Source organism: Hordeum vulgare, chromosome 3H, assembly GCF_904849725.1.
Source record: "Hordeum vulgare subsp. vulgare chromosome 3H, MorexV3_pseudomolecules_assembly, whole genome shotgun sequence".
NCBI lineage: Eukaryota > Viridiplantae > Streptophyta > Magnoliopsida > Poales > Poaceae > Hordeum > Hordeum vulgare.
The window spans coordinates 231,534,395-231,606,483 of NC_058520.1; the positions used below are offsets into that span (position 1 = coordinate 231,534,395).

Here is a 72,089-nt window from a genome sequence, read left to right on the forward strand (position 1 = left end):
ACACACGAATACACCACATGATGCACAACACATATGATGCATGAGCAGCTGAAAACATGCAAGACACGGCATGACAATTCACGACAAACAAACACTACACATTAAGTGAAGTTCAATATGCAACGAGTTGCATATTGACGAAACTCCACGTTTATTATTTAGTTCTGTCCCGATTAGATACACGGCAATAATAAATGTGGTTAAACATGGCAAGAGGTGAAGCGTAATTAAACTACCTATCTAGGCATTTTAAATGAGGTCGGAAATGACATATAGCACCTCCGTAACGACCTCACATGTTAATTTACAATTCTATCCAGATCTGAACTAACACATTTAATTGGTTGTTAAACAGCAAAACAAATAGGTTCACGTGATTCTACGCATCATTTCAAGCAATCTACACATAGAGAACATCTCCAACGGAGCTACGGTTCAAAAGATACGGACACCGTGAGATATGAAGGCATGAATGCAATATATGTGCAACGACGGCTACGAGCACTTCAAAACATACAACCAGCAAGAGAAAATGAAACTGCACAAGAGTCTAAGCAAGTTTCATATAGGACTCGAGCAAAACGGAGCTACGGATCAAAAGCTACGAGCAAAACAAGAAATCACTGCAATCTGCCAAAATCAGCCACATAGAATTTTCTATGCCCCACAACTACGGGCTACACAACTCCGATAAACTCAAGCAAGGCATGACACGAAAGAGGGCAAGAAGCACTACTACAAACAACTAACAACAACTAGCATGGCATCATGGATCACTAGGGAAAGAAGACACAAGATGGCATCTCACACACTATTTCAAACTTAGTGAAAATTACACCTCAAGAAAGTGCAGTTTTCGATCTGAAGCCATATTGACAGAAGCAAAATCATAAGCTATAGGTCTCCAAATGGCATGAAAATTCACAGCATGCTAGAGAATCACAAGGGTTACAACTAACTCCATTGCACCAACCTCAAAAGAGCTACAAAACAAAAGATAGAAGCAAGACAAGACAGCAACAAAATAATAACAGATTCCAGACTTAGAAATATTTCAGCTCCTCCAAATCAGCACTATTTCTAGCAACTTGAGAGCAAGCAAACCACACCTAAACATGAATTTCTATAGCAACTAAAAATACCAGGGGCTAGAGTAAACATCCAAGAACAACTCCCTAGTTGACAACTTAATCAAGCGAAGCACGGAATAAATCCTACGAAATTGACAAGATGGCAACATAGCAAAATATGGCGCGAACAAACTTATTACCCCGAAAGCATATAAAACATGCAGGGTTGCAACACAAAAATATCACCGCACGTAAATGCGAGATAACGTCCCAAACACGGAAAATAATCTAGCGACAAATCCCGACGTGCAAAAAAATACCAACGGCTACTCTAAAATACATGGCAAATAGGTCCCTAGAGCTTGAACATTTATCTAAGGCATTCGGGCAAACCGGACACGCGCGAAAAATAAATACGGGACGCAAACATAATAGGACAGCATGTTAATCTATGCATACGGCACGCTAAACGACGTCAAACAAATATGCAAGTTGCGAAAACGTATTCTACGCGAGAAACTACACGAAATCCATATACTACTCGCTCCGATCCGACATACGGTTATTAAACTACGGGAGTTTGAATATACGTCTAAATCCTGAAATTAACTAAACCGAATTCCTAAAAAAAACTAACGGGCCTAAACTACTAACATGCCGAATAGGGAAGAGGCGCAACATAGTATAATGCGCTACGGGTGCTTAATTAGAAGCGAGGGGGCTGCTCACCTTAGCAGGTCTCGGCCTGGTCGGTGAAGAGCTTGGGGAGGAGGCAGTGGAGAGGGGCGGTGGCCGACTGGGCGTGGGGCCGTCCTGGCCGAGGCGAGGAGGCCGCGGTGTTGGGCCGCTGCGCGGGGAAGGCCCAAGCGGGGCGAGGAGGCCGAGGCGGGGCACTGTGCTCGCTCGTCTCCCTCGTACTTTGCTCGCTCCCGAGAGCTACAGGGGCGGCGGTGGCAGGCTCGCCGGCAGCAGGCGAGGCGGGGCGAGGCGACCCTTCCCCGGACCAGATCCGGCTGGCGGAGGAAGGGATCCACCGGATCCATGGCCGGAGGATACCTGGGGAGGCCGGCGACGAGGCATGGCGCCGCACGGGGTCTCCGGTGGATCTCGGGAGTTGCGAGCTGGGCAGGGAGGTTGATGGATGGCGGCGGCGGCTGGGGCACCGGCAGCGGGGCGGCGACCGACGAGGGGCCCTCCTCCGATCTGGCCTGGACGAGGTGGAGCACGGGGAGGCGGTCGGGAGCCTCTCGGGCGCGTTGCTGGCATGGGAGGAGATGAGGGGCTCGACGGGAGCAGGGAGGCTGCAGCGGCGGCGGGGCGATATGGGCCCGGGCGGGCCGGATCTGCGCTCGCGGGCCCGACGGCTGCGTAGAGGAGGAGGGAGGAGAGAGAGTGGGTTAGGGTTAGGTGAGGCACGGTTTTCAAGGCACGGGAGAGAGGGTGGCTAAAAATGGTAGGGGGTTGTCTATTTATAGAGAAAAGGGGGGCTAGGTTAACCGGAAATTCGTTCCGGATCCATCCGCGGTGTCGGATTCGACTAATACCGAACACGGGATGGACGAGTGGCTATGAAGAGTGGTTTATCGGAGACAAGACGGAAAACAGGCGGCACGACAACGATTTTAAAACACCGACAGACGTCCGACGAATAACCAAAGACGGTGCCGCTACGATCGACTGTTCAGGTATCAGACGGACTCCGATCGCGACGAAATTCGACAAGAGGCCTAGCTAAAAAAAATCACGACCGCATGCCAAGTTTCACCCCGATCAGAGAAAGTTTTCAACACGCTTTTAAAACAGGGTTTTGACGATGCCGCAGGCGCGTGCGTGTGCAGTCGGACTCAGAACGGACAACGACGAGAACCGGCAACTACTAAAGAATGCAAGTTTTGAAAACTGGCGGCAACGGAGATGCCTATGCAATGCAGATGATGAGATGATGATGCGACAAAAGAAAATAGACACACGACGAAAACGAAAAGAAGGGGGAATCTTCTGGAACGCCGACATCGGGCTGTCACAACTCTCCTACACTACAAGAGGATCTCGCCCCGAGATCCAAGAATGAAAGGGGGAGAGGATGAGAAAGAACAAGAGGTAAAAACTTAGTCGCTTCTTTGACAAACGAGTGAAACCAACGATCCTTGAAGGTTGCAAAGAGATGAGGAATGATATGAGAAAGAAGCAAGAATTCACGGAAAATTTCGGCAGCACTTCGGTAGGAAAATGGGACAAAAAATTCGATAAGAAGAAAGAATTAGACAATATACATAACAAACAACTAAATAGAGCAAGGGAACACCATGATCTTGATAGAACAACATAATAGACCCAAAAGAGCACAACACAATGCCTCCGGAACAAGAGAATATGAACTAGCTCATACGGAAGAAGAGAATGAAGAAAAGAATGACAACTACTAACTCCAATGAACTTGGCAAGCATCCTTGCAAGAAGAATTGGACGGAGTTGTTGGAAAAACAACAACGAAAAGAACAAGATAGTAGTGGGCTTATGGAAACCTTTCAAACTAATGAAATGACAACCGGCCACTAACGTAAACAAGGATTGATTGGGAGAAACAAGATATAAACAATTTCTTACACCAAGAGGATACATTAAGAACTTGGATTAATGACAAGCACCATGATAGCAACAATCCATAGGAAAAGCTTTAGGTGAAAACTAAGCCAAGATAGCTCAATGAAGAAATCATGGGTTGAAAATATCTCATGATCATAGAATTGGTGGGTTTAATTATCTCATTCTTGAAAGGAATTCTCTTCGAGGCTCCTACACTAACAAGAATGCAATAATACCACCTCAATGGATAAAGGAAGAACAATTGCACATATGAATGCAAGAGAAACGATACTTGAGGTACTCCAACAGGAATCTTGAAGAACACTTGAGAATGGATTGAAACCTTGATGAACCACCAAGAAGGACCTCCGTATACGAATGAATGATGCAAATATATCAAGGTAGAAAGAATAAGATTATGACCTTGCCAAGATATAGATGAAGCTTCACAAAGAGATACTTGATAAAAGCTTAGAACTCCGGAAAAGAAAGATAAGAACACTTGAGAAAAAGGAATTGATATCATGAGGCACTCCGGAAGAAGAATTCAGATTACTATGAACAAGAACAAGAATTATGTTATGCTTATCCTTCATCAACTTTAATTGATGACAAGCACAGAATTAGCATACGACTTAATCTTCTAGAAATGAATCTTGAAGAGGTATAGAGATAAGCACCACTTGAGGCCAAATTGAAGGAAGCACTGGTAAGAATTCACAATTGAATGGGAATACCAAGAATTAATGGAGATACAAGAGAATGAAGAGATCATAAGCCACCTGAGAGAAAACTTGAATAAGGCACCAGATAAACGAGAGACGACGAAGAGACAACAATGCAGAAGAATTGAGGATGAAATCTGAAAGCTGAGAATGAAGAATCTTCTGAAATGATGGCCTTCGGAGGATCGAGAATGAAAACAACTCAAAAATGCACCAGATAGCAAGAAAGGGATACTCATGATTGACAACAATTAAGATGATGGCACAAAGCTGAAATGACGAATATCCAAGAGAATGAACCAAGATTCGAGAGAAACACTCCGTCGGATAGCAAGTTGAGAATGATCGAGAACAACACCAAGAATTACTGAGACCTCCGGAATAATGAAGAATGCAAGGTTGAGCCAAATATGAAAATTAATTCGAATAGATCTTGGAGAAGGGATATAACTGATGAAATTCATACTTACGACATAGTTGAAAATAATTAATGATCTCCGGGAAAAGATTAAAAGAGCAAGGAAAGATCCTGGGAAAGAACCTGTGGGTTATGGGCCCACTCAAAGAAATCACCATTGAAACAATTTCTAGGACGAGAGATATTGCACCGGTATAAGAAACTAGATGAGGTTAGCACCTCGAAATAACTGAAGGATTGAAAACCAGAATTTCTAAAATATCTTTAGCACTCCGGATAGAAAGAGAGAGGAATTAATAAACAAGATAGGCTGAAAGAATTTCCAACGTCGGAAAGAATTTAATGGTTGAAAAGGATATGATGACCATGGATAACTGAACTGAATTCACCGGTAAGGATGACAAGAATGAATAAAGATGAACATGAAGCTCCTGAGAATCTTCACAACAAATCACTGGGTAAGAGAGAAAAGAACAGACAGCGGAAGCACAATGAAAAGAAAACTCTTGGATGAAAATTGAATGACTGAAGAAAAGGGTGGGAGGGCGGAGAAAAACAAAGACGACTTGAGACAGATGAGATAACTCCGGAAAGAATTGAGAGAATGATCTGCAAAATTGGAGAGGATTGAATTCACTGAAGAGAAGCACACCGGTTGAATGGAATTGATACGATGACTCCGGTTGAAAGGGATTGATAAGACAATTGATAGAACAAAAGAATTAATACTCTCATAAAAATATGAGAACACCTCTTAGAAAAGATCTGAAATCACCACTTGACATCGAAGCAACACAAATTACCATATTCAACAAAACAAAGGATGAGGCTTAAGAAACAAGCCAGAACAAACTCATGAGAAATATTTCGTCCGATATTTTCGTGGATAGGAATCCACTAGATGTCGAACCCCAACCTAACATCATGCATTTGTTGGAAGATTGTCCTATAAGCAACTACTTGAATTCCCACCTAAGAATTCCCGAAATATCTGTTCATGCAATCTGGTACACGGATACAAGGAGTAATATCACACAACTCCTATACTAACCTGTCACTTGTATCACATCCGTCAACACACAACCAGAATCTCGGACCTTCATCTACAACAAACCCTCGTGATCACAACGATACAAAGTATGGCAGTACTCCCGAACAATCTGCACCAGTACTGGGGACATCGGGGTTATCTCACCACTACTAGTATTGAAGCAATCACGAACATCCTTCGTTCTGAGATACTAAGAAATCTGAATGATAACGATGTGCTCAAGAATCCCCTGAAGCTCAACTCCCCTGAAACCCAAAGCAGATAGGAGGCACCAAGACAGAACTCCGTCACATCGGCATCATATAGATTCCAAAAATATCCGCGTGATCCTAAAAAAAAGTTTGAGTGAGAAGAGGAGTAGAATTAAATTATTACGTCAAGATTCCTCACCAGAGCATAGAAGAGGAGAAAAAAGAATCCTACTCTCCGATATATAACTAGACTCAAAGCAGTTTTTCACTAGACTCGACTCAGCCAAGTTCGATCAATCAAGGGGGCTCCTAGGTCGGTACTGCTCTGATACCAACTTGTCACGCCCAAGATGCGACCCTATACTCCATTTGGCACAAAGGCCTCATCAGGGATAGAAGCGCATCTCGTCGTGTCGCAAGAATGGATATCGTTACAAGTACATGTACTGAAAAGAAGAGGTATATATATGGAATTGGCTTACACTCGCCACAAGCTACATCAGAGTCACATCAGTACATTACATAATCATCAAGAGAAGAGCAGGGTCCGACTATGGACGAAAACAAACAAGAAAAGAAGAACGACGTCCATCCTTGCTATCCCAAGCTGCCGGCCTGGAACCCATCCTAGATCTATGAAGAAGAAGAAGAAGAAGAAGCAACTCCAAATGAACAATCAACGCGCTCACGTCAAGTAACCTTTACCTATACCTGCAACTGGTGTTGTAGTAATCTGTGAGCCACAGGGGACTCAGCAATCTCATTTCCAAAGGTATCAAGACTAGCAAAGCTTAATGGGTGAGGCATGGTAAAGTGGTGAGGTTGCAGCAGCAGCTAAGCATATATTTGGTGGCTAAACTTACGAGTACAAGAAACAAGAGGGGGGAAGATCTACGCATAACAGACGTGAACTACTGATGATCAAATGAATGATCCTGAACACCTACCTACGGCAGACATAACCCCACCGTGTCCTCGATCGGAGAAGGAACTCACGAAAGAGACAGTCACGGTTACACACACATTTGGCATATTTTAATTAAGTTAACTTCAAGTTATCTAGAACCAGTGTTAAACAAAGCTTCCACGTTTCCACATAACCGCGGGCACGGCTTTTCGAAAGATTTAACCCTGCAGGGATGCTCCAACTAGTCCATCACAAATTACCACAAGCTGCATAGAAATCCTCAATCACGAAGCTCGTGATCTCGTCGGATTCCCTAGTGGAAAACCTCAACTCTGAGATTACCCAAAGCATCCACTACTGGAATCCAGAAATTTGTCGTCAGCCAGTTCTTTACCGTCTGCTGGCTGACGGCAAAGAACCTCTTTGCCATCAGTTGACACAATACAGACGGCAAAGAACTGACACATGGCAAAAATACTATTTGCCATGTGTGGGTCCTTTGTCGTCTGCCAGCAGACGGCAAAGAGCCCCAGGGCAGACGGCAAAGGGGACGCGTGGGCCCCATGCCTGCCGTGTCCGAAATCCGGGGGCCTTTGCCGTCCGCGGGCCTTTGCCGTCTGCCATACGGCCCTTTGCCGTGTGCCTTACGTCCCTTTGCCGTCGGGGGGCGGACGGCAAAGGGGCCTCCCTATAACGGCCGTTACCCCCCACCTCGCTCACTGTCTCTCTCTCTCTCACCCCGACCACTCTCTCTCTCCACGGCGGCGACGCCCTGCCGGCGAGATCCCCTCCCCGCGGCGAGCCTACCCCCCCGGCGAGCCCACCCCCCCTCCCCGGCGACCCCCTCCCCGCGGCGACCCACCCCCTGCCCCCTGCCGCCGCCGCCCCCTGCCGCCGCCCCCTGCCGCACGCCGCCCCCTGGCGCCGCCGCCCCCTGCCGCCGACACCCCCTGCGGCGAGCCCCCAGCCGCGCGCCCCCGTGCCGCCGCCGCCCCCTGCCGGTGAGTTTTTTTTTGTTTTTCTTTTTAAAAAAGTTAATTACTTTAGTTAGTTTATTAGGTTAGTTTTTTTATTATATATAGGGTAATTTAGTTAGTTTATTTGGTTAGATTATTAGGCTAATTAGGTTAGTTAGTTAGGTTAGAAGAAAAAAAGCAGGAGAAGAAGAAGAAGAAGAAGAAGAAGAAGAGGAGGAGGAGGAGGAGAAAAAAGAAGAAGAAGAAGAAGAAGAAGAAGAAGAAGAAGAAGAGGAGAGGAGGAGGAGGAGAAAGAGGAGGAGAAAGAAGAAGAAGAAGAAGAAGAAGAAGAAGAAGAAGAAGAAGAATAGAAGGAGAAAAAGAGGAGGGGGAGTAGGAGGAGAAAAAAGAAGAAGAAGAAGAAGAAGAAGAAGAAGAAGAAAAAGAGGAGAGAGGAGAAGAAGAAAGAAGAGGAAAAGGGAACCCCGGCACCCCGAAACTGACCCTCGACCCCCGACCCTTGACGCCCGATGCCACTGACCCCCGACCATCGACCTCCGACGCCACTGACCCCCGACCCCCGACCCCCGACGCCACTGACCCCCGACGCCACTAACCCTCGACCCCCGACGCCACTGCCCCCGACCCAGCCCCTCGGCCCACGACTCCCGACCCCCGACGCTCGACGCCACCAACCCCCGACCCCCGACGCCACTGACACCCGACGTCACTGACCCTGGACCCCCGACGCCACTGACCCTGGACCCCCGACGCCACTGACCCCCCACAACTGACGCCACTAACCCCCCGACCCCCGATGCCACCGACCCTCGACGGCACTGACTCCCGACGCCACTAAGCCCCGACCCCCGACACCTCTTCTGCCTTCTTTTGAACGAGAAGGTGCTTTTCGGCCTTCCAGAGGCCCACGGGGTCATAGTTTTGAAAATTATGAGTTAGGTCACATATTTTCCGATCATGTTAATTATAAAAACATCGTATTTGTGTTGATCGGGTGAATTTCAATGTGCAATTGTTCGACGACCTCCACGTGCGTTGGACGAGCTCCGCCCTTGCGTTTGTTGGTGAGCACAAATGACTTCTCCTCCTACCCCCTTAATTTGCTCTGTCCCGGTCTTCGTGCCGATGAAACTTGCTAGCTATAGGTTTCTTCAATCATGAGTATGCGTGACCAGTATGCGTCTCCCGTTTGAAAGGGCGACATCTATAAATATGCATTTCTTTGCATATTTATAACCGCCATCCTTTCGAATTGTCCAACATTATCCATGGACAGCCCGAGTATGTGTAGATTGGGTTTGTTTTCCCGTATGATGTGCTCCGGATCCGATGCGGAATTTCGTCAGTGCCTCCCCTGTTGTTCTCCGGGTACACATCCTCTCTGCTTATTGCCGAGACGTGTATCAGGAGAACAGCGGGGAGGTGCTGCCAAAATTGTGCGTCGCATCTGGAGCAGAGCATGGGAAAACGAACCCAGTCTACACATACTCGGGTGGGATTAGGACCTATCTTTACCTATTAGCGTGTAGGTTGCATGGACGTAATAAAACACACCCACTTAGATGTTCCCGATGTCTATATAACGGCTCAACAGGCGACACAAGTTTTCTATCTACCGTGGGCCTGCCAAACTGATCCAAATCTCAAAGGTTGGGATGTCGTTTATGAAGTGCCACCACATTTTAGACCACCTACCCTCAATGAAGAGGATTACGAACCTCACATTAACCCAGACACATATGAAGGAGAATTCTTCCAAGGAACACGTATGTCCAAGAAACGTTTCAAGAACCGCTCTACTTCACCCCAGAACATTGAAGTAGACAGCGACAGTGAATCCGTCTTAACCCCTGAGCCCGAACAGGAAGAGCTGGAAGAAGAAGAGGTTACTGCTGCGGATGACCTGTCACTTCTTGACCGATTACATAATGGTGGCCTTCCACATGTTCTTCTAGATAGTGATGATGATGATGCATTTATTGATGATAGTGATGATCATGATGCATTTATTGACCCCGAAGCATATATAGACGAGGACGATTGTTATTAGTTCATGTCAGGTATTCAACTATTATACTATATATAAATTTTGAGTTCATGTTAGGTATTCAATTTTTATTAGTCATGTTGGTATTTATGTTGTACTAATTTCATTTACTCTTTGTCATGACAGGTGTTGAAAGATGGTGGGAAAGGGTCGAAAGCATGCCGCGGCTGCTTCTTCGTCGGCGGGTGATGGGATGGGTACTTCCATTCCTGCCTCGCCTCTTCGGAGAGTGTTGCTCTCTACTATGCAAGGAGCGGCCCCCGTGAGAGGAGGTCGACCACCCGTGAAGCCGAGAGGCACTAAAGGTACACGTTGTATTCATGTTGGTATTTATGTTGTACTCATGTTGTATGCATATTGGTATTTTATTACTCATGTTGGTATTTATGTTGTACTAAAGGTACACGTGGCCGCGGGAGAGGTAGGGCTACACGGTCTCCGCCACCACCCCAAGCTGATTCACCTGAGCACAAGAGGACTTCTAGGGTGGATTCGTCTGAGGTGGAGGCTACACGGTCTCCGGTTCACGAGCCTCGGGTCGACGAGCCTCAGGTCGACGAGCCTTTGACCCACGAGACTCGTGTCCCAGAGGCTTCCTTCCACACGACTGCGGAGCACAGCAGGGATGAGGGTACGTCCCAAGAGACCCAGTGGGATACCTGGCCTGAGCCAACTGGCCATGCTGGTAGCGACGAGGAGCTGGGTGAGGGGGATACCCAGTGGGATACCGTCTACCAGCGTGGTAGTTCGGGGCTCCCGCTCGTGCCAGCGACCCCCGACCAGAGGTGGTCGATTAAGCCAAATGGGGACAAGTAAGTTAATTTACTCTTATTTAACCTTTTGCCTTCGCGTTTTCTCAAATATCTAATGTTTTGGCTTCAATTTGTCATACTGTAGGGGTTGGATTGTTGCCAAGGGTGTCCGCAAGCCCAACAGCGTCCTCGGTGTTCTTTGCCGTCAAAACTTCCCAGGGTTTGTTACGTTGCCCGGTCGGGAGCGAGAGGTAGGGATGACCTGGGAGCACTACTTGGGTGCCCCGGCCCCGCCGGAGGTGGAGATCGACGGTGTTTTGTGTGACACGAGGGCGGACATGGTGATCCGAAAGTTTTGGGTAATTTCTCTTTCACACAATTATAAATTAACCATAGCTATTTATTGTACTAATCGGTGTTGTCTCGTTTGCAGACCTTCTACAGGTGTGAGGAGGGATACGAGGACGACGCGGCAAAGGTTATCGAAACCGAATGTCGCCACCTACTTCAAAACTTTCGGCACGAGGCTCGGGTGCAGGCTGTTCGAGACTACTATGCCACGCGGTGTATTAGGATTGATAAGGCGAAGTGCCGTGATGCTAAGATGGAGAAGGAGCATTACATGAAGGTAATTACATATTATTAAGGCTTTGTAGTTAGTTTCCTTGATTTGGTTCTTACGCACTCAATTTTCTCTTTATTAACTTAGGTGCCCCCGAGATGGTGTGTGGATAAGATGGATTGTTGGGAGGCCTTGGTGGACCAGTGGTGCTCCGAAACGTGGGAGACCAGCCACAACAACGCCAAGGAGAGGCGTGGCAAAATGGTTGGCGTGCCACACCATCAAGGGAGCGTCAACTTAATCCAATTTGGCGAGAACTGGGTATGTGGTTTGCTTCATGCCTCATGCAATTCATTCTTAATGCTATCTTGAGCCCTTTACCAATACAATTTTCTGCTCTCTCTCTTTTAGGCGCGTCACAATAAGACGGAGGCGCCACAGATGTACGACCTGTATGCGATGGCCCATACTGCCTCGTACAAGAAGGTCAAGGCATTCTCTCAGTCTGACCTCGAGCATCCAGAAAACTTCACCAACATCTCCTCCCACGACAAGCTCGTGAAGTACAGAGATCACGGGAAGGCGAGGAAAGGGGAGGACTTTAACCCGAGCGAGGGGCCTATTGATCCAGAGCTGGTGATGATAGCTAGCAACGGGAGGCCCCATGGCTCGCTCGCCATTGGAGACGGCCTTATACGTTGTCCTAGCACTCTCCGGCAGATAAAGGCACGCCAAACGAGCTCTTGTCCGGAGATAACACGTCGTCCACGGCCAGTCGAGCTCGCCATCGAGGTTAGTTTAATGGACTCAACTATCTTTCCGCATTATGTTGTGCGTTGGAACCAATATGATTACATTGCTAACAATGAGTGGTGTTGCAGGCTGCTATTCAGAAAGAGAGAGCGGCAATGCAGGCGGCTATGGCGGAGAAGGATAAGGAAATTAGGGAGCTGGAGGAGAGGACGACTGCATTGGTGGAGGCGGAGAGGGCACGGAATGAAGCGTCTACCAGGGCCATATACGAGCTCTTCGTGGTAAGTTTCTTCTTCATGTTATTTCAAATCTTGCATTTGAATGTCCGTTTCATTAATAAATAAAAAGTTTGACTTGTTGAAACCAAATGTACAGTCTATGTGCGAGAAGAACGGCCAAGTCCCTCCGCCGATGCCAGTCATTAACGTGGCGGGGACGGTGAGTTTCATTTCACTGGAGTGATCTTAAGAGTGTCCTCATGCTAACTACACATTGCAAACGATGTTTGGTGCAGAATATGTCCCGAAACGCATCGCACGACCCTTCTACAGTCGAGCCTTCTCCAGGGCGGCCTTCTCCAGGTGAAACAAGCCAGAGCCACCGTGCTTCACCCTAACTTAGGTATGTTATTTCTAGTGTTTTAATAAAAAATACCTAGACTTCCATCTAATGACATAATTAGCTTAGTTAGCTCCAAAATAGCTAGACTTCCATCTAATGACATAATTAGCTTAGTTAGCTCCAAGAAGAAGGAGGAGAGGGAGGAGGAGAAGAAGAAGGGGACAAAAGGATAAAAAGAAGAAGGAGAAGAAGGGGACTTCCTCTTTTTCTCCTTCTTCTTCTCCTTCTTCTTCTTATCCTCTTCCTTCTCCTTCTCCTCCTCCTCCTCCTCCTCCTTTTTCTTCTTCTTCTCCTCTTCCTTCTCCTTCTCCTCCTCCTCCTCCTTCTTTTACTTCTTCTTCTCTTTCTCTTCTCCTATAGTTAGCTAGGGTTCCACCTAAATGACATAATTAGCTTAGTTAGCTCCAAAATGGCCTATTTAATAAAAAATGACCTAAACTTAGCTAATTATCCTCGAAATGACATAATTAGCTCCAAAAAGGCATTCTTAGCCAATTTAGCCCGAAGAAGGGGACAAGAATAGAAAAAGAGGAAAATGAAAGCAAGGAAGAGGAAAAAGGAGAAGAAGAAGGAGGAGAGGGAGGAGGAGAAGAAGAAGGGGACAAAAGGATAAGAAGAAGAAGGAGAAGAAGGAGAAGAAGCAGGAGAAGAAGAAGGAGAAGAAGAAGGAGAAGAAGAAGGAGAAGAAGAAGGAGAAGAAGAAGGAGAAGAAGAAGGAGAAGGAGCTCCCGCTCCTTCTCCTTCTTCTTCTCCTTCTTCTCCTTCTTCTCCTTCTCCTCTTCCTTCTCCTTCTCCTCCTCCTCCTCCTCCTCCTTTTTCTTCTTCTTCTCCTCTTCCTTCTCCTCCTCCTTCTTTTACTTCTTCTTCTCTTTCTCTTCTCCTATAGTTAGCTAGGGTTCCACCTAAATGACATAATTAGCTTAGTTAGCTCCAAAATGGCCTATTTAATAAAAAATGACCTATACTTAGCTAATTATCCTCGAAATGACATAATTAGCTCCAAAAAGGCATTCCTAGCCAATTTAGCCCGAAGAAGGGGACAAGAAGAGAAAAGGAGGAAAATGAAAGCAAGGAAGAGGAAAAAGGAGAAGAAGGAGGAGAAGAAGAAGGGGACAAAAGGATAAGAAGAAGAAGGAGAAGAAGGAGAAGAAGAAGGAGAAGAAGAAGGAGAAGGAGCTCCCGCTCCTTCTCCTTCTCCTCTTCCTTCTCCTTCTCCTCCTCCTCCTTTTTCTTCTTCTTCTCCTCTTCCTTCTCCTCCTCCTTCTTTTACTTCTTCTTCTCTTTCTCTTCTCCTATAGTTAGCTAGGGTTCCACCTAAATGACATAATTAGCTTAGTTAGCTCCAAAATGGCCTATTTAATAAAAAATGACCTATACTTAGCTAATTATCCTCGAAATGACATAATTAGCTCCAAAAAGGCATTCTTAGCCAATTTAGCCCGAAGAAGGGGACAAGAAGAGAAAAAGAGGAAAATGAAAGCAAGGAAGAGGAAAAAGGAGAAGAAGGAGGAGAAGAAGAAGGGGACAAAAGGATAAGAAGAAGAAGGAGAAGAAGGAGAAGAAGAAGGAGAAGGAGCTCCCGCTCCTTCTCCTTCTTCTCCTTCTCCTCTTCCTTCTCCTTCTCCTCCTCCTCCTTTTTCTTCTTCTTCTCCTCTTCCTTCTCCTCCTCCTTCTTTTACTTCTTCTTCTCTTTCTCTTCTCCTATAGTTAGCTAGGGTTCCACCTAAATGACATAATTAGCTTAGTTAGCTCCAAAATGGCCTATTTAATAAAAAATGACCTATACTTAGCTAATTATCCTCGAAATGACATAATTAGCTCCAAAAAGGCATTCTTAGCCAATTTAGCCCGAAGAAGGGGACAAGAAGAGAAAAAGAGGAAAATGAAAGCAAGGAAGAGGAAAAAGGAGAAGAAGGAGGAGAAGAAGAAGGGGACAAAAGGATAAGAAGAAGAAGGAGAAGAAGGAGAAGAAGAAGGAGAAGGAGCTCCCGCTCCTTCTCCTTCTTCTTCTCCTTCTTCTCCTTCTTCTCCTTCTCCTCTTCCTTCTCCTTCTCCTCCTCCTCCTCCTCCTCTTTTTTCTTCTTCTTCTCCTCTTCCTTCTCCTCCTCCTTCTTTTACTTCTTCTTCTCTTTCTCTTCTCCTATAGTTAGCTAGGGTTCCACCTAAATGACATAATTAGCTTAGTTAGCTCCAAAATGGCCTATTTAATAAAAAATGACCTATACTTAGCTAATTATCCTCGAAATGACATAATTAGCTCCAAAAAGGCATTCTTAGCCAATTTAGCCCGAAGAAGGGGACAAGAATAGAAAAAGAGGAAAATGAAAGCAAGGAAGAGGAAAAAGGAGAAGAAGAAGGAGGAGAGGGAGGAGGAGAAGAAGAAGGGGACAAAAGGATAAGAAGAAGAAGGAGAAGAAGGAGAAGAAGAAGGAGAAGGAGCGGGAGAAGGAGCTCCCGCTCCTTCTCCTTCTTCTTCTCCTTCTTCTCCTTCTTCTCCTTCTCCTCTTCCTTCTCCTTCTCCTCCTCCTCCTCCTCCTCCTTTTTCTTCTTCTTCTCCTCTTCCTTCTCCTTCTCCTCCTCCTCCTCCTTCTTTTACTTCTTCTTCTCTTTCTCTTCTCCTATAGTTAGCTAGGGTTCCACCTAAATGACATAATTAGCTTAGTTAGCTCCAAAATGGCCTATTTAATAAAAAATGACCTATACTTAGCTAATTATCCTCGAAATGACATAATTAGCTCCAAAAAGGCATTCTTAGCCAATTTAGCCCGAAGAAGGGGACAAGAAGAGAAGAAGAGGAAAATGAAAGCAAGGAAGAGGAAAAAGGAGAAGAAGGAGGAGAAGAAGGAGGAGAAGAAGAAGGGGACAAAAGGATAAGAAGAAGAAGGAGAAGAAGAAGGAGAAGAAGGAGAAGAAGTAGGAGAAGGAGCTCCCGCTCCTTCTCCTTCTTCTTCTCCTTCTTCTCCTTCTTCTCCTTCTCCTCTTCCTTCTCCTTCTCCTCCTCCTCCTCCTCCTCCTTTTTCTTCTTCTTCTCCTCTTCCTTCTCCTCCTCCTTCTTTTACTTCTTCTTCTCTTTCTCTTCTCCTATAGTTAGCTAGGGTTCCACCTAAATGACATAATTAGCTTAGTTAGCTCCAAAATGGCCTATTTAATAAAAAATGACCTATACTTAGCTAATTATCCTCGAAATGACATAATTAGCTCCAAAAAGGCATTCTTAGCCAATTTAGCCCGAAGAAGGGGACAAGAAGAGAAAAAGAGGAAAATGAAAGCAAGGAAGAGGAAAAAGGAGAAGAAGGAGGAGAGGGAGGAGGAGAAGAAGAAGGGGACAAAAGGATAAGAAGAAGGAAGAGGAGAAGGAGAAGAAGGAGAAGAAGAAGGAGAAGAAGAAGGAGAAGGAGCTCCCGCTCCTTCTCCTTCTTCTTCTCCTTCTTCTTCTCCTTCTTCTCCTTCTCCTCTTCCTTCTCCTTCTCCTTCTTCTCCTTCTCCTCTTCCTTCTCCTTCTCCTCCTCCTCCTCCTCCTCCTCCTTTTTCTTCTTCTTCTCCTCTTCCTTCTCCTTCTCCTCTTCCTTCTCCTTCTCCTCCTTCTCCTCCTCCTCCTCCTTCTTTTACTTCTTCTTCTCTTTCTCTTCTCCTATAGTTAGCTAGGGTTCCACCTAAATGACATAATTAGCTTAGTTAGCTCCTAAATGGTCTATACTTAGCTAATTTCTCTCCGAAATAACCTATATATACACTACTTCATCTAGTATTATTTTAATAACTTTCTTATTTGTCATTTTGCAGATTACCTTCACTTCACGGGAAGCTTGGTTGATGGAATGCTTGAAGATGATTTCTTGTACCATGTGTTGTATTGAAACTATTGTAGTATATGAATATATGAAACTTTGTATGCACGTGGATGAAACTAGTGTAATATATGGTTTGGTACGGATGTAACTTCCATAATATGTATGCACTATGGATGAGAGTTATTTTAATATGGTTATGAGTACGGAAAGATATTTATTTATGTCAAATATATATATATATCCTGATTATTGTTAAAAATGCTGGATATAACAAAAAACAAATAAAAAAGGGGCTGGTTCCCCTCTTTGCCGTCTGCCCCCACATGGCAAAGGGGGGAGGCAGACGGCAAAGGGGGGAATCTGCCCCCCTCTCTCCCCTCTTTGCCGTCTGCCCCCGCATGGCAAAGGGGGGGAGGCAGACGGCAAAGGGGGGAATCTGCCCCCCCTCTCCCCCCTCTTTGCCGTCTGCCCCCGCATAGCAAAGGGGGGGAGGCAGACGGCAAAGGGGGGAATCTGCCCCCCTCTCTCCCCTCTTTGCCGTCTGCCCCCGCATGGCAAAGGGGGGAGGCAGACGGCAAAGGGGGGAATCTGCCCCCCCTCTCTCCCCTCTTTGCCGTCTGCCACCACATGGCAAAGGGGGGAGGCAGACGGCAAAGGGGGGAGGCCTGCCGTTAACACTTAACAGGGACGTTGCAATATATGCCGTCCCACTTATTTTGCCGTCTGCCCCCTCATGGCAAAGATTCTTTGCCATCCGCTTTGTGAAAGCAGACGGCAAAGAGCCTCTTCACCGGATTTTTTTTTACCGTCTACTTTGCCGTCTGCTGACCGACGGCAAAGCCTTTGCCGTCCGTGGTAGCCCCCTTTGCCGTCCTCCTTGGCAGACGGCAAATTTCTGAATTTCAGTAGTGATCACCGGAATCCCGATGCACAAGATATTTCGTCAAAGGTAAAACTAATCCAGCAAGGCCGCCCGACGTGTCGACGATCCCTATAGGAGTCGCGTACCTCGTTCTCAGGACACGACGGATGGGTCACACTAGGAGATACCAAACCTCGGGTTGCCCCGCGGTGGCCCCGTAGTCTGCCAATTTGGACCAACACTCATGAGGAGCACTGGCCCGGGGGTTGATTAAATTTCCTCGGGTGCCGGCGGGTCCCTATGCATTATTATTAGGTTATTAGGAAAATGTAGTACCAAAGTTGGGCCTTGCCAGACCAGTCTTAATCTAAAACGAATTATCAAGGGGGTCCCCATAAACAACCCCGATCGTGTTAGGAGCGCTCATTTATGGAACATAACACCGGTAGCCGGAAACTAAGGGGGAAAAGGTGGAACAAAACACCAGGCTAGAAAGGCCGAGCCTTCCACCTTTTACCAAGTATATAGGTGCATTAAATTAAATAGCATTTAATATGGTGATATAACAAGGAACCCATGTTTTCACATGGAAGCAATGCACCTGCAACTAGCAACGCTAACACAGGGTAAGCAAGCGGTATCATAGCCAATCAGTGGTTTGCTAGGTTGAAGGTTTCATGGCATTGTTGAGAGGCTGATATTTAACATGTGGTAGGAAACGAGACATAAACGATAGCAACGGTAAAACTAGCATGGCAATGATAGTAATGGTATCTGGGGAAATGGTCATCTTGCCTGAGATCCCGCTTGGAAGAAGAATGCCTCCGTGAAGCAGACGAACCGACGTAGTCGAACGGGTCCTCACATACGACACGCTTGCGGAACTCTATCGAGACGAAACAAACCGGAAACAAGCATCAACACACGAATACACCACATGATGCACAACACATATGATGCATGAGCAGCTGAAAACATGCAAGAAACGACATGACAATTCACGACAAACAAACACTACACATTAAGTGAAGTTCAATATGCAACGAGTTGCATATTGACGAAACTCCACGTTTATTATTTAGTTCTATCCCGATTAGATACACGGCAATAATAAATGTGGTTAAACATGGCAAGAGGTGAAGCGTAATTAAACTACCTATCTAGGCATTTTAAATGAGGTCGGAAATGACATATAGCACCTCCGAAACGACCTCACATGTTAATTTACAATTCTATCCAGATCTGAACTAACACATTTAATTGGTTGTTAAACAGCAAAACAAATAGGTTCACGTGATTCTACGCGTCATTTCAAGCAATCTACACATAGAGAACATCTCCAACGGAGCTACGGTTCAAAAGATACGGACACCGTAAGATATGAAGGCATGAATGCAATATATGTGCAACGACGGCTACGAGCACTTCAAAACATACAACCAGCAAGAGAAAATGAAACTACACAAGAGTCTAAGCAAGTTTCATATAGGACTCGAACAAAACGGAGCTACGGATCAAAAGCTACGAGCAAAACAATAAATCACTGCAATCTGCCAAAATCAGCCACATAGAATTTTCTATGCCCCACAACTACGGGCTACACAACTCCGATAAACTCAAGCAAGGCATGACACGAAAGAGGGTAATAAGCACTACTACAAACAACTAACAACAACTAGCATGGCATCATGGATCACTAGGGAAAGAAGACACAAGATGGCATCTCACACACTATTTCAGACTTAGTGAAAATTACACCTCAAGAAAATGCAGTTTTCGATCTGAAGCCATATTGACAGCAGCAAAATCATAAGCTACAGGTCTCCAAATGCCATGAAAATTCACATCATGCTAGAGAATCACAAGGCCCGGTTACAACTAACTCCATTGCACCAACCTCAAAAGAGCTACAGAACAAAAGATAGAAGCAAGACAAGACAGCAACAAAATAATAACAGATTCCAGACTTAGAAATATTTCAGCTCCTCCAAATCAGCACTATTTCTAGCAACTTGAGAGCAACCAAACCACACCTAAACATGCATTTCTATTTCAACTAAAAATACCAGGGGCTAGAGTAAACATCCAAGAACAACTCCCTAGTTGACAACTTAATCAAACGAAGCACGGAATAAATCCTACAAAATTGAAAAGAGGGCAACATAGCAAAATATCGCGCGAAAAAACTTACTCAAAATCTAAAACTAATTGTACAAAAAAATTCAATGGATGTTTCTACCCCGAAAGCATATAAAACATGTGGGGTTGCAACACAAAAATATCGCCACACGTAAATGCGAGATAACGTCCTAAACACGGAAAATAATCTAGCGGCAAATACGTACGTGCAAAAAAATAACAACGGATACTCTAAAATACATGGCAAATAGGTCCCTAGAGCATGAACATTTATCTAAGGCATTCAGGCAAACCGGACACGCGCGAAAAATAAATACGGGACGCAAACATAATAGGACAGCCTGTTAATCTATGCATACGGCACGCTAAACAACGTCAAACAAATATGCAAGTTGCGAAAACGTATTCTACGCGAGAAACTACACGAAATCCTTATACTACTCGCTCCGATCCGACAGACGGTTATTAAACTACGGGCGTTTGAATATACGTCTAAATCCTGAAATTAACTAAACCGAATTCCTAAAAAAAAACTAACGGGCCTAAACTACTAACAGGCCGAATTGGGCAGAGGCGCAACATAGTATAATGCGCTACGGGTGCTTAATTAGAAGCGCGCGCGGGGGGGGGGGGGGGGCTCACCTTAGCAGGCCTCGGCCTGGTCGGTGAAGAGCTTGGGGAGGAGGCAGTGGAGAGGGGCGGTGGCCGACTGGGCCTGGGGCCGTCCTGGCCGAGGCAAGGAGGCCGCGGTGCTAGGCCGCTGCACGGGGAAGGCCTAGGCGGGGCGATGCGCTCGCTCGTCTCCCTCGTGCTCTGCTCGCTCCCGAGCGCTACAGGGGGCGGCGGCGGCAGGCTCGCCGGCAGCAGGCGAGGCGGGGCGAGGCGGCCCTTCCCCGGACCGGATCCGGCCGGCGGAGGAAGGGATCCACCGGATCCATGGCCGGAGGATACCTGGGAAGGCCGGCAACGAGGCATGGCGCCGCACGGGGTCTCCGGTGGATCTCGGGAGTTGCGAGCTGGGCAGGGAGGTTGATGGATGGCGGCGGCGGCTGGGGCACCGGCAGCGGGGCGGCGACCGACGAGGGGGCCTCCTCCGATCTGGGCTGGATGAGGTGCAGCACGGGGACGCGGTTGGGAGCCTCTCGGGCGCGGTGTTGGCATGGGAGGAGATGAGGGGCTCGACGGGAGCAGGGAGGCTGCGGCGGCGGCAGGGCGATCCGGGCCCGGGCGGGGCGGATCTGGGCTCGCGGGCCCGACAGCTGCACAGAGGAGGAGGGAGGAGAGAGAGAGTGGGTTAGGTTAGGTGAGGCACGGTTTTCGAGGCAGAGGAGAGAGGGTGGCTAAAAATGGCAGGGGTTGTCTATTTATAGAGAAAAGGGGGCTAGGTTAACAGGAAATTCGTTCCGGATCCATCCGCGGTGTCGGATTCGACTAATACCGAACGCGGGATGGATGAGTGGCTGTGAAGAGTGGTTTACCGGAGACGAGAGGGAAAACGGGCGGCACGACAACGATTTTAAAACACCGACAGACGTCCGACGAATAACCGAAGACGGTGCTGCTACGGTCGACCGTTCGGGTACCAGACGGACTCCGATCGCGACGAAATTCGACACGCGTCCTAGCTAAAACAAATCACGACCGCATGCCAAGTTTCACCCCGACCAGAGAAAGTTTTCAACACGCTTTTAAAACAGGGTTTCGACGATGCCGCGGGCGCGTGCGTGTGCGGTCGGACTCAGAACGGACAACGACGAGAACCGGCAACTACTAACGAATGCAAGTTTTGAAAACCGGCAGCAACGGAGATGCCGATGCAATGCAGATGATGCGCATGATGCGATGATGATGCGACAAAAGAAAACAGACACGACGAAAACGGAAAGATGGGGGAATCTTCTGGAACGCCGACATCGGGCTGTCACAAGGTCCTCCAGCCATTTGAAAAACTTGATGAGCTAGATTGTGAGCCAACCCATTCAAATTCCTAGAAATATAAAAAACATGGGGATTAGGATTAAAAGTAGAGTTTAAAAAAGAAGGCACTTCTTTTCTAATATTCCAAGGAGTATAAGAGTGAGCAATATTCCTCGCATCAGCAACAGTGGCAAGAGAAAGAGAATCAGTTAAAAAAAATAGGAATTTGAATGTTAAGGCAAGCCACCAAATGTGTTGCACAAGCAAGAGCAAATGCTTCAGCTTGAGGAGGAGTGTTTGTCAGAGGGCTTGAAGCTTGAACCTGTATATTAATATCCCTAGTAGAAGAAGGAAGACAAAAGTAAACTCCCACTCTTGTGTGCAATTGACCTTGCTCACATCCTGGAACTCTAGAAGTTCTGAAAGCAGCATCAGAAAACACTTTAGCACCATGAATGAGAAGGTCTGATTTGAGAGTATTGCATTGCTAGGAAGAGGAGAATTATCAGGTTGAGAAGCATGCAAAGACTGAATATTAGTAGAAGGCAGAACCTCCTCTTGGAGAATATTATTTAAACTAGTAGCAACAATTTGAATTTGGCAGGGAAGAATTTTTTTCCTCTCAAAGAGGAAATCATTTCTAGATTTCCAAATGCACCACATAAAATTGAAAATATTTTGCAAAGATGCATGAGCATGGCCCATAGAAGCGAAGTGAATCAGAAGGGAATGCATTAAAGAGTATCTTTGCACAAGGCTCTCAGATCTAAGAAACCAAGGAGCAGAGAACCAGGCTCCTCTAGCAAAATCACAAAGAAAGAAAAGGTGAAACTCATCCTCTTGCTGAGCACATCTACAACAATTTTGCAAAATGTGAATAGAAAAACGACCTGCTCTCTTTGGGCAAAGCTTTGCTAAGCATCCTCCAAGCAAAAGTTTTAACCTTGGGCAACAAATCTTTCCGCTTCCAAATAGTTTTAAGAAAAGCTTTCAAATCCAAAGGAACATCTAGAGGAGCAGTTCTAGGATTAGTATGAATGTATTGTAAGCAAAGTTTATAAGTAGCTTTGAAAGAGAAAATACCATTGGGAGCCAAAGGCCAACAAAGAATATAAGCATTATCATCATCAAGAATATCAATGTTGACAATCTGAGTAGCCAAAGGTTGCTGAAAAAGAGAGAAAATGAGTTGATGGTTCCATTGCCTTTGCCCAGGATGCCAAAGATCCCTAACCAAGGAGGGATAAATAAAGCCTGATGGTTTAAGAATGGGAAAATCATGAATAAAGTTCCAAAGATTGGACCAAGGCATGCTCCAAATAGAAATATTACCTTGGGTGAGTTGATAGAAGGCATGCTCTTTAAGTTTAGGAAGCATTTTTAAAATGGAAGCCCAGAAGGAAGATTTAGGTGGATTATTAGTAGCTTTCCAAATGGAAATGGTAGAAAAATATTTGGCTTGAATAACACAATATAAATGGGAGGAGTTTTTTTTAGCTAACCTCCAAGCCGTAACAAGAATAAGACTCTCATTGATGGCTTTTAGATTTCTGATTCCAAGACCACCTTCAGATTTGGAGTTGGTAATATCCTTCCATGCTCTGAGACAGAGACTCCTCTTAGAATTTGTTTCTCTAATCCCTGTCCACTAGAAGTTCCTAATGATAGAAGTGAGCTTGGCAATATTTTTTTTAAAACAGTATATTTGCCATATAGTAAACAGGGATAGCGGAGAAGTCAAAGCGAATAAGTTCAAGACGGGCAACATGAGATAGCATGTTAGCTTTATAAGAGGGGAGATTATCTAAAAATTTATCCAAAACAAAGTTATAAGAAGCACCCCTATTCTTAGCAGGCAAAATGAGAGGATGACCAAGATGAGTGAAATTAGCATCAAGATTAGCAACAGGAAAGGCTTGCTTAATATCATTAATAATATTGCTGAGAAACATGATTGCTAAAGAGAATTGCAAATTTATTCCAGTTAGGAGCTTGACCAGAAAGAGCACAAAAGTGTTGAATAAGACTAGCCACCGTCTGCGCGTCCTGACAAGTAGCCTGTCCACACACGAGAAGATCATGTGCAAATAGAAGAGAATGGATAGAGGGGCAATTTGGTCCAAGAGAAATTCCCTACAATTGTTTGGCCTGCAAATCTTCATTAAGCAAGATGGAAAGTTCATTAATTGCAAGAACAAACAAGTAAGGAGACATGGGACATCCTTGTCGTATACCTCTGAAGCTCTTAAATTTGGGAGAGGGCTGGCCATTAATGAGAACAGAGAATGAGGGAGATGAGATGCATACATGAACCAAATTAACAAAATGACCATGCAGCCCTTTACCTGCCAAAGCAGACACAATAAAATTCCATTCTAATCGATCAAAAGCTTTGGCAAGATCAATCTTAAGCATAAATGCAACATGTTTCCACGATTTAAGAGAAAACGAGCGAGCAATTTCGTGAGCAATGATAATGTTGTCACTAATACGTCTACCCTCAATGAATGCTTGTTGAGCTGGGTCAATGTAATCACGAAGATGATGCTTAAGTCTATTCGCAAGAGACTTAGCAATGATTTTATAAAGCACATTACAAAGACTAATAGGATGGTAGTCCATGGGCACAAGAGGAACCAACTTCTTAGGGATAAGTGCAATATTGGTATCATTGATATGAGGGGGAAGGGTAGCAGTATTATAGAAGTGAATGACAAGCTGAGTTACCTCATCCCCAATCCAATCCCAAGTAGCTAAATAAAACGCTACATCAAACCCATCAGGACCAGGAGAAGCATTAAGCTTCATGTCTTTAAGAATCTGCAAAAGTTCAGTCTTGGCCGGAATAGAATAAATGGGATCATTGTTACCATTAGTCCAAATAGGGGAAGAAAAAGGCATGCATGCAGAAGTGTTAGGAGAGGAAAATATGTGCCTGAAATAATTAACAAACATTTGCATCATGGCATCCGGTTTGAAATCAATACCGTCATGCTCATCTTTGATAGAACAAATAGTATTTCTTTTTCTATGTTTGAGTACAACCGGATGGAAGAATTTTGTGTTGCGATCACCTTTTACAACCCAAAACTTTTTTACTTCTTTGCTTGTAAAACTGATTGAGTTTGGAAAGAGTATGTTCATACCTATTAGTAAGAGTACTTTCCAAAACATGGTCCTGTTGGTAGAGAGGCAGTTGTTGCAAATCCTTGATTTTCGATTCTAACTCAGCAAGTTCTTGTTGGAGAGGTTTTTTTCTTCTTGCACCAGATTTTTAAAGATCCCGCCAAAGAAGATGACTTTGTAGCAAAAGAGGCCAGGGAACTAGAACTCTAGTTATTTTTAGCAAAAGAGTGAAAGTCTTTTTCCATAAGCGAGCAATTTTTAAATTTAAAAGATTGTCTAGGCCTAACAAATTTACCTTCCGTGGAAATTAAAATGGGAGCATGGTCACCAAGAATAATAGGAAGATTCAGCACTTTAGTATTAGGATAAAAACACACCAATTAGAATTGACCAAGTAGGGATCAAGACATCTATGAATGGGCTTAGAAGTATGTTGCCTACCACGCCAAGTATAAGCAGGACCACTATAACCAATATCAAACATGCCGCAATTTTTAACAAGAGACCTGAAAGCATTCATACGATAGAAGTTAATATTACCATTACACCCATCCACATCATACAAGATATCATTAAGGCCCCCCATACAAACCATGGGTTTTCCTAGGTTATCATACACAAAATTAGCAACTTGGTCCCAGATGGCATTAGTCTGCCTATGATACGGGTCACCATATATACAAATAAGACAAAAGTTGACCCCTGAAGCTACGTAGACTACATTAACTAATATATAGTGAAAGGCATCAGTATGCACAGAAACTTTGAGCTCATCGTTCCACAAAAGCAAAAGGCCACCCGAGGCACCTCTAGAAGGAACAACAAACGCATGTGATATGGCCTTGGCCCCGTTGACCGTATTCGCATGCCTTTTGGCCTAGAGAAGCCGTTGGTACCTTCCAAAGGTTGGCACGACTTGCACCGATGCCACGCGTGGCATCGGGGCCTCGCGAGCCCTTAGGACGCGCGTCGCGGCACTCCTCCATGTGGTGCCCGAGCACCTCTTTCGGTGTAGCGGTCAGGTCAGATGCTTTCTAGGTGAAAGCCCTCGAGCCCGACCCAAGGGAGACGTCGGACGCGCCTTCCTCTACCGGAAGGGGGAAAGCATCCGCACCACGCCAAGGTCTTTAATTTTTGCAATGATAAAAAATATTATATTAACACGTGTAAGTTTCTTTTGCATTAGTTAATAAGTGCATTTGCACGTACACGATTGCTGGTGTGAAACAAAGAAAGAAAAGAAAAACAACCAAACCGAACCAACCATTCATCATCCCGCAAGGCGGGGAAGAAAATATTTGCACGTTAGCCCCTAGCGAATAAAAATCCGGGGTGACGGAAAGCCCCCCTCGCCGCGTTGGGATCCGTCCAGGGGATCCTCGCCATGGGGACGGCGACGATGGCCACGGCGTTGGGCGCGGCCATGTTGCTCTACTTCGTGCTGAGCCGGAGGCTGGCGAATCATGAGGAGGCCGCCGGTAGCTCCGGCGGGGGCGGAGGAGCGAAGAGGCGGAGGGGACGCGCGGCGCGGCAGCCGTCGCAGCCGCCTGCGACATGGATGGAGGCGGTGGGTACTCTCGCCGATACGCTGCGATTCACCTACTCGGAGACGCTCGGGAAGTGGCCCATCGGGGACCTCGCCTTCGGGATCAAGTACCTCATGCGCCGCCAGGTCAGACATCACTCTCTAACCAGCCACCGGCTTGCTTGCTCCGGTCCCAATAGGACAACCGCGAGCTTGTGTTTTGGATCTGTAATGAGGTTTCCTTTCGCGCGAATTGCGCCTCCAACGCGTGCTGCGTTGTTGGTAAGATTTTGATTTGGATAGAGGCTTCTAGCGATTGATCAGGGGCAGATTTGCCGCTTCGACTCCAAAACAACTGATCCGCAGGAGAGGCTTGGGTGATTTCAGTGCTGATTGCTTTGCACTCGCAGTAAAAATCACGACTTTGGAGATTTGGAGACGATGGGTTCTTTTTGTATCGTGCCATCCGTGGTTAAGGTATCCGTGGTGATGACTAGCTATAGTGTAATGCACTCTAGGACTGTATTAAGACGGTGTAAATGCTTCTGTTTTGCTGGTGAGTACTTTTCTCTGCCAAGTCCAAGCATCCAATCATTATACAGGTCAGGGATGGAGACATGATTCATAGATGAGGGGGGCGAAGATGATAAAGACCCCGGAGAAGATATTTTGTTTTTGAAAAGGAGGTTGAACCCCATGACAAAATATCAGGCATAACCCTTTCATCCTTAAGGCATTTTTTTTTCTTTTGTAAAAAACACATCTAATCAGAAAATTAACCTGTTCTTTTATATGCACTAGTAATCGTGCATGTGTAACACACATGTCGACCAGATTAAGCACAACAATAAAAATATAACTTTTTAAAATTCGCATGCCATAATGCTCAATTTGTTTAACCTACGAACATATGGTGTCTCTTACAAGAAAGGATTTTGCATCATGTGCACTGTTGGTTGCTACATAACTAGATTTGGCTAGGGCTACATTGATTCAAAGGTGTTTATAGGATTATTGGAGGATATAGATCCATAGATTTTCTTTTGTGTGGAGCTCATTTGGTATTCTTTCTAAAGATTTGTCTGTTCTCTGTTTTTAATCCATCCGCTCGGTACAGTCCTTTTATTTATTTTATGATGTCATACACTCTATGACGCAAACTATATTTGCAATCCAGTCAATTTCCAACGATAGAGCCAAATCGTGATGAGAATGGCTACGGTTTTCAAGATAGAGCAAAAGAAGGCCTAAAAGTTACAAGAAAGGCACGCGTGCAAATACACACACCACACACAACTTAGTTCTTCAAATCCAAACTAGGAGCAAGGCTAATAATATACTCCCTCCGTTCCTTAATATAAGACCTTTTAGAGATTTCACTATAGACTAGATACGGAGCAAAATGAGTGAATCTACATCCTAAAATATGACTACATACATCCGTATGTAGTTCATAGTGGAATCTCTAAAAGGTCTTATATTTAGGAACGGAGGGAGTAGCTAGCTGTTGACTATATAAACTTGCCATGTCATCAAGAGCTAGCATGATTAATTACTCACATAATAGGGCTGGTTACAAGGTTAGACCTTTTTTCCACTTTCTTCTCTATCTCTTTCCTCTCATTTACTCTTTTTACCTAGGAGCATGTGTAGAGATTGGCTCTTTCATGAGAGCCCACTCCTTCCTTTTCTCCTTATCTCTCTCCTCCACATAAGCAAAAGTGCCATGTAAGCGGGCTTGTAGCCCACTATTATAGTTGCCCTAAAAGGTACAAGGATGTGTATCAGGGTCCATTATACTGTGGCCGACTGGAACCTTATTGGTTGCATTACTTGGTTCCTCTGTCTCATTGAGACACAGTAGTGCCACATGCCACTCTACCAAGTCAACAACATTCTCCCCGCAAAAATGTCAACAATATTCATACAATCATTAGAGGAAGTACTGACGTCATTTGTAAAACCCATTATGGTACAAAATTGAACATCAGAAAAACTTTACGAGAAGTAGAAGTCCAGAACATCCCAAACTTGTAGTTCGCTTGTAGTATTGTAGCCCTCATCATCCCTAACTTTCTGTGAAAAGAAGTCTTGAATCAGCTATAGGAACCCAGTGTTTTTGTCCATTGCAGCAATGACAGAATAAGGAAAAACGATCAGCAACAGGGTTGGGCATCTGGGTCCATTGTACGTAGCAACAAGTTCATAACATGGTAAGAAATGATGGCTAAGTGGTCAAATGATGATTAAAGCTTGATGAGTTTCTCTTCTAAAATATTCTTAAAGGGGTAAATAAATAAAAAACTTCATCCTTTGTCCAAGATGTCAATAATATTGCAGCTCTAAATCCTTTTAAAAAAATACTTTAGCTCTAAATCGACAACATTCAGGTGCACTCTGATTTGCATTTGGCTAAATGTTTAGCACATAGCACTTTGATATGCCATTTTTTTCTTTGAACTCTCAGACCATCCACAGGAGGAAAAGCTTTCAAAATGGTGACCATTCACTTGTAGTCTTTTTCTTTCAGGCAGATAGCCTTCCAGCTTTCCAAGCCTCTTACTCTGGATTAATTACGGAACATACAGAAGTTGAGCGATGTAGCTGGTCTACCCAGCATAAAAATCAAGCATATTGAAGTACATTTACAGAGTTTCTGTTAGGAATATAATGACACAGTTGTTTGGTTGCAAGCGTGAGAGGCAAAAGAAAAAATAATTGAGTTACAATGAACATAATCTCTGACCTGAGCAGTCACTGCCGAGAGGCCTACCCATTCACATCTCAAAATTTGATGGATTCACGAACTTCTTGAATTCGTCAAATTTAACTAGCTGGATCATCTGGGAAATCCTGAAGGCCCAACAATGCAGCTTCCAATATAGCAAGAAAAATACGACAAATCATATGCTCATTTCAAAGAAAGAGAAAATAGTCCTTACCACCAGTTCACAATACATCTAAGGTCATAGAGTTCGAAGAATCTGACTGGGACTTGGTGGATTCAGTAAACTATTATTAGGAGCTACCAATTCCGTTTCAAAACTTAACTGCTATAGCTATATGATGCTGCAGTTTCCTTTCTGAAATTATCGTTCATATTTAAACTGGACATATCTGGAAAATGATAGCTTTGGCCTTCTTGGGATAACATGAAAGGCTTTGAGGAATTTTGATAAACCAGCAGCTACATGCAACTCCGTAATTAGATGCTTTCAATGAATACACAAGACAAGTAGGGACCACTCACAGTTTTGGCGGCAATATGAGCAGAGCAAGTCAGCAAGCACATAATGATTCCCAGGCTAAGAAGAGTGTAGATAAACCTGCATAACAACTGTTCTTATAACCAAAATAGGCATCCCATATTACATATATGCAAGACACTTAAAAACTTCGTAGAATCCTCACGGCATGGCAAGGACATGGATTCCAAATTTGTCAGATTCAATATGGAAATATGGTATAAATCATTTGGTGCATACTACCATTGATGTCTTAACAGAAGCAAGAGAAAGAATCAATCAGTACAGAGATGTTTAGGTTGAATATGATTATATGTATCAATCTTTCTTCATCCCTCATGAGTGCTCTAGCTACAAAATTGTACAAATTCACCAGGAATTTAGAAGGCAAAATATATATGAGAAAAGGAATGGAATAATCATAAGGTCATATACAGGTATAAACTAAGACTGAGTGCATTCTGTAACCTGGGATAAAAGTTTGGCGGGACGCCAGCGTGCGAGCACCGAGAGGCGGTGAGTGTGTCAGAGCGCCGCCTGGAGTGGCTGATGAGGAACAATAGAGAGAAGGAAAATTAAAAGGAAATCAGAAGTAAATCCATTTGACTACTTCTAGATACTTCTACCCCAGTCTCGTACGGAGTATTTGTTTGTTTCTTAGCTTTAACTACTGTTTTCTAGAGTCTTCTAGCTACGAGTGGAATGTATCTTAAGTAATGTTTTCTAGAGTGTTCTAGCTATAAGTAGAAGTTAGATGTGAATGCTTCACGTAGCCTATAAAGAGAGGTCCTCACCTCTAGTTTTTGACCAGACTATGTACCCCCACTGCCTATAATAAAACTTGGTGTTCTTATTTGAGATCTGGAGTAGACCTTGTGCTCTAGGATTTTTGGATTGACTCCTGCTGCCATATTGGCCTACATTCGCCTCTAGAGTGATATCTAGCGCAACACGTTGAAGTAGTTCCTTCAACACTTGTGTTGTACACTTTGTAGCAGCAAGGTGGAGTTGTTCCTCCACAACCTTGTGCTGCGGGCACGGCGGAGGCCACAAAGGCGACGAGCGCAGTTGTGGCAGGATGCCAGCGGGCACGGCAGAGGCCTCAAGTGCGTCGAGGTACCAGCGGAGCGGAAGAGGGGTAGAAGGCGGCGGGCTCAGTCAGCAGCGGTGCCCCGGTGGTCGCAGGCGGGCGCAATAGAGGCCGCGTGGACGACGGGGCGCCGGTCGGCACGAGCGTATGAGGATCGCGTGAGTTGTTGGAGGAGGCCTTTGGAGATCCCATGCCTGTTTTCAAAATTTCCTAATTACTATGGTGTTTCCTAATTACGTGTTATGACTGATTGATACATCACCTCATCGCCACATCATCGGAAGGATCCAGATTGTTATTTTTGGCAGATGGATGGACTAGATTTATCGGATTCACTAAACTCATGCTTTTAATAGCAGTAAAGACTACTCAGTGAACAAAATCAATCCATCTAGTTTGGCACATTTAATCATCGTTGGAGTACTACTTAACTAGACTATAGTAGATTTTAATTCATCAAAAGAAGTACTAGCCACTAGTGTCAAGATGTGTAAGACTTACCTTTTATCTAGTGTTTGGTCAAGACACATCAGGATCAGTAGATCAGACAAAAGTTACCTGGGGCTAGTACCATAGCATGACGGTGCTGTGCAATTGTCCACGTCTCGCCCTCGCGTCTTGCAAAGAGTCAATTGATCCTGCTATGGTTTTGCCATGGACAAAGGTGGGGGAGGGAATAAAGAATCGATTGGTCTATGATCTGAGCTTCTGAGCAATGTGCGGCGCTAGTCATCGAAGCATCTAAACTGAAAACCAAAAGAGCCAACCTTAAGCTCGATCCTTCCACGACAACGTAAATCACATGGGCTTCTTGGTTGGGGTTCGGTGCATACGGGTTAGGTCCTTAGCTCCAGGATTAGATACTTGAAGTTAATAATAGTGCTTACTGCTTAGTGAGTAACTGACTGGACAACATTGTAAGAAATAAAAGATTTCATATGAATAGTTTTCTGAAGATAAGATGGGTTTCCTTTCTCGAGAATACTAGGAAAATGGTTATGGTAACCTTTCATTTGAAGGATGTGAAGCAGTTATGCTATTCACATAACTCAAGTACTCAATAAAGTAACTTTGAGCTTATGGTACTATTCTATTTCATGTACACTAATAAGTGTGCACGTGCAACACACATCTTGACTTATTGACAAGGCGCACACTGCTACCTCCGATTCTTCAAGTTCCTCCTCTCGTTAATCCTGCGTATTTTGTGCAATAGTATAGATGATAATTGATAAGTGATTCAACTAAAGCAATGAAATGCAAGACTAATAAATCTTAAATATTACCTTGTTGAAATTAGCAAAAGCTTCAAGAGGATCTGTCAGTGCATCCTGAATTTGTTTCATAGGTTCAGTCAGTTTGTTAATTCCACCAGTAGTTCTTCCAACGCACCAATATTCCAACAATATGCATGTATCAATCAAAATCTCTAATTTGCAAGGCTGAAAAGCTACACATGATGCATTTGCAAGATCGTGAGAAGAGTAATGGTAATACCTGGGAACGAAATTGGAGATTACACTGATAAAGCATAAAATAAAGTAAGTTCGGCGCAAGAGATAAGTTCCACATACAGTGAGATGGCTCATACGTCCATAAGGATACATGGTGTCTGTTTGGATCAACTCTTTTTTCCATCCAGAAAGCCCAAGTCCACAGCATCATCCTAAAATTAATGAGGATATCATACATATCAAGATGTAGCGAGAGTATATCGAACTTACTTGCGAGATATATTCTTTAAGCTTGGTATGCCCAAAATCATCTTAAACTTTCAGAAATCAGAAAAGGCGGGTGGATTTCCTCATGATAAATAAAGAATGGAAAGAACACGTAATGATAATTTTATTATCCCTGGTTACTTAGAAACACTGCATTAAGAACTGAGACACCTGATTACCAAGTATTTACAAGAAAAATGCAGTTTCGGCAGTGAAACTACCTTTGCAGGCTTGGCAGGTCCCTGTGTGTGGTGGTGGTAATGAGCCCCACCGGCTTCGCCTTGCTGGTAATCCTGCTCAAGAAACCTGAGAGCAACAAGGTTGACCATGTTCATCATTTTTTTGTAGTGTGGAAAATAATAATATGTATACTTGTCAATTACAGGTCCACAACAACACTTTCTATTCATTAAAATTATTTTAGAGTTTATTTTCTTCCTGCTGGATAAATTTTACTAAGAGCAAAACGCATGCTAGGATTTTTTTTACTCAATGATTAGTTTAACTGTTGAGAAAATAGTTACAGGTTCAGTTGCAACCTTTGGTTCAGTTGGCACCTTTGTGTTTTTGTTACTGATTTGTAGGTCCTCTGTTTTTCTTTTAGTTGTAGGCGAGACTATATCCAACCATTGATAAAGTTCTGAACGTTGAAAGTTCTGAACCTATAGGTTAGATTTATCTAGCTTTTTTGTAGGCTGAGAGTATATCCACGCTTTTAAGGCTGTCAATGGACAGAAAAATCAGTAGAACAAAGGTAGATATGGTGTGTTTCATGATATAACTGTAACCGCAAATGAGGTTTGTTGATTTCTGAAAGTATGCACTGCAAATGCTCTCGTCAGATGCAACTCGCTGAGCACCTGTAATATCTGTTGCAACAACAGCGACCACAACGGGGAGCAGAGAAAGAATAGCCCAGCAATAGCATGACCTGCAAACCAAATATTAGGACCAAATTAGATAGTTCTATAGGACTTCAATGGATGGGGAAACTCAGAAGAATCCTTCAATGTTCATAAGAATCCCAAGAACCAAAACATATAGGCTAGTATGACACGGAGGGACACACAATGGCACACTGGAAGCCGGAGGAACACGCCTCCTTCACGCATGATGCCCTCCGCCACGGACCCGCCACAACACTGTTGCGCGACCGTGCTATAAGGCCCGCCACGTGCAGCTCCGCCGCAAAACCCCTCACTCAGCGCTGCGTCCCGCACCGACGCCGCTGCTTGAGGGAGGAGGCGGACCTTGCCGCCGCTGATGCAGGCTGAGCCCGCTGCGTCCCGCTCTGCCGCCACTACTTGGGGGAGGAGAGGGACCCGCCGAGGCCAACGGAAAATGTATTCCTTAACTTATGATTCAGAAAATGCATTGCCCACAAAAAAGGAAGATTCGGAAAATGTATTGCAGAAATTAACCTACCATGATGTTGCCACTTGTGAAATCGAATCAATTCATACATTTGTTGATCTGTAATGAATAGGTGCCACAGTCCAAAATCCAAAACTGTAAGTAGAAACAGAGGCAAAGGTAGCACCTGAGGAGCTGCCCACCGGCCGGTTCCAATTACCCTTGATTGCGTATGGAATCTTGGCCGCCTGGCGCCTGCTGTTGTGCCTTGCTTGTTGCGCTCGTGCAACCTGTTGCTAGCCTCTCGCTGTGTCCTGCATGGGATGCCCTGCCTATCCCTACTGTCGTGGTTGCGAGTCCATGGCTGGTTGGCTTCCAATCTACCAATGCGATCAGCTACTGGGAGAAACATGTGTACGTAAAAGACATGGTGCAGGAATTAGTATACCCAGAATCCAATTAACCCAATCAGTCTAAAAACACCATTAGTAAAAAGATTAATGCAGATTGGGGCGCTACACACACGGTGGAAGAATCACCTGCAGATCCAATTATCCGTACTTGAGACTGTGGTAGAGCCTTGCGAATGGTCTGCAGCTCCGCCTCCCGCAACGTCCAAGTAGAAATCGCTAGCGTCGGCGCCGCCGTTGTCATGGGCACCACGGCCGGACGGGCTGCATATGGAGGTGCGGAGGTGGTGTTTGACATAGCAGTTCCGGTCAATCCCTAGGTCAGGACGCGAGGAGCACAGGGGAGAGGGCGTCGTGGGGAAGGGCAGGTGGCTTTCGTCCGTTCAATGTGGGGCGACGGTTCCAGTGTGCGTACGTCCAATGGCAGAGTTTTCGTCCGTCATCTGAAATTGCTAAATGCACTTTTGGCGAGATTATATTGTTATTTGCCGGTTAAATCTAATTGAATGGGTCTGATTGTGTGGCTCTAATTACTTTGGGTAGTTGCGTGTACGGTTTGCTTGTTTAATAGTACTCCCTCTGTTCCTAAATATAAGTCTTTTTAGAGATTACACTATTAGACTACATAAGGATGCATATAGACATATTTTAGAGTGTAGATTTACTCATTTTGCTCCGTATGTAGTCCCCTATTGAAATGTCTAAAAAGACTTATATTTAGGAACGGAGGGAGTAGTAGAGATGTACTTTCTCTTGGTTACTCTTGAGTGCAATTGTACCTGGTAGACAAATGGTCCATTGTAATTTTGGCGTTACTTTTTAGGGCAATCTACATGTTGCCGGTGTATATGCTGGAAGCAATTGCATTGAACTTAAAGGACCTGAAGTCATGGAAGAGTTGATTGTTCTACGACGGCTAATTGATTTATGCTTTCTTTTCTCTAAGAAATCATTCCCAGTTTTCCTGGAATTGGCTGGATTTTCACAAGAGGATGTTCTCATTGAGGAACCTAAGGCGGGGGTGAGTAATTACTGGAAGCATTTTGTTGTTCTGTCCATTTATTAAGGCATGGGTAGTTTCTATCTAGTGGTTATGGGAACATAATTTCTTGCTATGTTTCTCCAATCTGACTTGACTCCTACTCCTACAGATTTTAAAGCCAGCTCATACAATTCTGCGTGATGAGTGCACAAAATCCTTTCTTGTTTTGATACGAGGCACTCATAGCATGAAAGACACACTAACTGCTGTTACTGGTGCTGTAGTACCATTTCACCACTCGGTATTAGATGAGGGTGGTATCAGCAAGTTAGTCTTAGGGTATGCACACTGTGGGATGGTTGCAGCAGCACGCTGGATTGCAAGAGGTATAACGCCATGCCTCCTTCAAGCCGTCACTCAGTGCCCAGAGTACCAAATAAAGGTGGACACTTCTTACTTTTGGTTATGGTTTCAGAACTTTTTCATACTTAGTTTGATCTGAATGCTGTTGCTCTTAAGGTTATTTCGCCTCATGATATTTTTTCTTACTTCTGTAACAAACAAGTCAATTTACCGTGGGTCAGTATGCTGGCAACAAAAGACTCCAAAATCAAAATATTACCATAGATAATTCCATGACCATTTACCATGCAAATTAACATGAATCTGCCGATCCCAGGCCTCTGTTTTTTGTATAAGATGGCTTCATGTTTGGCATTAGTAAAAGAGTAGGAAAGCTCCAATCCTATGTACCTGGTTGTATTGTTATTTTGTTCAGAACAGTAGGGAACATCCATGTTCGAATATATCAATTAAGGAATTAATTTACATAAGAGTGGCAAGGCTATGTTGTCTTAGCATAGCCGGTCCCAAGCCCGGGTAAAGGAGGAGGGTTGTGATAGGCGTGGCGAGCCAACGTGAAAAACCCAGCCACTCTTATGGAGATGAAACCCAAAGGAAACTCGTTGGGGCGTAACCCTCTTAGCGACGCGCCACATCGGAACCCGGGTGTGGTGTCAAATGGGCAAGGGCCGGGCCGTCACCCCCTTGGTGGCGCGCCGTATCTTGATCTGGATACGGTGATAAGTGAGCAAGGGTCGGGTCGCCGCATCCTTAGTGGCGCGCTGCACCGACGCCCCGGTGTAGTGAAAAATGAGCAAGGGTCTTTGCATTTGACTCGACGAGTGCGGAGGGTAAGGAAGTTAGCCGAGCCTAGGAGGATACGCTTAGGTAGCTGGAACGTAGGGTCCCTGACGGGTAAGTTACGAGAGCTAGTTGATACGGCGGTGAGGAGGTGTGTTGATGTCCTATGTGTCCAAGAGACCAAATGGAAGGGACAAAAGGCGAAGGAGGTGGAGGATACCGGCTTCAAGTTGTGGTACACGGGGACAACTTCAAACAAGAATGGAGTAGGCATCTTGGTCAACAAGAGCCTTAGGGATGGAGTTGTGGACGTTAAGAGGCAAGGGGACCGGATGATCCTTGTCAAGCTGGTAGTTGGGGACTTAGTCCTCAATGTTATCAACGCGTATGCCCCGCAAGTAGGCCACAATGAGAGCACCAAGAGGGAGTTCTGGGAAGGCCTGGAGGACTTGGTTAGGAGGGTACCTATTGGTGAGAAGCTCTTCATAGGAGGAGACCTCAATGGCCATGTGGGTACATCTAACACAGGTTTTGAAAGGGTGCATGGGGGCTTTGGCTATGGCATCAGGAACCAAGAAGGAGAAGATGTCCTGAGCTTCGCTCTAGCCTACGACATGGTTGTAGCTAACACCCTCTTTAGAAAGAGAGAATCCCATCTAGTGACGTTCAGTAGTGGTCTACACTCTAGCCAGATTGATTTTGTCCTCTCTAGAAGAGAAGACAGACGCGCTTGCATTGATTGTAAAGCGATACCTGGAGAGAGTGTTGTCCCTCAACATAAGCTTGTGGTTGCTGACTTCCGCTTTAGGATTCGTGTCCAACGGGATAAGCGTGCCAAAGTCGCTAGAACGAAGTGGTGGAAGCTCAAGGGGGAGGCATCCCAGGCTTTCAGGGAGAGGGTCATTAAGGAGGGCCCTTGGGAGGAAGGAGGCGATGCAAACTTGATGTGGACGAGTATGGCGACCTTCTTGCGGAAGGTCGCTGTAGAGGAGTTTGGGGGTGACCAAGGGAAGTAGAAGGGAAGCTAAGGACACCTGGTGGTGGAACGATGAGGTCCAGAAGGTTATTAGGGAGAAGAAGGACTGTTTCAGATGCCTATATCTGGACAGGAGTGCAGCTAACATGGAGAAGTATAAGGTGGCGAAGAAGGCAACAAAGCGGGCGGTGAGTGAAGCGAGAGGTCGGGCGTATGAGGACCTCTACCAACATTTAAACACTAAGGAAGGCGAAAGGGACATCTATAAGATGACCAAGATTAGGGAGAGGAAGACGAGGGATGTCGGCGAAGTCAAATGCATCAAGGATGGAGATGATCAGCTTCTTGTGAAGGATGAGGCGATCAAGCGTAGATGGCGGGGGTACTTTGACAACCTTTACAATGGAGAGGTTGATAGCTCTACCATTGAGCTAGACGACTCCTTTGATGATACCAGCATGTGCTTTGTGCGACGTATCCAGGAGTGTGAGGTTAAGGAGGCGTTAAAAAGGATGAAAGTAGGCAAAGCGATGGGTCCTGATGGTATCCCCATCGAGGTGTGGAGAGGCCTTGGAGACATAGCGATAGTATGGCTAACTAAGCTTTTCAACCTAATTTTTCGGTCAAACAAGATGCCCGAAGGATGGAGGCGGAGTATTTTAGTACCAATCTTTAAGAACAAGGGGGATGTTCAAAGTTGTACTAATTGCCGCGGAATCAAGCTGATGAGCCATACTATGAAGCTATGGGAGAGAGTCATTGAACACCGCTTAAGAAGGTTAACAAGCGTGACCAAAAACCAATTTGGTTTCATGCCTGGGAGGTCTGCCATGGAAGCCATCTTCTTGGTACGACAGCTGATGGAGAGATACAGGGAGCAAAAGAAGGACCTTCATATGGTGTTCATTGATTTGGAGAAGGCCTATGATAAGATACCTCGGAATGTCATGTGGTGGGCCTTGGAGAAACACAAAGTCCCAATAAAGTACATTACCCTCATAAAGGATATGTATGATAATGTTGTGACAAGTGTTCGAACAAGTGATGGCGACACCGATGACTTTCCGATTAGAATAGGGCTACATCAAGGGTCAGCTTTGAGCCCTTATCTTTTTGATTTGGTGATGGATGAGGTCACAAGGGATATACAAGGAGACATCCCATGGTGTATGCTCTTTGCGGATGATGTGGTGCTAGTCGATGATAGCCGAACGGGGGTTAATAGAAAGTTAGAGTTATGGAGGCGGACTCTAGAATCGAAAGGTTTTAGGCTTAGTAGAACTAAAACTGAATACATGAGGTGCGGTTTTAGTGCTACTAGGCACGAGGATGGAGAGGTTAGCCTTGGTGGGCGGGTGGTACCGGAGAGAGACACGTTTCGATATTTGGGGTCCATGTTGCAGAAGGATGGCGATATCGATGAAGACGTGGGCCACCGAATCAAGGCTGGGTGGATGAAGTGGCGCCAAGCTTCTGGCATACTCTGTGACAAGAGAGTGCCACAAAAGCTAAAAGGCAGGTTTTATAGGACAGCTATCCGACCTGCGATGTTGTATGGCGCGGAGTGTTGGCCAACCAAGAGACGACATATCTAACAGTTAGGTGTAGCAGAGATGCGCATGTTGAGATGGATATGTGGCCACACAAGGAAGGATCGGGTACGGAATGACGATATACGAGAGAGACTTGGGGTAGCACTGATTGAAGAGAAGCTGGTCCAGCATCGTCTCAGATGGTTTGGACATATTCAACGGAGGCCATCGGAAGCGCCGGTGCATAGCGGGCGGATAAAGCGTGCTGAGAATGTTAAGAGGGGTCGTGGTAGACCAAACTTGACATGGGAGGAGTCCGTTAAGAGAGACCTGAAGGTTTGGAATATCGACAAAGACTTAGCCATGGACAGGGGTGCGTGGAAGTTAGCTATCCACGTTCCAGAGCCATGACTTGGTTTCGAGATCTTATGGGTTTCAACTCTAGCCTACCCCAACTTGTTTGGGACTGAAAGGCTTGGTTGTTGTTGTTGTTGTTGTAGTGGCAAGGTTCAGTAGTCTAACCATCTCCAAATAAACTGAAAAGCGAATGTAAACCCTGTTACCAAAAGAGAAAATTACAAGCAATTTTTTCTTCTTCGAGAAAACGCAAAAGACCTTTGCGTTTCATTTCATTGAAAAGGAAGGAGTTTGAGTTACAATCCTCCTAGGGGGCAAGCATACAATGCGAAAGCGTGAAATTAATGTACATCCTAGGTCGGGGGGGGGGGGGGGGTGAGGGCTCTAAGCCCCAGCGCTCCGGCTCTAGCCCAGAGGGCTGCCTCGTCCTTGATCCTAGTCATAAGTGCAGCAATCAAGGGGTTGGCTCTGTCGAAGACGCAGTCATTCTGGTGTTTCCAGAGCATCCAGGGTATGAGCAGGGTCGTAGAGGCGAGGCCCTTGCGCATGGGCTTGGGCGTGAGCTGCCTCACGGAGAGCCACCAGTGGTTGATCGATGGCTCGCTGTCGGGCGGGTTGCAGGGTACGCTCAACCAGCTAAGTGCCTTGTACCATACCGGCCTAGAGAATGGGCAGGTGAGGAGGAGATGTTGGATGGTCTCCAGCGCCTGGTCAAAAAGCGGGCAGCATGCGGGGTGCTGCAGGCCGCGGCGGCGAGGCGGTTAGCGGTCCAACACCTATCAAGATGGGCGAATATGCTTAACAAACCCAGTCGTCGGGCTACGAGTGGGGATTTCTAGGGAGATTCAAGCCAGTGGAAGAACCGGACACGAGGCGGTGCCCAACACTTTCAGGTGAGCTCCACTTCCAGATTAGGCGATTCTGCTTGGCGGAGAGCGTCGTCTGCTCGATCATGTGCCAAAGTTGTAGGTATTCCCCTATTTCCTGTATGCCAATGGTGCCCTGGATGTCCCGCGCCCAACGGTTGGCCTGAAGGCCGTCTGCCACCGTCCGCATTTTGCGGCGGCGTTTGGGGATGCATGAGTATAGCTACGATGCGATCTCACGGACAGGACGATCCAGCGGTCCTCCCAGAACACGGCATGTTGGCCGTTGCCGATCTGCATGGTGGTCGAGGCGAAGAAGGCTGACCCATCAGCGAAGGACTGTAGATCAAGACCGCTCAAAGCTCTAGTGATGTCGATGTGGCTGAGCCACATCCAACGTGCGCGGAGTGCGAGGCCTGTGCACTTGAGGTCGTGGACGCCGAGTCCACCAAGCGAGATCGGCCATGCGATAAGCCGCTAGTTAACGTGGCAGTTGCCACCATTGGCTTCTGCACGTCCAGCCCAGAGGAGTCCTCTGGATTTTCTCAAGCGCCTCGAGGATCTTCTTCGGGGGGCGCCAACACCATCAGCTGGTGGATAAGGATTGCACTGAGCACGGCCTTGACAAACGTGAGGCGGTCGGCTTTGTTCATAAGTTGTGCCTTCCATGTAGGGAGCATGCCAGCGGTTCTATGGACCACAAGCTCAAGTTAAGCCGCGGAGGGGCGCCTGATTGTCAACGGAATGCCAAGGTAGGTGATAGGCATGTCCACAATGGGGCAACCAAGTAAGTCGATGACGGGCGCCACATCGTCGGCATCGTAGCGAACAAGGGTGGCCGAGCTCTTGAGGTAGTTCACCTGGAGGCCCGAGGCATGTCCAAGGAGTTGAAGGATTCCTTTTACTGCCAGGATGTTGCCCTGCGAGGGGTGGCAGAATAGGATCACATCATCCGCATATAGCGAGACGGCGGGGATCGGTCGCCGGAGGTGAAGCTGCTGCAGGATGCCCAGCTCGGTGGCACGATGTAGAAGGCAACCGAGCGTCTCGACCGCGAGGACGAATAGCTGGGGCGAGAGGGGATCACCTTGTCGAAACCCGCATCGGTGCCAAATGGCCAGGCCGGGCTTGCCGTTCATAAGCACCTTGATGCTGGCTGATGAGAGAAGGATGGCCAGACAGTCGAGGAATCGGTCGTCGAATCAGTAGTGGCGCGGGACCTCGAAGAGGAACAGCCAACTAATTGAGTCAAAGGCCCGTGCCAGATCGAGTTTGACCAGCACGCGAGGGGCCCCAAGCTGGTGTAGGAGGCGCGCGGACTGCCGCACGAGGACGAAGTTGTCGGTGAAAACTGCGTCCAGGGATGTACGCGTTCTGGTTCGCGCAAGCAAATTTGAATTTGCGCTATGTTAAGATATCTTTACAAGCCGACCATCTCGTCATCAACTTATCCAGCCTCTAATCATCAATCAGTTTTCTGGGAACTGCACACATTGACCATTCTGTTCGGAATTAATATACAGATTCCCCAAAGAAAAAATTGTTAGCGCCATCATGTTTTACCTAATTCAAGCATATCAAAAACTTGATAGTTGTGATCCAACTTCTCCGATTTAAGTTTCAGCAGTCCTCACTCTGTTCATACCCAAGAAAAGATTCATCAATCTACTTTATCACATTATAAATTGTGTTGTGGGAAAATAAAATGATTACAACAGGGGTCCCTCCCTAGCCTTAAGCTTTGAGATAGAGCCCCAGTGGCATGGATGCTGATGCTGACGAGGAGAGGTTGCGACGTTGAGCAAAGAGTAGGGTGCTTGGGTGACACCACCGAGGCGGAGACGGCGAAGGCAAGGAGGGAACGGTCGTTGCTGGACTCGGTACAATGAGATGAGGCAGCCCCGACTCTCGGGCTGTAACTGTGGTTGCCGTTTAGCTTGATAGCAAGGGCGCGTAGGGGGACGGCCCATGGGTGGCTGAGGTTCGTCAGCGGTGTCGCGGTGGCCTTGGCCTTCACTGATTAGGCTACGTCGCGTCTTCACTTTGGAAGAGCTCCATGCACTCCATCAACTTCATCCATCAACACCAGCTTGGGGGCATGCCGCGTCTTTAGGAGTGGGCATTGTCACGACCTACCTGACGACCGAAGAGCAAAGGAAGGAACGCAGGAAGCAACGCCAGACTAAGAAGACTACCAAGAGTAGCGCATGCTCTTTGGACTGCTAGGGAGAAGCCAGAGGGCGGTGATGTTAAATAGCTGTTGTTGTCGTTGTCAGAGAGACCAGTTTGTATCAAGGGCGAAGCTAGAGGGTGGACATGTATTTATATCATAGCAAGAAAGTTCTAAATACTTTCTTTTAAAGTATAGTTTCACTGCTGGCCCACCCTGGCTCATTGGGCTTGATCCGACACTGGTTTGTATGTAGCTAGTGCTAAACCACTCCTGCTTGCTCCTCTTTGTTCTTCCTCAAGAACTTGTGCTTCACATTACCTGTATCTTGGAGTGGTACCAAGGTGCTCGGATATGTAATAATCAAAGTTTGATCCACTCCATATCCATTTACTAGTGTTACATTTGCCGAAATAGGCTTTCGCCCCGCTTTATATATAAAGCAACGACCAGAGATACAAGTCCGGATAAAACACGCCACCAACACACACAACACACACACCCAAGGCAAGATACAAGGCTGTCGATGCACCGCAAAACTACCCAATCGACCACCAAGCACACTACAGATGAGCCAAAAGGAACCACTTGGGCCGACGAGGACCTCTCGAGAACTAGCCACCAAGAAGAAGTGAAGCGGGATAGTGACGAAGCATGGATTCCAAGGCGGTGCCTTCAAGAAGGGCACGACACCGAGTTGCACAATTGCATGATCCCGAAGATCAAGTTTTCACCCGGAGCAACGTGAAGAGAAGGAAACACCACAACGGAGCCTTCACGAAGGAAACGACGCCCGTGGCCGCTGCCATCGTCGGCCGGAAAAGACCGGGCAAGTTATGCACTCCGGTGTTAACCCTCCCTTCGCCAAACCACCATGCTACGCTGAACATCACCAACCATGCCAGCCGCGTGACCATGGCTGCCTGATCTCACCCAAGACGCGCGCTCCACCCACGAACACCACGTCTCCTGCCGCCAGGGTGGCATCCAAGCAACTCCGTGAACACCCAAAACCCAAAGGCCAATGCTTTGGCCTGGCCACCCCCAATCGATGAGCAACCAACAACCTCCCTGCCTCGAACATTGCCAGAACCTCGCCGGAAGGCACACGACCGAGGAAAGGAGAGGAGCAGACGCATCCAAACTGATGCACCCCCGCACAAGCGACAGGTGGCCCGACATCGGGGCCTCCCATCCCTCCTGTGAACTCCCCACCGGCTAGAGCTCGGCTAACACGCACCACCAGATCGCGAGCTTGCGCCGCCCAAAGCCCGTCGATTGCGTTGCACGCCATAACGGATGCGCCCACGCACACCGGCGAGGCGCCGGGTGCTGTTCGTGGCCGTCGGCCTGCCAGATTTGGCCACGCCTGCCAGATTTGGCCAAGCCCAGACTTGGCTGCCACCGCAGCCACAGGCTCGAGACCGCTCCGTGAAGCCCACCTCGCCGCCACCAGGCCCTTGCTACCCCGCCGCCGCGCCCCTCACCTGTGCGAAGCACCGCCCAACGCCACTGACCTGTGCCAACCGCCTTCGAGCGGGATGTGAAGGAGCAGGCGAGCTTTGCCCGTTAGTGTGGCCAGACGGTGGTGACGGAGGGAAGGGAGGAAGGGGACCTCGAAGCCAGCGGCTAGGGTTCCCCTCGGGTCGCCACACGGGAGCGACGCAGGAGGAGGGGAGGGGAGACACATGCCATAGTATTACATTTGGAATCAGAGCCTCAGATCCCTCCGTATTCTCTTCCTCCCAAATTTTTCCGAGACTTGAGAGCATATCCCCAGTTACCCACCAAAAATATTCTTTGCTACTATTTGGTTGTGGAAGTGAACTTCTATGGTATCTCTTGATTCTTTGACGTAAGAGCTTATGCAAGGTATGTTGTACTTATTCTATAACTTGAACCCCACCGTTCCTTCCCACATTTTCCTTGAGGAAAGGCCTCTGCTCTGTACTCTACAGGCTCCCTTCTCCTCTCTTTGCCTCGCCTCCAAATCGTTGTCGTTGCCTGCTCAGCACTGGTTGCCGAAGCTGGTTGCCTGTGCCACCGGCCACATGTCTGTGCTCCCTCGATTTGCCCGTCGCATGGCACTCCGCCTGGCCATGCCCCTGCACCAAGTCCTAGCCCTTGTAGTTGAGGGCCGAGGCGTGGTGATGTCTCATTGGTTATGTCGTTGCATGTATGAGGAACTAATCCTATCGTGCAATGATGCTTGGAGCGATGGGGATGGCACACTCGCATGACAGAGGCCCCATGTCTGTTGCATAAGGAGATGACAATGCTCTCAAAGCTGGACAGAGAACTACTCTATCCTAGTATGTGATGTTTATCTATCCTGAAAACCGCTGTCGTCGCCTCAGTCGGCAGATGGCATGAGGTGGCAGAGGCAACAGTTGCTTTGTTGTCCAAGGCTAGGAGCACGAAGCAAGCTCGAGGAGCGGGTATGACTGTTGACGTGACGATCTGGCAATGGCTTCTGCCTCATGCTGTTGGACGCGGGGACACCTGTCTGATCTCTTCTAATGATGCATGCATGACAGAAATTTCTGGATGGGCTGAAAGATTGCCTAAAGAAATGTTGTATCAGGCATTGCTTGATTCTGGTTTAATAGGTTAGATTTGGGATCGTAGAGGAAAAAAGGGTTTGAGAAAGAGACCAAGGGATCGGTGGCCTGCTTGTGTTTTGCTTCTGGAGATAGATGAAAGAGAGACGAGAACAGATAAGGAGGTAGACGCACTGGGACCCACATGAGGATTGGTTTTTCTATCCTCGGCTCACATGTGTGTGCTAAGTTCTTAGATTTATAATTAACCAACATTCGGTTATCCAATCTAAACTCATGTTCAAAGTTAATTCAATTTAGTTACTACTGTTGAAATGCTACTAGGACCATCAAAATTAGTACTACTGGAAAATTAAATAAACATAAATATTTTTTCCATAATGCAATGTTGGAAGACATCTATATCGGGGTTCATATTACATGCGATTTTTGGCTGTGCATTCGAAATAGATATTGCTTGGATTATAATACTACGTAATTCTGCATTTCCTTGTGTTTATAGATTAGATGACAATTGATAGTGGAATAGACAATTTATCCTCGCAAGTTGTCAACACGCATCCTCCACGTACTCCAGCAGGCTCACACTGCCCACATTGGTCCACCGGCATGGCAAATCGCCCATTCGCTCTAGTTTTTGTGTAAAGTCCAGTTAAATAGTCTTTTGTTGTTGATAGTTTCACCACTGCAAGCGTTTTTTGTTGGCAAACAAACTATATCCAAGCAATTAAGCCAACGGCATAGCCAGAATTTGTTGAAGCCCAGGGCTGACTGCTGGAGGCCCAACAAGAGGGAAAGATAATGGGCTGCGGCTGCGCCCGGCCAAATGTGATACCCTCTAAAATATACGCTAATTTTCCCACGCCCTGGGCCTGCCTGGGCCCAGCTACACCTTTGCATTAAGTATGACCCCATCTGGAAAATATATATCAGAAATGGCAATTATCTTTAATTAGGAGTAGGGGTTTACTGTTGTAATAGGTACTGCAAACATGACCGAGTTAACTACGGTCAGTCTCCCTCCTTTTGGTGAGTATGTTGTTCCCACCTTAAGAGCCTAGCAATGTGCTTGTCAATTAGCTGTTCAAAGTATTGTATCCTTAGCTTGGTAACACACGAGTATATTGTACTGATGGTGGAAATTGTCATGTCATTTGGTTTGAATCAAACATCCTCAACTATCAAACATCCTCAACTATGTTATTGTTTTAATAGCTGAGTTATTTTTTTAGATTGTTGGCCATTCATTGGGTGGTGGCACTGCTGCATTGCTGACTTACATCTTGAGAGAACATACAGAGTTCTCCACAACAACTTGTGTTGCATTTGCCCCAGGTATGTCAACGGTATGCATTTAAATTTAGTTGAGCAAGATGGTAATAGGTGATTATTTTGTTGTCAGCTTCATGCATGACATGGGAATTAGCAGAATCAGGCAAGCACTTTGTAACCACGATTGTCAATGGTGCTGATCTGGTTCCTACAGTATCAACTGCTTCTATTGATGATCTTCGTTCTGAGGTAACTACTGTCTTTCTAGGATCAGTTATTTCACCCCATTTTAATCCTCATTTTCATCCTTAGAAGCCCAGGGCATGACCCAGGTTTATTCAAACAGCCTAAAACCGAACACCAATTTGAGCTATTGTTAATAGCTTCAGTTCGTGCTGTCTCATCTTTAAAGGAGGAAAGAAGCTGATAACCTCTTCAATTTAATTCATGTTTTGTACTTTTTGTTGCATGGACATAATACACTGTGAGGATCCCATTCTTCAAAATCCAGTATAATGTGTCTAATCCTCCTCCCATCTTATCCCTTTCCAGGTAACGGCGTCTTCATGGCTGAATGACTTGAGGGATCAAATACAGCAGACACGTTTCCTAAATGCCGTTTACCGGTCTGCTACTGCTTTAGGAACTCGCCTGCAGTCTTTTTCTGGTGCGAGAGCCAGGGTTGCTGGTGCTGGGGCACTGCTACGCCCTGTTTCAAGCAAAACTCTGGTAACCTACCTATACCGTAATCTGGCAAAGTGTAATTCATGGATGAAGTATGTACCGCATAATGTTTTGTTGTGGGGTTTCATTAGGACTGGGTCAATGTTCAGGATATCAGTAAATGGTACCATATCGGTCAGATGCTGAGTAGGGATAAATAGGCAATTTTTCCAGTTAATCGGCTAGTCGGTTACCCACCAAGTAGCGATTAACTGACTGAGATGCCGATTAACTGGCCCATATTTGGAACAATGCTTAGGGTGATATAGGACCAAGCCATAGGGTGGCCCGATCTTCACGAATTGGAGGTGGATTTGAGTGAAATCACGAAGAACACGGGACAAACCCACAAGAAAACACAAGAGAGAACACTAATTGGGCAAGATCGACACCAAGTAACCCTCAAATCACAAGCCAATACACGAGGTGCATTTTGATCCAAGAACAACAAGGGAAATAAAGGATACAAGGGTAGTGCTTGAGAGATGGTTCTTCTCCAATCCAAAGGATATGGAGGTCTTGGTAATCCAAAGGCGATTCTTCTCCAAGATGGAGGCCTTGACAACCATGGAAGGTTGTTCTCCAAGATGGAGGGATCCCATTAGGGGAGGTAGATGAGGTAAGCTCTCTCAAGTCTCTTATCTTAGCTAAGCCTAGAATGGAAGGGAGGAGGAGGTATATATAGTCCTAGGCACGAAGAGGTAAGTAGGTGGGAAAGATACATGTGCTCGTTGTGCCCTTTCCTCACTGCACGCAAGCGGGCCGGAGGGTCCTGGGCAGTCCGGAAGCTCTGGGGTACTTCCGGGGCAGGGTCTGGGGTCACCAGAAGGTTGGCGAGTCTGTCAGTCCAGGTGGGCCTGAGGTCCAGGGCAGTCTGGATGGTCCGGGGTGCATCCGGGGGCCTTCCGGGATATCCAGTAGGTTGCACAGGTTGACCGGGAGGTTGGCCTGGAGCTCTGAGGTATCTTTGGGCAGTGGCGGCGCTGGGGGTATTCCTGGGCATTCCATGGAATACCAAAGAATTTGGCCCCAAAAAATTTGACTATACATGTATACTTGCTGGAGCCCACTAGAGCAGGAGGATACAGCCATGCTACAGGCGTCCACGGCAGCCACAGAACAGAGTAGCAGTCTTGCGCTCTCCCTCCCTCGATCGAATCCCCAAACCTAGCTGACGGCGCCGGCGACGGCAAGCGATTCGAGCCATCCAGTCCTCTGTCCCTCTCCCTTCCCTCTGTTCCGCTCTTCTGCCTCCGGCCTCCGCGGTCCGTGCGGTGCTGAGGCAATGGGATGTGCGCCTCCCTTGGCGTCGCCATTGCTCCATCCTTCGGCCTTCGTCACCTCGGGCGCCGCCTTGTCAGTCCAGCATCCATCCAGTAATGCATCCATCTACAAGCACGAACCACGGAACAACCAACTTTTTTCCCCTCTGTTTTTAAATAAATCTGAAGCTTTTTTTGGTAAACTGACACTGCCATGCCACTGCTAGAAGTTCTTGTAAATTGTATTCGTTGCCACTAATTTTACCTATAGGTTGTCGTTTGGAAGACAAAAGCATTGCCACTGCCACATTATAAATTGTACTCCCTCCGTTTCTAAATGTAAGTCTTTTTAAAGATTATACTACGGACTATATACGGATGTATATATATATTAATATATACATACTTTAGAGTGTAAATGCGCTTATTTTGCTCCGTATGTAGTTCATAGTGTAGTCTCTAAAAAGACCTATATTTAGGAACAGAGGGGGTAATTGTTTGTCACTGCCACATTTCCTATAGGTTGCTCACTGGCAATACCCTTTGCTCTTTTTTAGCTTTCTTAATTATTAGAGATATTGCCACAGTAATATTTTGTTATTTTATCGATGTATGGACAGTCATTAATTTTGCCATCTTTCTGCACACTTGTTGCTTTGGCAAGAAAAAATTCTACAAGAATACCCAGGAGTAAATTCTTGGCTCCACCACTGTCTTTGGGGCACCGTGCCAGCGTCTTCACGCTTGGTGACTTCGCTGTGGCGGTTCCTTTTCCGCTTCCATGCTTCCCTAGCGGATGGTGTGGGCGCTCTCTTGTGCATGACTTCCTCCAATGCATATTTGTCATTTGGCTCAAACCTATAGGTGCAATGTGATGCGTATAGGAGGGTCAAGTAGTATACCATATGTGAGAGAACCAAGAAGACACACATAAAGGATAGGATTCACCTGAGTATATGTGATGCGTGTGCCCCTTGGCGATGGAGCCAAGGCCCATGGTGATGACCCTAGGGTGCTCCGCATGATAGCGTGGTCCTTCTGCATCTTGCTAGTTTGCAACTATCTCTCTTATACCATTTGAAGTTTGATACGGCTGCCTGACCGCTTGAAGTATACAGCAACTAAAAGTGCTGAAGGACAATATTTAGTGCTATAAGTGCCATTGGACTGAAGGCTGCCCTTGGTATGGGTAATGAAAATATTATAGTTGAATCTGATTGTGCTGCTTCTGTGATCCCTTTAGCAGCATGGAGAGAGCTTTCCATGGAGATCAGGGATCTTCTGCCGGATAGAACTAATATTGTTTTTTCTGAAGATAGGGAGAGATGACAACAAGATTGCTCATGAATTAGCTAAGCAAACCCAGACGAGTGGAAGGGGGGCAGTCTATCTGGGTCAATTACTACTGGATTTGGCACTGCTTGTGCTCTCTGATTGTAATGACCCTAATGATTTTTTAATATAATTGCAATTTTTTCCCTAAAATATATATATTTAGTGCATTCCGTGATAGCCTTGTGCCTAATCATATCTAAATACTTTACCCACCAAACCCTAAACCCAGAGTTACTGCAACCTTCTTGACAAGTATTTCTATGCAGGTTGTGATGAAACAAGCACAAAATGTAGCACAGGCTGTTGCAAGAAGTCGGTCAGCACTGTCTTCATGGGCATGCATGGGTGCACGCCGTCGACCTGTAGGCGTAGTAGCTGCAAGTCCCAAGGATGAAATGACTGCAGAAAACCATGTTAAAACCACAGTGGATTCAGAGTCCTTTGTTGTAGAACAACATGTCACCGAGGTCGTAGAGGAGCTGCAGTATGCTGCAACTAGTATTTCAGTTCACGAGGAAACAGAAGAAGAGGCTCTTATGAGTGAGCATGAAACTTCTAGGGAGCATGCAGAAGAAGAAATAACTGAAGGTGAGCTGTGGTTTGAGTTTGAGAAAGACCGGGATCGGCAAGCTGAAGTGGAAGCACGGACCCGTGAGGAAGAAGCAGCTGCTGCCAAGGAAATAATGGAGGAGGAAAGTGCTGTCCTAAAGAATGTAGAGGATAGGCAATCCTTTTCATCAGATAGCCTCGAGAGGCAGCAATTCTACCCCCCTGGTAGAATCATGCATATGGTTGCCATGCCTCCTCCAGATGCTGGTCCGGATGATCCTATTGTCACTGATGAGTGTACTGTTGGATTATACGGGACACCGAGACATCTTTACAGCAAGATCCGACTATCTAATACCATGATCAATGACCATTATATGCCAATGTACAAGAAAATGATGGAAATATTGATTGAGAAGTTTGCAAACAACGATGACAACTCTGGTGCAGATTCTACAGTAGGATAGTGGTTGACTTATACATCAAGTGTACAATAGTTTCTTTTCTGTTTAGATGTGATTAGCTATTATACTATTTTGCAATATATACAACAGATGTCCTGATCAGTCCAAATAGTTTTTAGTTAGGGTTGCGCGACAGTGTGAGTGCATGTATAAATGTAAAGGAAACTAGCATTAGTCATTTAACACCCTTGCTGTTGTGTTATCCTGTTGGTTTTAAAATGTATCCTCTTTGGTATTTGAATGTTGAAAATTCAAGTTATAACTGTAGATTGCTTTTGGAATTTGAAATTCCAAGGTGCATGGAAATTGCAGTTCTGTTTTTCCTTTTTTTAGGAACGGAGGCAAAAGCTTTGCCTCATCTCATTAATTAAGAAGAAAGGAGAACATTGTCTTAAGGTTACAAGACCATTCAGGCCGGAGCAAGGGGATCACTCTCCCGGTAAAATATTACCCAGAAACCTAGCACCCGCCACATGTCTTTGCTTCATCCTTGATCGATGCGGCCACCCGCGACGGTAAGGAAGCCTTGTTTCGAAAGACCCGAGCATTCCTCTCATTCCATATCTCCCAACAAACGAGCATCTGTAGAGAGTTGACCGCCTTCCCGGAGTAGCCTGGTCGTTCCTCGCTCGAGACCCACCATTGACTCACCGTCTCGAGACCCACCATTGATTCACCGTCTGAAGGTCGACCCAAGAGATGGTCGAAGATTGCCAACCCAGCCAACAGAAAATGAAGTTCCACACCCTGATAGAGAAACGACATTCGAACATAATATGGGCCACCGACTCCGGCTCCTGCTTGCAAAGCTGACAAAGGCCACAATTTGGCCATCCTCTGCGCTGCAGCCTGTTGGCAGTCCAGATTCTATCTTGTAGGACGAGCCAGAAGAAGAATTTAATCTTAGGAGGTGCCCAAATCTTCCAGACCATCTGCGGCAATGCAGACTTAATCAACCCGGCAAACTGCATCCCGTACGCTGTGGCCGTGGAGTAGCAACCGTCCGCCGTGAACTTCCAGCGGATGTAGTCACTAACGCCCGGAGCAAGATTGATCTGCTGAACTCTCGACCAAAGATCACAAAATTGTTGCAGAAGGATAACTGACAGGTCGCCTTGTAAGTTAATATGCCTGACCCAAGCATTGTTGTGCATCGCATTAGCTATGCAGCTGTTGGGGCGCTTTGAAAGGGCGAAGATGCCCGGAGCAATGACTTTAGGCTTTTGACCATTGAGCCAAGGACTGCCAAAAACTCGCCTTCAAACCGTCCCCAATGGTAATATTCGTGGCCGCATAGAAAAGGTCCTTGTCCTTTTCGTCGCATGGGGTTTTGAGGCCAACCCAGGCCCTGAGAGGGTCCACCCAAGCAAACCATAACCAACGAAGCCTGAGCGCCCGAGAGAATTTATCGAGGTCGAGGATGCCCAGGCTGCCCAGGTTTGTGGGCTGACAAACCGCTTTCCAATTAACTTTGCATTTGCCGCCCGAGATCTAATCGGTTCCCGCTCACAGGAAAGCCCGTTGAATCTTTGTGATGCTTTTTTGGTGCCCGGAAGTAAATCAAGAGCGATGATGTGGAAGATCATAATAGAAGTCAAAACAGATTTGACACGGGTTGTCTGTCCAACAGTATCAATGACTTCTATTGTGATGGGCAATAACCTATTGCTCATTAATTGTAATAGGTCCCATGTGGACACATAGGGTGGTTGCTTTTGGTGGGTGCGACCGTATCCTTTCACATGTGATGGGCAGGGGTCTCTTGAAAAAAAAGAAACCCACAGAATATTGTGTAATACTAAGAGCATCTCCAATAGATGGTCCAAATGTAAAAGTAACTAACTTTTGGACCGTCTGAGGCCAAAAACGCACCTCTAACAGACGGTTCATATGTAAAAAGGACTGCGTCCTCCTCGTGATGTAAAATGCAACACCTCGCGGTGCAAATTTACATCACGAGATGCATCTGGTCCAAAACCAGCCGCCGCCCGCGAACGCCCAACCGCCACTTCATTTTCTTTCCCGCCCGCTCGCGACCTCCCGCCCGTCTACCGCCGCCCTGCCGTCGCCCCGCCGCCCCCACAACCCGCCGCCGCACGCCGCCAGCATCAGATCTTCCCCGCCCCGCCCCCGCCGCTGTTTCCACACTGCCTCGCCGCCCGCCCGCCGCGAATCCGGCCGCAGCCGCAGCGCACGCCGCCGCCCCGTCGGTCCGCCGCAACTCCGCTCGACCCCGGCCCGCCCGTCGTAGCTCCGACCCGCCCCGTGCGTCGCCGCCCCATCCGCCGCCCCTCAGCTCCGCCCCGCCCGGCTCCGTCCGCCGCCGCCCCACAGCTGCGCCCTGCCCGGCTCCGTCCGTCACCGCCCGACTTCGTCCGCCACCGCCCGGCTCCGTCCGTCACCGTCCGACTTCGTCCGCCACCGCCCGGCTCCGTCCGCCACCGCCCCGCAGCTCCGCCCCGCCCGGCTCCATCCGCCACCGCTCTGGCCGCACGCCGCCGCCGCTCCACCGCTCTCACCGCTCTCCGATGGCGCCGAAGAAGACGCCGAAGGGCAAGTTGGGCTTCTTCGGCGTGAGGCAGAAGCCCTCCGGTAACTGAGGAGTGGAGTTCTCCGATGCCGGGAGGCGTTGGTGGATCGACACGTACCCCTCCGCCCACGAGGCCGTACGTGCCTACGACATGGCGGTGTGGCGTGCCGAGAGGCCTCGGGAGCACCTCAACTTCCCAGAGATCGAGAGTCGGGTGGAAGCACAGATGCTTGTGCCGTAGGGCATCAAGATGAAGGAGATCACGACAAAGAAGAAGACGACGAAGAAGCCGTCAGTTGTCGTCAATGCCCGCGAGACCGACGAGGAGGCGATGGCGAGGTTTTCTCGGGAGCATCCGGAGTACGTCCAGGCCGAGCTGGAGCACTACTGGAAGCGTGAGGCGGAGCAGAAGAAGAAGGAGGACGAGGCCGGTCCCTCGACGGTGATCCCCATCGAGTCCTCTTCCGAGGAGGACTGGGCAGACTTCTCGGAGAAGGAGGAGGAGGAGGGGTGCGATGACCCGAAGAAGGAGGAGTTCTGGGAGCAGTTCCGCAGCTTCGACGATGAGGAGTAGTTTATCTAGTAGTTTGAAGTAGTAGTTGAAGTTCATGTATGAAACTATGTTGAATTTGGTGTTTGAACTATGTTGAATGGACTAGTAGTTTGTCGTTTTAAGAAATTTTACATCTTCATTTTGAACCATCTATTGGAGTTGCTCTTTTGGACCATCTGTTGGAGTTATGCTTTTTTCGGAGCTTCAAACGCACTTTTTGACGGTCTAAATTTTACATCTTCGGTTTTGGACCACCAAATTATGGACCATCTATTCGAGATGCTCTAACGGGATTGCTACTTCTCAGTTGACCTGATCACCGTTGGATTTGAACATGCGTGGTTTGCCCCGCCTGGAATATGGCAACGATTCATTCTTGGCAAATTCCATTGTCCAGAGTTTACATAATATATCTAAATAAATGGGTAGATAATTCTACACTTGAGAAAATAAATAATATTACTCATTCTGGGCCAAATGAACTCCGTATCATCTCATCAAGTCATGTTAGCACACAGTCTGAACGTTCGCCTTGCAAAAGTACATTGGTTAGAAACCAGTGTTGAAGGATCTCTACTATTAAAGAAGAACTTGTCGTCGTGATGGTTCAATCTCTACTCCCACCCCTCAAACGATTCCCGCTTCTCTCGAACGATAATAAAAAGAAAAGAAAACCCAATTAAAAAAGCAGCCACGAGCCCACGAGACGCATGCCCGTCCCACACCCCTCGCTCCTTCCCAATTCTCTTTGCCGTCCAACCCAAACCGCCGCGCCGCCGCAGGAGCCCACGCTGAGGAGTCCCTCGATCCAATCCTTGCCCTCACCGGCGTTGGCGGCCCCGTCCTATCTCCCGAGAAAATTACATCAGCCATCCAACCTCGTCCATTCTCGTCTTCCACCGCTGGGATGACGAACGAGGAGGTGATGGAGTTTGGAGGCAAGGAAGCTGGAGGAGCCCCCGGAGGGGCCTTGTCGCCGGCGAAGTGGAGCGCTCGGGGCGGGCGGGCGGAGGCGAAGAGGGCCGAGCGTGGCCGAGAGGGCTGGTGTGTGGCGACGCGGACGGCCGGGCCGACGCGGGGCAACGCGGGAGGCCAGCGGGCAGGGGCGGCCCAGCGACGCGGACGGTCAGGCCGGAGCGGAGCACGCTGCGACGCGGCCGCCAACGGAGTGCGGAGCTGGCCAGGGTGTCGCCCATGATGAAGACGAGACCGGCGGCGACCTTCCAAGGCTTGCGGTGGCCAAGGTGTCGCACACCCCCTGTACCAACCCACGTCTTTTCCTTTATGGCAACTGACGCTCATAGCTGGAACCTGACAACTGCCGGTCAGATGAGGCGCATATGGCGGACAATGATGGACTTATCACAGTTATCTCCTCATTCTCATTGTCTCAAGTTCTCCCTCATTCTCCTCTTTCTCTTGCTGACTCAGTCACCCCCTGTCGTCCTCATCTCGCGTCGGCAGCAACAGCGGCAGTGGAGCGGACGACGACTTCGTGCCTCCCGTTGGTGCGTGCTGACGGGAACTCGGTCACCCCCTATCGTCTTCATCTAGCGCCGGCAACATCGGCGGCAGTGGAGGGGCGATGGCTGTTGGGGAACGTAGCATGGGAAACAAAAAATTTCCTACGCACACGAAGACCTATCATGGTGATGATCATCTACGAGAGGAAGATCGGATCCACATACCCTTGTAGATCGCTAATCGGAAGCGTTAATAAACGCGGTTGATGTAGTGGTACGTCTTCACGATCCGTCCCACGATCCGTCCCACGAACCGTCTCATGATCTGTCCCAATTAAGTGCCGAACGAACGGCACCTCCGCGTTCCGCATACGTACAGGTCGATGACGATCTCCGCCTTCTTGATCCAGTAAGAGAGACGGGGATGTAGATGAGTTCCCCGGCAGCGTGACGGCGCTCCGGTGGCGGTGGTTATCTATTCCTGCAGGGTGATGACCCACAAGTATAGGGGATCTATCGTAGTCCTTTCGATAAGTAAGAGTGTCGAACCCAACGAGGAGCAGAAGGATCTGACAAGTGGTTTTCAGCAAGGTATTCTCTGCAAGCACTGAAATTATCGGTAACAGATAGTTGTGTGGTAAGATGATTCGTAGCAAGTAGCAAGTAACAAAAGTAACAACGGTGCAGCAAAGTGGCCCAATCCCTTTTGTAGCAAGGGACAAGCCTGGACAAACTCTTATAGGAGGTAAAGCGCTCCCGAGGACACATGGGAATTTCTGTCAAGCTAGTTTTCATCATGTTCATATGATTCACGTTCGCTACTTTGATAGTTTGATATGTGGGTGGACCGGTGCTTGGGTGCTGCCCTTACTTGTACAAACCTCCCACTTATGATTAACCCCTCTCACAAGCATCCACAACTACGAAAGAAGAATTAAGACGAAGTCTAACCATAGCATTAAACTAGTGGATCCAAATCAGCCCCTTACGAAGCAACGCATAAACTAGGGTTTAAGATTCTGTCACTCCAGCAACCCATCATCTACTTACTACTTCCCAATGCCTTCCTCTAGGCCCAAATAATGGTGATGTGTTATGTAGTCGACATTCACATAACACCACTAGAGGAAAAACAACATACAACGCATCAAAATATCGAACGAATACCAAATTCACATGACTACTTATAGCATGACTTATCCCATGTCCTCAGGAACAAAGTAAATACTCACAAAGCATAATAATACTCATGACCAGAGACGTATTGAATAGAATCAAGGATCTGAACATATAATCTTCCACCGAGTAATCCAACTAGCATCAACTACAAAGAGTAATTAACACTACTAGCAACCTTACAGGTACCAATCGGAGTCGCGAGGCGGAGATTGGTTACAAGAGAGGAACTAGGGTTTGGAGATGAGATGGTGCTGATGAAGATGTTGATGGTGACGAGTCCCCTCCGATGAGAGGAATGTTGGTGATGACGATGGCGACGATTTCCCCCTCTGGGAGGGAAGTTTCCCCGGCAGGACGACCCTGCCGGAGGTCTAGATTGGTTCTGCTCAAGTTCCGCCTCGTGGCGGCGATGATTCCTCCCGAAAGCATCCTCTTGATTTTTTCTGGAACGAAACCCTCCTTATAGAAAAATAGGGGGCAGAGGGCCAACATGGAGCCCACAAGCCCCCTAGGCGCGGCCAGGGGGGGTAGACCGCGCCTAGCAGGCTTGTGGCCTCCTGCTGGCTCCCCTCTGGTACTTCCTCGGCCCAGTATTCTTTATAAAATCCAAAATAAATCCTCATTGTTTTTCACGGCTTTTGGAGTTGCGCAGAATAGGTATCTCAATCTTGCTCCTTTTTCAGGCCAGAATTCCAGCTGCCGGCATTCTCTCTCTTCATGTAAACCTTGCAAAATAAGAGAGGAAAGGCATAAGTATTGTACCGTGAAGTGTAATAACAGTCCATAAAGCGATAAATATCAACATGAAAGCATGATGCAAAATGTACGTATCAACTCCCCCAAGCTTAGACCTCGCTTGTCCTCAAGCGAAAGCCGAGATCAATAAATATGCCCACATGTTTAGAGAGAGGTGTCGACAAAACAAGATACGGACATGCAGACATCATGATCATAGTCAGAACAGCAATAACTGTTGGAAATATGCCCTAGAGGTAATAATAAATTAGTTATTATTATATTTCCTTGTTCATAATAATCGTTTATTATCCATGGTAGAATTGTACTGATTGGAAACTCAAATACATGTGTGGATACATAGACAACACACTGTCCCTAGTGAGCCTCTAGTTGACTAGTTCGTTGATCAAAGATGGTCAAGGTTTCCTGACCATAGGCAAGTGTTGTCACTTGATAACGGGATCACATCATTAGGAGAATCATGTGATGGACAAGACCCAAATTATATACGTAGCATATTGATCGTGTCATTTTATTGCTATTGTTTTCTGCGTGTCAAGTATTTGTTCCTATGACCATGAGATCATATAACTCACTAGCATCGGAGGAATACCTTGTGTGCATCAAACGTCACAACGTAACTGGGTGACTATAAAGGTGTTCTACAGGTATCTCCGAAGGTGTCCGTTGAGTTAGTATGGATCAAGACTGGGATTTGTCACTCCGTGTGACGGAGAGGTATCTCGGGGCCCACTCGGTAATACAACATCACACACAAGGCTTGCAAGCAATGTGAGTAAGTGTAAGTCACGTGATCTTGTATTACGAAATGAGTAAAGAGACTTGCTGGTAACGATATTAAAATAGGTATGCGGATACCGACGGTCGAATCTCGGGCAAGTAACATACCGAAGGACAAAGGGAATGACATACGGGATTATATGAATCCTTGACACTGAGGTTCAACCGATAAGATCTTCGGAGAATATGTAGGATCCAATATGGGCATCCAGTTCCCGCTATTGGATATTGACCGAGGAGTACCTCGGGGCATGTCTACATAGTTCTCGAACCCGCAGGGTCTACACACTTAAGGTTCGGCGATGTTTTAGTATAGTTGAGTTATATGCATGGTTACCTAATGTTGTTCGGAGTCCCGGATGAGATCACGAACGTCACGAGGGTTTCCGGAATGGTCCGGAGACGAAGATTGATATATAGGTTTGTCCCATTTGGTTACTGGAAGGTTTTCACGCATTACCGGCATCGTACCGGGAGTGACGAATGGGTTCCAGATATTTACCGGGAGGGGGGCAACCCACCCAGGAGAGGCCCATGACCTTGAGGGTGGCTCACCAGCCCTTAGTCGGCTGGTGGGACAGCCCAAAGAGGCCTTGGCGCCACAAGATAGAAAATCAAAACGAAAAGAAAAAAAAGGAGGTGGGAAGGAAGAGAAGGACCCCACCTTCCAATCCTAGTTGGACTAGGATTGTAGGAGGACTCCTCCTCTCCTTGGCCGGCGCACCCTAGGGGTCTTGGACCCGAAGGTAAGCCTCCCCTCCCCCCTCCTATATATAGTGGAGTTTTAGGGCTGATTTGAGACTACTTTTGCCACGGCAGCCCGACCACAAACACCACGGTATTTCCTCTAGATCGTATTTCCGTGGAGCTCGGGCAGAGCTCTGCAGGAGTAGATCCTTCACCACCACCGAAGTGCCATCACGCTGCCGGAGAACTCATCTACTTATCCTTCTTGCTTGCTAGATCAAGAAGGCCGAGATCATCGTCCAGCTGTACATGTGCTGAACGCGGAGGTGCCGTTCGTTCGGCACTAGATCGGAGCGGATCGTGGGACGGATCGCGGGACGGTTCGCGAGGCGGATCGAGGGACGTGAGGACATTCCACTACATCAACCGCGTTTCTTAACACTTCCTGCTATGCGATCTACAAGGGTACGTAGATCCAAATCTCCTCTCGTAGATGGACATCACCATGATAGGTCTTCGTGCGCGTAGGAAATTTTTTGTTTCCCATGCGACGTTCCCCAACAGTGGCATCAAGAGCTAGGTTCATGCGTAGATGTTATCTCGAGTAGAACACAAAGGGTTTTGTGGACGGTGATGTTCGATTTTCTTCCCTCCATAGTCTTTTCTCGATTCAGCGGTATTGTTGGATTGAAGCGGCCCGGACCGACATTATTCATACGCTTACGAAAGACCGGTTTCATCGCTTGACATGCAACATCGTTGCATAAAGATGACTAGCGGGTGTCGGTTTCTTCAACTTTAGTTGAATTGGTTTTGACCGAGGTGGTCCTTGGAGAGGTTAAATAGCAATTTTGACATCTCCGTTGTGGTTTTCGCGTAAGTAAGATGCGATCTACTAGATACCCATATTAGCCACGTAAAACATGCAACAACAATTAGGGGACGTCTAACTTGTTTTTGCAGGGTATGCTTGTGATATGATATGGCCAATGACGTGATGTGATATATTGGATGTATGAGATGATCATGTTGTAATAGTTAATATCGACTTGCACGTCGATGGTACGACAACCGACAGGAGCCATAGGGTTGTCTTTAAACTAACATTTGTGCTTGCAGATGCGTTTACTATATTGCTAGGACGTAGCTTTAGTAGTAATAGCAAGAGTAGCACGACAACCCCGATGGTGACACGTTGATGGAGATCATGGTGTGGCGCCGGTGACAAGAAGATCGTGCCGGTGCTTTGGCGATGGAGATCAAGAAGCACATGATGATGGTCATATCATGTCACTTATGAATTGCACGTGATGTTAATCCTTTTATGCACCTTATTTTGCTTAGAACGACGGTAGCATTATGAGGTGATCTCTCACTAAAATTTCAAGACGAAATTGTGTTCTCCCCAACTGTGCACTGTTGCGACAGTTCGTCGTTTCGAGACATCACGTGATGATCGGGTGTGATAGACTAAACGTTCACATACAATGGGTGCAAAACAGTTGCACACGCGGAACACTCGGTTTAAACTTGACGAGCCTAGCATGTGCAGACATGGCCTCGGAACACATGAGACCGAAAGGTTGAGCATGAATCATATAGTTGATATGATTAGCATAGAGATGCATACCACTGAAACTATTCTCGACTCACGTGATGATCGGACTTGAGATAGTGGATTTGGATCGTGTACTACTCAAATGACTAGAGAGATGTACTTTTTGAGTGGGAGTTCTTAAGTAATATGATTAATTGAACTAATTATCATGAACATAGTCTACTGGTCTTTGCGAATTACGATGTAGCTTGCGCTATAGCTCTACTGTTTTTATATGTTCCTAGAGAAAATTTAGTTGAAAGTTGATAGTGGCAACTTTGCGGACTGAGTCCGTAAAACTGAGGATTGTCCTCATTGCTACGCAGAAGGCTTATGTCCTTAATGCACCACTCAGTGTGCTACACCTTAGGCATCATCTATGGATGTTGCAAACATCTGACATATACGTCTTTGATGACTACATGATAGTTCAGTGCACAATACTTAATGGCTTAGAAGCAAGGCGCCGAAGACGTTTTGAAAACGTCGCAGAACATAAGAGATATTCAAAGAGATGAAATTGAGATTTCATGTTCGTGCCCTTGTTGAGAGGTATAAGACCTCCGAGAAGATTCTTCGCCTACAAATTAAAGGAGAAAAGCTCAAATCGTTGAGCATGTTCTCAGATTGTCTGAGTACAACAATCGCTTGAATCAAGTGGGAGTTAATCTTCCAGATGAGATAGTGATGGTTCTCCAAAGTCACTGCCACTAAGCTGCTAGAGCTTCGTGATGAACTATAAACAAATCAAGGATAGATATGATGATCCTTGAGTGATTCGCAATGTTTGACACTGCGAAAGTAGAAATCAAGAAGGAGCATCAATTGTTGATGGTTAGTAAAACCACTAGTTTCAAGAAAGGCAAGGGCTAGAAGGGATACTTCATGAAACGGAAAACCAGTTGCTTCTCTAATGAAGAAACCCAAAATTGAACCCAAACCCGAGACTAAGTGCTTGTGTTATGAGGGGAACAGTCACTGAGGCGGAGCTACCCTAGATACTTGGTAGATAAGAAGGCTGGCAAAGTCGACACAAGTATATTTGATATACATGATATTGATGTGTACTTTACTAGTACTCCTAGTGGCACGAGGGTATTGGATACCGGTTCGGTTGCTAAGTGATTAGTAACTCGAAATGAAAGCTACGGTACAAACGGAGACTAGCTAAAGGCGAGGTGAGGATACGTGTTGGAAGTGTTTCCAAGGTTGATGTGATCAAACATCGCACGCTCCCTCTTTCGTCGGGATTGGTGGTAAAACCTAAATAATTGTTATTTGATGCTTGCGTTGAGCATGAACATGATTGGATCGTGTTTATTGCAATACTATTATTCATTTAAAGAGAATAAAAGTTATTCTATTTGCTTGAATAATTACCCTCAATGGCTTATTGAATCTCGATCGTAGTGTTACACATGTTCATAATATTGGTGCCAAAAGATACAAAGTAATAATGATAGTACCACTTAGTTGTGGCACTGCCACTTGAGTCATGTTGGTATAAAATGCATGAAGAAGCTCCATGCCGATGGATCTTTGTACTCACTCATTTTTGAAACGTTTGAGACGTGCAAACCATACCTGTTGGTATTAACGCATGAAGAAACTCCATGCGGATGGATCATTTGGATTTCACTTGATTTTGAATCACTTGAGACATGCAAATCATGCCACATGAAACAAAAGAGTAACTTGTTGGGAGTAATACATTTTTGATGTGTAAAGTCCAATAAGTGCTGAGGTACGTGGTGGATATCGTTATGTTCTTACTTCACTGGCGATTTGAGTAGATACAAAAGTATTTGCTTGATGAATCACAAGTTTGAAATATTGAAAAGTTCAAAGCTATTTCAGAGTGAAGATCGTCATGACAAGAGGATAAAGAGTCTACGATATGATCATAGAAATGAATATCTGAGTTACGAGTTTTTGGTATGCTGTTAAGACAATGTGAAAATTGTTTCGCAGTTCATGCCACATGGAACACCATAGTGTGATGATGTGTCGGAACGTCATAGCCGCGCCCTATTTGATATGGTGCATACTATGATGTCTCTTATTGAATTACCACTATCGTCTATGGGTTATGCATTAGAGACAACCGCACTCACTTTAAATAGGGCACCACGTATTTCCGTTGAGATGACACAGTATAGACTATGGTTTGGAGAAACCTAAGCTGTCGTTTTTAAAAGTTTGGCGCTGCGATGCTTATGTGAAAAATTTCAGTCTGATAAGCTCGAACCCAAAGGGGATAAAAGCATCTCATAGGATATCCAAAACAGCTGGATACATCTCCTATCTCAGATCCGGAAGCAATGTGTTTGTTTCTAGAAACGGGTCCTTTCTCGAGGAAAAGTTTCTCTCGAAAGAATTGAGTGGGAGGGTGGTGGAACTTGATGAGGTTAGTGAACCGTCACTTCAAACGGTGTTTAGCAGGGCGCAGGAAGATGTTCCTGTGGCGCCTACACCAATTGAAGTGGAAGCTGATAATGGTGATCATTAGAGCTTCGGATCAAGTTACTACAAAACTTGTAGGTCGATAAGGTCGCGTACTACTGCAGAGTGGTACAGTAACGCTGTCTTGGAGGTCATGTTGTTAAAAAACAATGAACCTACGAGCTATGGAGAAGCGATGGTGGGCCCGGATTCCGACATATGGCTGGAGGCCAAGAAATCCGAGATAGGATCTATGTATGAAAACAAATTGTAGACTTTGGAAGAACTACTTGATGGTCATAGGACTATTAAGTAAATATGGATCTTTAAAAAGAAGACAGACGATGATGGTGACTATTCACCGTTAAGAAAAGCTCGACTTGTCGCAAAGATGTTTCCGACAAGATCAAAGAGTTGACTATGATGAGACTTTCTCACTCGTAGCGATGCTAAAAGTCTGTTGGAATTATGTTAGTAGTTGTTGCATTATTTATGAAATATTGCACACAGGATGTCAAAACATTGTTTCCTCGACAGTTTCCTTGAGGAAAGATTGTATGTGATACAACCAGAAGGTTTTGTCAATCCTAAAGGATACTAACAAGTATGCAAGCTCCAGCGATCCTTCAATGGACTGGTGCAAGCATCTCGGAGTTGGAATATACACTTTGATGAGATGATCAAAGATTTTGGGTTTGTACAAGGTTTATGAGAAAACTTGTATTTCCAAAGAAGTGAGTGGGAGCACTATAGAATTTCTGATAAGTATATGTGGTTGACATATTGGTGATCAGAAGTAATGTAGAATTTATGTAAAGCACAAAGGTTGTTTGAAAGGGGTTTTTCAAAGGAAGACTAGGATAGAGCTACTTGAACATTGAGCATCAAGATCTATGGAGATAGATCAAAGTGCTGAGCAAAACTTTCAAATGAAATGCATACCTTGGCAAGTTTTTGAAGGAGTTCGAAATAGATCAGCAAAGAAAGAGTTTTTGGCTGTGTTATAAGGTGTCAATACGAGTAAGACTCAAAAGCCCAACCACGGCAGAAGAAAGAGAAAGGATGAAGGTCGTCCCCTATGCCTTAGCCGTAGACTCTACAGTATGCCATGCTGTGTATCACACCTGATGTGTGCCTTGCCACAAGTCTATTAAGAGGTACAAAGAGTGATCCAGGATTGAATCACTGAACAACGGTCAAAGTTATCCTTAGTAACTAATGGACTAAGGAATTTTTCTTGATTATGGAGGTGGTCAAAGAGTTCATCGTAAAGGGTTACGTCGATACAAGCTTTGACACTAATCTGAATGACTATGAGTAGTAAAACGGATCCGTATAGTGGAGTAGATATTTGGAGTATTTCCGAATAGCACGTAGTAGCAACATCTATTAGATGACATAAAGATTTGTAAAGCACACACGGATCTGAAAGTTTCAGAATCGTTGACTAAAACCTCTCTCGCGGGCAAGACGAGATCAGACCCCAGAACTATATGGGTGTTGGATTCGTTGAAATGACATGGTGATGTGAACTAGATTATTGAATCTAGTGCAAGTGGGAGACTGTTGGAAATATGCCCTAGAGGAAATAATAAATTAGTTATTATTATATTTCCTTGTTCATAATAATAGTTTATTATCCATGCTAGAATTGTATTGATTGGAAACTCAAATACATGTGTGGATACATAGACAACACACTGTCCCTAGTGAGCCTCTAGTCGGCTAGTTCATTGATAAAAGATGGTCAAGGTTTCCTGATCATAGGCAAGTGTTGTCACTTGATAACGGGATCACATCATTAGGAGAATCATGTGATGGACAAGACCCAAATTATATACGTAGCATATTGATCGTGTCATTTTATTGCTATTGTTTTCTGCGTGCCAAGTATTTGTTCCTATGACCATGAGATCATATAATTCACTGGCACCGGAGGAATACCTTGTGTGCATCAAACTCACAACATAACTGGGTGACTATATAGGTGTTCTACAGGTATGTCCGAAGGTGTCCGTTGAGTTAGTATGGATCAAGACTAGGATTTGTCACTCCGTGTGACGGAGAGGTATCTCGGGGCCCACTCGGTAATACAACATCACACACAAGCCTTGCAAGCAATGTGACTAAGTGTAAGTCACGGGATCTTGTATTACGAAACGAGTAAAGAGACTTGCTGCTAACGAGATTAAAATAGGTATGCGGATACCGATGATCGAATCTCGGGCAACATACCGAAGGACAAAGGGAACGACATACGGGATTATATGAATCCTTGACACTGAGGTTCAACTGATAAGATCTTCGGAGAATATGTAGGATCCAATATGGGCATCCAGGTCTCGCTATTGGATATTGACCGAGGAGTACCTCGGGGCATGTCTACATAGTTCTCGAACCCGCAGGGTCTGCACACTTAAGGTTCGGCGATGTTTTAGTATAGTTGAGTTATATGTGTGGTTACCGAATGTTGTTTAGAGTCCCGGATGAGATCACGAATGTCACGAGGGTTTCCGGAATGGTCCGGTGACGAAGATTGATATATAGGTTTGTCTCATTTGGTTACTGGAAGGTTTTCAAGCATTACCGGCATCGTATCGGGAGTGACGAATGGGTTCTAGATATTTACCGGGAGAGGGGCAACCCACCTAGGAGAGGCCCATGACCTTGAGGGTGGCGCACCAGCCCTTAGTGGTCTGGTGGGACAGCCCAAAGAGGCCTTGGCGCCACAAGATAGAAAATCAAAGAGAAAAGAAAAAAAAGGAGGTGGGAAGGAAGAGAAGGACTCCACCTTCCAATCCTAGTAGGACTAGGATTGTAGGAGGACTCCTCCTCTCCTTGGCCGGCGCACCCTAGGGGTCTTGGACCCCAAGGCAAGCCTCCCCTCCCCTCCTCCTATATATAGTGGAGTTTTAGGGCTGATTTGAGACAACTTTTGCCACGGCAGCCCGACCACAAACACCACGGTTTTTCCTCTAGATTGTATTTCTGCGGAGCTCGGGCAGAGCTCTGCAGGAGTAGATCCTTCACCACCACTGGAGCACGTCACATTGCCGGAGAACTCATCTACTTCTCCGTCTTGCTTGCTAGATCAAGAAGGACAAGATCATCGTCGAGCTGTACGTGTGCTGAACGCGGAGGTGCCGTCCGTTCGGCACTAGATCGGAGCGGATTGTGGGACGGATCACGGGACGGTTCGTGGGACGGTTCGCGGGGAGGATCGAGGGATGTGAGGACATTCCACTACATCAACCACGTTTCTTAACGCTTCCTGTTGTGCAATCTACAAGGGTACGTAGATCCAAATCTCCTCTCGTAGATGGACATCACCATGATAGGTCTTCGCGCGCATAGGAAATTTTTTGTTACCCACGCGACGTTCCCCAACAATAACATCATATAATCTCTCATGCTAAAGTGACAATTCCTTCACAAGGTAAAGTATGGATCAAGAACCTTACTGAGAATTAACAACGAATAGCCTTTAGTCATTGAAGCAATTGCAATTTATCATAACATCGGAAAGAGTCAAGTAAGAGCTTGTAAAGCAAATCCACATACGCAATCATCCTTTCGTCTTCTACAATTGCTACAACTCACATGGTACTCATGAGATCAAAGTTTCAGTTGAACACAGAGAGAGATAGGGGCTTACAGTTTCGCCTCCCAACTGCTTACCTCAAGGGCAATGTCAACAATAATAAATCATGAATACTTACTTCCAAGTTGACATATGAATATAGATCTTTCCCTAGCATATGATGTTAGCGAAGAAAAAGGCGAAATAAGGAATTGGTGTAGATCACCATGACTCTTTCAAGGGCAAAAAGTAAAGGTACAAGATAGGCCCTTTGCAAAGGGAAGCAGAGGTTGTCATGCGCTTTTGAGGTTTGGATGTGCGACCTCTTAGCATGAAGGAACATCACTTTATATTGCCTCTTGTGATAAAGAACTTTATTATGCAGTCTGTCGCTTTTATGTCTTCCTAGTCACAGGTTCGTACAAAGCTTATTTTCGACACACTAATAGATCATACATATTTAGGGAGAAATTATTATTTCTTGCACCGATGACAACTTTCTTGAGGGATCTTATTCAATCCATAGGTAGATATGGTTGACTCTCATGGCAAAACTGGGTTGAAGGTTTATGGATGCACAAGTAGTATCTCTACTTGGTGCGGGAGTTTTGGCTGATATGGGGTGGAAGCAATCGTCACATGCTAAGGGATATCTAGTCATATAATCATTGTTCGGAACCAAGCAAGCATAATTCATTACGTTGTCTTCCTTGTCCAACATCTACTTCTAAGCATGTAATAGTTTAATGAGTGTTCACAATCATAGATGGTGTCAAAGATGATATATTTATATGTGAACCTCTCCTTATTTATCACTTCCTATTAATTGCAATAATGACCAAGGTCTATGTTTGTCCACCCTCAACAAGTTTCAATCATCATTCTTTTTATATGTGAAGCCATCACTTTCCGTAAGATCATTACATGATCTTTCATGCTTTTGTTCTTTTATCATTCTTTTCTTTCAGATCATGGCATGAAGCAAGGCCCTTAACTAAGACACTCTTTATTATATGGCTCACGAGCTCGAATACATCGGGGGTGACACAAAGCAAAACTCAAGCCTAAAACACTAAGAAATTTATTCTACTAGAGAAAGATAAAACCAAAAAGGATCGAACTAAAAAAAGGTAAAGGCAAAAGATGTGATGGTGATACGATATCGGGGCAACTCCCCCAAGCTTGGCACAATCCAAGGGGATTGCCCATACCCATGCTTAGTTGTCTTCCTTCGATGGTGATGGTGGTGGAGTTGTTGCAACATGGGTTTGATCCTCCGTCTTCCAAGGCATAGGTGCTCCGTCATGGAAAGATGACCGAGTCTCCGGAATCCTCAAATCTGCACCCAACCGTATTGATTTAAATATATACTCATACTCTCAGTTTTGGTTCTGCAGGTCATAGATCTGGGCTTGGAGGTGATCAATTCTGTCATAGAGCCTGGAGAGGTGCTTCCCGATGTCATTGGCATCGATCCTATGCTTGTTGGTGAACTCCGTGATCATCATGTGGTTGGCGTTGAGTCCACGCTCCACCATCCCTTGGCACTTGAAGACTTGTTGCTCCATTGCTTCGAGCCTTGCCTCCATGCTTCCGGTCTTCTTGGGCCCCTCAACATCACGGATGTGCAGCATCCCCTCACGCATATCGATAGATTGAGGATGTTGCAGCACTCCCGCGAGGTAGGGATTGATGACCTTCTAGAAGATCTTGTCCTTCGGAGCTTTTAGGGATGGCATAGCGATCTAGATCTGCAGCAGAAACAGGCTCGAAATGAAAACAGAGGAAAATTGCGTGATACGAGGGTCAGACCTTTCGGGAGAATATATAATGATTTTTTCCGACTAGAAGGAGTACTCCACAAGAAAACGGAGTCCAGGAGGCACACGAGGTGGTCACAAGCCCCCCATGCACCGCTAGGGGGTGGCCTGCGCCTGGCAGGCTTGTCGCCTCCTCGTGCGCTTTCCGGACTACTTTAAAATTTTCTATTTCTCTAAAAAATTCCTACTGGAAAAGATTTGGAGTCTGTTTACTTACCGAATCACATACCTCTTCGTTTTCGGAGTCTGAAACAGGCTGATAAATAGCCCTTATGTACTCCTCCAGAGTTATGGTATTGATAATATTGCTTTCAACATTTATGGGAGTACCTGAGATATAATGCTTGATTCTTTGCCCATTTACCACTCTCGGAAAATTACCTTCCGTGTTGTTGATCTTGATGGCACCGGAACGATATACTTCCTCAACAATGTAAGGACCTTCCCATTTAGAGAGAAGCTTGCCTGCAAAAAATCTTAAACGAGAATTATATAGCAAGACATAATCACCTGCGTTGAACTCATGCTTTTGTATCCTTTTATCATGCCACCTCTTAACCTTTTCTTTGAACAACTTGTCATTTTCATATGCCTGAGCTCTCCATTCATCAAGTGAGCTAATATGAAATAACCTCTTCTCACCAGCAAGTTTGAAATCAAAGTTGAGCTCTTTGATTGCCCAATAAGCCTTATGCTCTAGCTCAAGAGGTAAATGACATGCTTTGCCGTAAACCATTTTGTACGGAGACATGCCCATGGGATTCTTATAAGCAGTTCTATAAGCCCACAGTGCATCACCGAGCTTCTTAGACCAATTCTTTCTAGACCTATTGACAATCTTTTGCAGAATTAGTTTAATCTCTCTATTACTTAGCTCTACTTGACCACTGGACTGAGGGTGATAGAGAGATGCAATTCTATGATTGACATCGTACTTAGCAAGCGTTTTACGAAAAGCACCATGAATGAAATGTGAACCACCATCAGTCATCAGATATCTAGCGACACCAAATCTTGGGAAAATAACTTCTTTAAGCATCCTGATAGAAGTGTTGTGATCAGCACTACTAGTTGGGATAGCTTCTACCCACTTAGTAACGTAATCAACAATAACCAGGATATGAGTATACCTGTTGGATTTTGGAAAAGGTCCCATATAATCAAAGCCCCAAACATCAAATGGTTCAATGAAAAGTGAATAATTCATAGGCATTTCCTGACGTTTACCGATATTACCTATTCTTTGACATTCGTCACAAGACAAGACAAACGTACGGGCATCCTTGAAGAGAGTGGGCCAACAGAAACCTGATTGCAATACCTTGTGTGCAGTTCTCTCTCCCGCATGGTGTCCTCCGTAGGCCTCGGAGTGACACTTCTGTAGGATCTGTCCCTGTTCATGTTCAGGTACACAACATCTAATAACACCATCTACTCCTTCCTTATAAAGGTGAGGATCATCCCAAAAGTAATGTCTCAAATCAAAGAAGAATTTCTTCTTTTGCTGGTATGTGAAACTAGGTGGTATATATTTGGCAACGATATAGTTTGCATAATCAGCATACCACGGTGTACTACGGGAAGTATTGATGACATTCAGTTGCTCATCAGGAAAGCTATCATCAATAGGTTGTGGGTCATCAAGAACATTCTCCAACCTAGACAAGTTATCTGCTACTGGGTTCTCAACACCCTTCCTATCGACAACATGCAAATCAAATTCTTGTAGCAAGAGAACCCATTTGATAAGTCTAGGTTTAGCGTCTTTCTTTTCCATGAGGTACTTAATAGCAGCGTGATCAGTGTGAATAGTGACTTTGGAATCAACTATGTAAGACCTGAACTTTTCACATGCAAACACGATTGCTAAAAATTCCTTTTCTGTAGTAGCATAGTTTTTTTGGGAACTGTCTAGAGTTTTACTAGCATAGTGAATAAAATTCAACTTCTTATCAACTCTTTGTCCTAGAACAGTGCCAACAGCATAATCACTAGCATCACACATGATTTCAAAAGGTAAGTTCCAATCAGGTGGTTGAACAATAGGCGCAGTTATCAAGCCCTTCTTAAGTATTTCAAAGGCTTCCTCACAATCATCGTCAAAAACAAAAGGAATATCCTTTTGCAAGAGATTTGTAAGAGGCCTAGAAATCTTAGAGAAGTCTTTAATGAACCTTCTATAGAAACCAGCATGACCAAGGAAACTTCGTATACCTTTGATATCTGTATGGCATGACATTTTCTCGATCGCATCAACCTTAGCCTTATCGACTTCAATACCTCTTTCAGAAATTTTATGTCCTAAGACGTTGCCTTCGTTAACCATAAAGTGGCACTTCTCCCAATTCAAGACAAGGTCGGTATCTCTACATCTCTGCAAGACTCGATCAAGGTTGCTGAGGAAATCATCGAAAGAAGACCCGTAAACGGAGAACTCATCCATGAAAACCTCAACAATCTTTTCACAAAAGTCAGAGAATATAGCCATCATACATCTTTGAAAGGTGGCAGGTGCATTACATAAGCCAAAAGGCATACGCCTGTAAGCAAAGGTACCGAAAGGGCAGGTGAAAGTGGTTTTCTCCTGATCACATTGTGCAACTGGTATTTGGGAGAAACCAAAATAACCATCTAGAAAGTAGAAGTGTGTGTGTTTAGACAGTCTTTCTAGCATTTGGTCGATAAAAGGCAAAGGGTAATGATCTTCCTAGTGGCTTTATTCAATTTCCTAAAATCGATCACCATCCTATAGCCAGTAATAATCCTGTGTGGGATCAATTCATCCTTATCATTAGGGACAACAGTAATACCCCCCTTCTTAGGGACGCAATGCACCAGACTCACCCAATAACTATGAGCAACAGGATAGATAATACCCGCTTCCAGGAGCTTTAGTATTTGTTTTCTTACTACCTCTTTCATCTTAGGATTTAACCTCCATTGATGATTGGCAACTGGTTTGGAATCATGATCGGTTTTAATCTTGTGCTGGCATAGAGTGGGACTAATGCCCTTAAGATCATCAAGAGTATATCCAATAGTAGCACGATGCTTCCTCAGAGTTTTTAGTAACTTTTTTTCTTTATGCTCTGAGAGGCTAGCACTAATAATAACATGATATATCTCTTTTTCATCAAGATAAGCATACTTAAGAGTATCAGGCAACTGTTTGAGCTCGAACACAGGATCACCCTTTGGTGGGGGTGGATCTCCAAGCAGTTCAACAGGCAAATTATTCTTAAGGATAGGATATTGTTCAAAGATAACTCTATCTATCTCATCCCTTTCATCCATATGCATATCATTTTCATGCTCAAGCAGGTATTGCTCTAAGGGATCAGTAGGAGGCACGACAATAGAAGCTAGGGCAATAATTTCATCCTTACTAGGCAACTCTTTTTCATGAGGTTGTCTACCAAACTTGGAGAAATTGAACTCATGTGACACACCTTCAAAGCCAACAGTGACAATTTGCTTCTCACAGTCAATATGAGCATTGACAGTATTGAGGAAGGGTCTGCCAAATATGATGGGACAAAATCTAATTTGTGTGGTAGCAAGAACGAGAAAATCAGCAGGATACTTCGTTTTACCACACAAGACTTCAACATCTCTAACAATTCCCAAAAAGTACATCGTATTTCTATTGGCAAGCTGAATAGTGACATCAATAGGTTCCGTCTCAACAGGTGCAATCTCGTCTTTAATTTCATCATATAAGGATTGAGGTATTGCACTAACACTAGCACCCACGTCACATAAACCATGATAACAATTATCTCCTATCTTAACAGAAACAACAAGCGTGCCAACAACAGGCCTATGTTTGTCTCTAGCATGTGGTTTAACAATTCTAGCAGCATCTTCACAGAAGTGAATATCATGGCCATCAACATTGTCGGACATGAGATCTTTGATAATAGCAATGCTAGTTTCAACTCTAATTTTCTCAGGGGGTGTAGGTGTTCTAGTGTAGCCCCTACGTACCACAGTTGAAGCTTTAGAATGATCCTTTATCCTAACAGGGAAAGGTGGTTTCTTAATGTAAGCACTGGGAACAATAGGATCATTATAGGCAATGAATTTCTCTTCAACTGGATTGGGTTTAACTACATTGACTTCTAAGGGAGGATGATATTTAAACCACTTCTCTTTAGGGAGATCAATATGAGCAGAAAATGATTCACACAATGAAGCTACTATCTCAGAGTCAAGTCCATATTTAGCGCTAAAATCACAAAAAGTGTTTGTTTCGGCAAAGGATTTAACACAATCAAACTTGAAATTCATACCTGACTCCTTACCTTCATCAAACTCCCAACCTTTAGAGTTGCGTATAATTCTTTCCAATAAATTCCATCTGAAGTCAATATCTCTCTTCATAAAAGAACCGGTACAAGAAGTGTCAAGCATTGTGTGATCATCATGAGAAAGCCGAGCATAGAAGTTCTGAATGATAATTTCTCTCGAGCGCTCATGGTTGGGGCATGAATATAACATTGATTTAAGCCTCCCCCAAGCTTGAGCGATGCTTTCTCTGTCACGAGGCCAAAAATTATAAATATAATTCCGATCACGATGTACTAGATGCATAGGATAAAACTTTTGATGAAATTCCAATTTCAACCGGTTGTAGTTCCATGATCCAGTATCATCACATAGCCTATA

General features: G+C 45.7%; 1 protein-coding gene and 1 pseudogene across 2 annotated transcripts; both read left to right on the top strand.

Annotated features, from left to right (window-relative positions):
• Window positions 1–25,756: 25,756 nt before the first annotated feature.
• LOC123443578 lies at window positions 25,757–50,337 on the top strand. Of its 2 annotated transcripts, none has more exons than XM_045120005.1 (7): window positions 25,757–26,167; window positions 34,786–34,860; window positions 34,991–35,263; window positions 45,659–45,761; window positions 45,829–45,947; window positions 46,251–46,427; window positions 49,285–50,337. In XM_045120005.1, exons 1-7 carry the CDS (start codon window positions 25,880–25,882, stop codon window positions 50,032–50,034), a joined length of 1,785 nt encoding a protein of 594 aa, XP_044975940.1. In that variant the 5' UTR covers window positions 25,757–25,879; the 3' UTR covers window positions 50,035–50,337. The 2 variants fall into 2 exon arrangements, with proteins under 2 accessions (XP_044975940.1, XP_044975939.1); XM_045120004.1 differs by having other exon boundaries at window positions 25,758–26,167; window positions 34,663–34,860.
• Window positions 50,338–52,559: 2,222 nt separating this feature from the next.
• LOC123439830 lies at window positions 52,560–53,758 on the top strand (annotated as a pseudogene).
• Window positions 53,759–72,089: the final 18,331 nt, after the last annotated feature.

Coding starts and splice junctions, on each gene's coding strand:
- LOC123443578 (XM_045120004.1), top strand. CDS start 25,880: ATGGGGACGGCGACGATGGCCACGGCGTTGGGCGCGGCCATGTTGCTC. Junction 26,168..34,662: donor AGTACCTCATGCGCCGCCAG/GTCAGACATCAC, acceptor GTTACTTTTTAG/GGCAATCTACATGTTGCCGG. Junction 34,861..34,990: donor TTGAGGAACCTAAGGCGGGG/GTGAGTAATTAC, acceptor CTACTCCTACAG/ATTTTAAAGCCAGCTCATAC.